The sequence below is a fragment of the Rattus norvegicus genome, chromosome 4 (genome assembly GCF_021556685.1).
Source record: "Rattus norvegicus strain SHRSP/BbbUtx chromosome 4, alternate assembly SHRSP_T2T, whole genome shotgun sequence".
Taxonomy (NCBI): Eukaryota; Metazoa; Chordata; class Mammalia; order Rodentia; family Muridae; genus Rattus; species Rattus norvegicus.
Window position 1 is genome coordinate 158,490,945 of NC_141537.1, and position 72,089 is coordinate 158,563,033.

A 72,089-nucleotide genomic window follows, 5' to 3' on the forward strand; every position below is an offset into this window, starting at 1 on the left:
TTAGTATGTTGTCATATTCTGTTCTGATATATGACTTGAAAAATATGTAGTGCGTTGTATTTTAAAACAAATCCCAAATATTCGATTTTACCAATGAAGACTCAGGAGCCAGATGCTCAGATGAAATCATGCTATCTCAGAGAGGAAGATAAAGCACCCAGTTGACCTTCCTACTCAGTCCATGTCTGAGAAGAATAAAGCCCCTTTTCCATCCTGTTGTAAATACCCTATAAACTCCATGTTTCTCCTTTACTTTTTGTACATGTCTTTACCCATTGTTCAGACTTCCTCTTACTCTCAATGGTATTTTCTTATGTTCACTCACTGTGAACTGGTTGCTTCCTCTACCTCTCTATGGTTGAATTTGTTTAATCCCAATTAGAGGAAGCTCTTAGATGAAAGATGTGTGCTAGGACTGAGCTACACCACAACTTGATTTCAATAAACAGAACAACCTTGGATTGAAGACTGAGACACACTGCAATGGAAATGGGTTTTTCTAGTTTATAATCTCGAGACCACAATGTGAGCAAATGTCCTGCAACAATAGTGAGATTATTGCTCTGAATTTTAAGAGAAGGCAACTAGGACTTTAGAATTTTAACTATTTGTTCTTGATGACAGAAATAAACAGATTATCTAGAGTTTTCAACTAGTTCTCCTGTCTCTAACATAGTCGTTTTGTATAATGGAAAAGCTTTGTTAAAACATGAGAGTAATGAGAGACTGTTTCAATGTCTAAATAAGTGCAGTGGGGTGACTGTCTCCTGGTACCAAGACATAGGGATGAAGAAATCGCCTCTGTGATGTGTGCTGAGAGAACAGTTAAGTAATATGCTAAAAGAACTTTGAGTGCTGTGGGCCCTGTTATCCAGGGAAATGTGAGATATGGGTGATGGACATGATGGAGATGGGGAATACTTGATGTGTACATTCTTGAATTTGACCTCAAAAAATTCCAACCTCATCCTCAGGCTTGCTTCCTTTTGCTTCCTCTTTTCAAGCATAATTGTAGGCAACACCCTGATGTTCTTTACTCTCTTTCAGATTCTGGCACAAAGGTGAGCCCAGCAGTGACGATGAAAAGTGTGTTATAATAAATCATCTTAATTCTGGATGGGGCTGGAATGATATCCCTTGCAGTGGTAAACAGCAGTCAGTTTGTCAGATGAAGAAAATACAGTTATGAATCATACATTCTCCATGGGTATGTGATTTCATTGTTGTTCACTATTACACAGACACCTGGGAAATTATACAAATGGAAGAGATGGCCACAGAATTGAAGTGGGAAGCAAATGGTTATGCATATGAGAATGCTGGCCCACATGTATCTTTGTGTATTCATCCACTTACTCTGTCATAAAATGAACTTTCATTGAGAATTTTCTACATGTCAGATTGTATACAGAGTCCCTTTTATGGCATACATGGAGCTTTTCTGCCAATTCCTCAACATTTCATTTACTCATGTGATTGTATGATATGTTCCCTAGATCTATCCATCTTTCTGTTTTTTTAAAACATACCTTTGGTTTTATTGACATGAAATTGAGAAGTAAAATTATATAAATATTTAAATTGAAGTGTCTGGATTGATATATACACACACATTTACTGTGAAATATACATATATATTCATCATGAAATAATTATCCAATACAGGATTAAAACATTACTTACTTCTATTACTTAACATCATTGCCATAGTGTGTGTGTGTGTGTGTGTGTGTGTGTGTGTGTGTGTGTGTGAGAGAGAGAGAGAGAGAGAGAGAGAGAGAGAGAGAGAGAGAGAGAGAGAGAAGAACATTTAAAGTCATTTAAATAAAATGCAGATACACAGGATGGTGATATTGACATTCTATTGTACTGTGGTTCTCAGTACTTACATCTATTTTATCTGGCAGTTTGTCCCCTTCATCAACGTGTCAGAGATCTCAGAACCCTTTACAACCATGTATTCTTCACTCTAATTACTGAGATCATTTGATAAATTATTAAGTAAGCAATTATTGTAATATTTTAGAGATTATCTCCCCATTTATTCTCTCTAACGTGTCATGAAAAGCAACAGCCCCAGCCACCAACATGCAGTGATTTTTGTTTTGTCTGTTGTTTAAGTGATGTTTAAGGACAATCCTGGATTACACTTTAGGCTTAGGTAAATAAAGAATGGAAAAAATAAGGCCTAACTTGCTAATGTAGCTATAGTGCTGACTTGAAAATGTGAACATGCATTCGCACTATAAAATATGAGAAATAATAAACATTCTTTATTAGATATATGAAAACAACACTGAAATGCCTTTCACTAAGTAAAATTTAGTATCTTTTGACACAAACATTTTGGCTAATTTGGTATAGAAGAGAAGAAGTTAGACAATTGCTTCCTTCTTTTCAAACATTTTGTGTAGCAAGCTAATGGTGACAATTGGAAACAGGCAAATCTTGCTCAGCTCTGAGGTAGTTCAGACATGTTCATGTAACCAGTTATATAAGTCAATATGTGAAATAAAGCTTCAGCAGCCTCTGAGGCAGCATTTCCATCTTTGTGGAAAATTGAACATTACTAATTAAGCCAAATCTTTTCTTTAGAAAAGGAAAGCAGAGATAGTATTCTCTAAGCTGGAGCTGCTATTTTTAAAAAGGATCATATTCACTTTACTGTGAGCCAATTTTACTCAAACCAAGTGAAATTTTTTGCTAGTCTTTCACAATTTGAATTCTAATGTATGAATGAAGTCTTGGTACAGGTTAAAATCATGAGACAATCAGTTTGTAGTAAGTAGGCAGTACACACTAGTCACTTGTAGCAAGGCACTATGTTTACCTCTTTTCTTGCTTTCTTAATTGCAGTAAAGACCATCCCTGTTCCCTCCATTATCACACCCTCCTTAGAAGATGTCTTTGTGCTTGGTGACCTTTATGTAAGTGATCCAGTCCAAAATTGTGCTGCCTCTCCTTCTCACAGGTGGCCCTAAGCATTATTCTAAAGTACAATCTTGTCTTTCTTAACAAAACATTTGTTATTGTTGTTTTTGTTATTGTTATTATTATTATTATTATTTTTGTTGTTGTTTTTATTAAACTTGTTCACTTTGTATTCAGCTCAGTGTAAACCTCCTGGTCACCTCTCCCACAATCTTTCCCCCATTCCTCTCTCCCCCACTTTCCTCTAAATGAATGGAGACACCCTCGGTATTCCCTGACCCTAGCACATTTAGTTTCTGTGGGGCTAGGCACATCTTCTTCTACTAAGGCCAGATAAGGTAGCCCAGCTAGAAGAACATATCCCAGGGACAGACAACAGCTTTTGGGAAAGCTGTCACTCTAGCTGTTTGGGTCCCACATGTAGACCAAGCTGCCAATCTGCTACATATGTGAGGGGAGGCCTAGGACCAGCCCATGTATGTTCTTTGGTTGGTGGCTCAATTTCTGAGAACTCCAAGGGTAAGGATTAGTTGACAATGCTGGTCTTCCTCTGGATGTCTTATTGCCTTCAGAGCCTACAGTTCTTCCCCCTAATTTTCCATGAAAGTCCCCAAGCTCTATCCACTGTTTGGTTATAGATGTCTGCATCAGTCCTAGTTAGCTGCTAGGTGGAACCTCTCAGAGAACAGCCACACTAGATTCCTGTCTGAAAGACTAATGGGGAATCATTAATAGTGCCAGGAATTGGTGCTTGCCATGGAATGGGTCTTAAGTTTGTTTAGTTACTGCTTGGCCATTCCTCTAGACTCTGCTTTATCCTCCATGCCTGCATTTCTTATAAACAGTGTACATTTTGGGTTGAAAGTTTTGTGGGTGGGTTAGTGTCCATATTCCCAATGTTGTAAGTCACAGCAAGGACCCCTCCCCCTTTGATTTTTGGGTACATCCCTTAGTCAAAGTTTCTCCCTCCTGCTGGAGTTGTAAACAATCGGGAACTTGAATGGAGAGATTGAGGGAGTGGCCAACCAAAAACTGGCCCACCTTCAAACCATCTTTCTAATTTTTATGTATAAGTTTTTAAAAAAAATTTAAGGCTCATTTCTACTTTCTGTTTGTCTCCTTTTCTTGTAAATTAAAGTCCCTTTCTTTGAGAAGGCACAAAACTTTTATGACAATGAAGATGAATGTAAGAAATACTAGCATAATAATAACCCTAATTGCTATTTTGCCAATCTTAGTTAAGCCATTTGTTTCTTCTTCTGTCTCTGTTTTTTAACCATGCAAGATAGAATTACCCGTGGTCCACATGCCATGTTTTATTGCTTTTCTCATCCTTAATTGTGGTATTCCTTTAATTTTATCAATTTAAAATTCCTTATACCTGCTTATGATTTTTCATTCTCTCTCTCTCTCTCTTAAACATTTTAAAACACGATCAGAAGTTTGGTTGTGCTCAGTGTTTTTTTGTGTTCTCTCTATTTTTTGTGAAAGATCAGACCTCATGCTGTGGCTGGTCCTGACCCTGTTCGTCATTTCCCAGGGAAAAGGTATTTCTGATGTCCCCATGTGTCTGTAGCTAATATCAATCAAGTTTCACATTTATGGATATCAGATGGGAGCTGTGTCTTACCAGATGCTTAGCCTCTCCCTCAAGGCCTGCCAAGGCCAATGGAGCCTCATGTAATGCTTCTGGCAGGCAGCATCTCCAGCCACCACTTTATATGGGCTCAAATCACCTGCCATGCACATCCCAACTGTAGGCAACAGCAAGTACTTCCTCACAGAGGAGTAGGCTCCTTCCTATAGCTGCTCCTTTGTGTAGGTGCAGCCTGGGAATGCACTTGTGCTAAGTATGTATATGTAGCTCAAGCAGACCATCACATGCATGTCCACCTGGGACACCTAGCTCTCTCTGTCCTCTCAAGCTTCTTTGGAACCTTGTAGTGTTTGGGGGAAGTTTCCACTTTATGATCTCTATTCTTGCCAAGCCTTATATTCTCAGCCTCTGACTATTTCTCTGGCTCATGTAGCCAGTCAGATTTCAGCTGCTCTGCTTATAGAGCAGTCTTCCAGTTGCCATAGAGCTTGCCTGCCTCTGGGGAGTGCTTGCTGGCTTCTTCCACCTGGGATTTTTCAGGCTCTAAGCCTGGTTCTTTCTAAGTTTTGGATTTGTGTGTATGTTGCAATTTTGTGCATAACATGATGGGTGCTAGATGTAAATGTAATTCTGGGGGCATATTTTATGGCCACTATTGTCCCAGAAAAATGATACAGAGTCCTTATATTTATTAACAAGCAGCAAACACTATAGAGGGGCAGACATTCCTACATTCTAGCCAGATCATGCTGACCCAGACTACTATCCAGCAATGTGCCTGATTACTTGTCATCTGAGTCTCACCTCATCTGCTCCCTTTATGACCTGCTCATGGCAAATGTCCTCTTCCTCTGTCTCCCTCTCTGCTTGAAAACCCCCTGGGATTGGAAGTTCTGTTCTCCTGCCTTAGTTAGGGTTTCCATTGCTGAGAAAAGACACCATTACTAAGGCAATTCTTTTAAGGGACAGCATTTTATTGGGGCTGGCTTACAGGTTCAGAGGTTTAGTCCATTATCTTTATGACAGGAAGCATGGTGGTGTCCATACCCATGTGTGCTGGAGAAGGAGCCAAGAGTTCTGCATCTTCATGTAAAGGAAGCTAGGAGCAGGCTGTCTCAGGCAGCTAGGAGAAGGGTTCCAAAGTCCATGGACACAGTAACGTACTTCCCCCAACAAGGCCATACCTAGTCAATCAAGGCCACTCCCTGGACCAAGCATATTAAAAGCAACATAACACACATATACTCCTGCTCAGCTATTTAGTGATCAAGTCTTAATTAATCAATCGATGGTGATTAAAACCAAATTTTGCACATCATTGAGTCAGAGGATTGTCCAATAATCATAACAATGCCAACATCTGGACTGTACCCAGATCACTGGTCACAGAAATCAGCATCTGAATACACAGTACACAAAATCATTCCCCAATACTAAGTGGGACATGTATATCACATCCCGTCTTCCCAAAGCTCATTGTGGAATAGTGGATGTGGAGAATGTAAGAGCCAGAGCAATGGATGACTCAAAGGAAACAGTGTCTTCTCTACATATCAGGACAGCTGGACATAGGAGCTCAGTGGTTATCATATCATGTATAGCTCTACAATACCAAGACAGACTTCACCCAACATGAATAGGGAAGATGCATAAAATATCACCCCTATTCATGGATCTATTGGCAATCAATACCTTACCTGCTGAGAGAGGTAACTCAGTTGTCTTCTGAAGGGGCTTGAAAACCCCATAAGAAAAACAATGCCAACCAACCAGAGCTCCCAGGGACTAAACCACTACCCAAAGACTATACATGGACTGACCCATGGCTCCAGCTGCATATGTAGCAGAGGATGGCCTTGTTGGACACCAATGGAAGGAAAAACCTTTGGTCCTGCCAAGATTGGACACCCCCCTCAGTGTAGGAAGGGGGGTGGATTGGGAGTGGAACACCCTTATAGAAGAATGGAAGGGAGATGAGGATAGGGGGCTAATGTCTGGGAAACCAGGAAAGGAAATAACATTTGAAATGTAAATAAAAAATCCAATAAAAGAAAAAAAAAGAGGGAATAACATTTGAAATGTAAATAAAAAATCCAATAAAAGAAAAAAAAAGAGGACAGCTCTTGGAAACTTGGTCATACATTGAAGAATATTTGAACAGTTCATATTGGGTTTGATGGGTTAAAAGAAATAAGAGGACCCAAGTTGGTATGTAAGGAAGTGAGGGGAGATGTGGGAGGCATGGATAGAGGAGAGGAATACAATCAAAATATGAAATTCTCCAAAGATCAATAAAATATTCCTTTAAAATACTTTTAAAATGAATTGAAAAATACATCAAAATGATCAGGCATCATGATCAAGTTAGGTTCCTTCAGAGATGCAATGATGGTTCAACATATGTAACTCAATAAATGTAATCCACCATATAAACAGGGAAAAGTATGAAAGAAACCACATGATCCTCTTAGTGAGACAATGTCTCAAGATAAAAAGTAAAAAGAGGGGTACTGGATAGAAACTCTAGAAGTTAAGAAAACTCGCTGTTCTCCAAGAGGATCTAAGTTTAGTTCCCAGCACCTACACAGTGTTTGACAACCATCTATACTCTACTTTCTAGTTTCTAGTTTCAGATATCCTTTTCTGGCATCAACAGCACCAGGAATGGATGATACACAGACATACAGGTAGGCAAAACCTCATATGTATAACATAATTTTTAAAATTATTTTGTTACATATATTTCTTTACTTACATTTCAAATGTTATTCCCCTTCCCGTTTCCTGTCCATTAGTCCCTATCCAATCTCCTCCCCATCCCCCATATGGACATTCCCCCCCATATGTCCCCCTCACTGCCCCCATATTCCCCTGCACTTGGGGTCCAACCTTGGAAGGACCAAGGGCTTCCCCTTACACTGGTGCCCCAACAAGCCTATTCTCTGCTACATATGCAGTTGGAGCCCTGGGTCAGTCCATGTATAGTCTTTCGGTAGTGGTTTAGTCACTGGAAGCTCTGGTTGGTTAGCATTGTTGTTCTTATGGGGTTGTAAGCTCCTTCAACTCTTTCAATACTTCCTCTAATTCCCCTCAAGGGGGGTACTGTTCTCAGTTCAGTGCTTTGCTGCTAGCAAACTTCCCTAACCTAAAGAAAGAGATGGGCATAAACATACAAGCAGCCTACAGAACTCCAAATAGTTTGGAGAAAAGAAATTCCTCCTGTCACATAATAGTCAAAGCACCAAATGTACAAAACAAAGAAAGAATATTAAAAGCAGTGAGGTAAAAAGGTCAAGTAACATATAAAGGCAGACCTATCAGAATTACACCAGACTTCTCACCAGAGACAATGAAAGCCAAAAGATCCTGGGCAGACGTCCTACAGACCCTGAGAAAATACAAACACCAGCCCAGGTACTGTATCCAGCAAAACTTTCAATTAGCAGAGATGGAGAAACCAAGATATTACATGACAAAACCAAATTTAATCATTAGCTTTCTACAAATCCAGGGCAACAAAGGATAATAGATGGAAAACTCCACATAAGGAGGTATACTACACCGTAGCAAAAACAAAGTAATCTAGTTGCAATGAAAACAAAAGCAGAGACATAAACATAATTCCACCTCTAACAATGAAAATAACAGGAAGCAACAATCACTATTCCTCAATATCTCTGAACATCAAAGGGCTCAATTCCCCAATAAAACGACATAGACTAACAGACTGGATACTTAAGGAGGACCCAACATTTTGATGCATACAGGAAACACACCTCAGAGACGAAGACAAACACTACCTCAGAGTAAAAGGCTGGAAAACAACTTTCCAAGCAAATGGCCCAAAGAAAGAAGCTGGAGTCACCATTTTAATATTGAATAAAATTGACTTTCAATGAAAAGTCATCAAAAAAGATAAAGAAGGACACTTCATATTCATCAAGGAAAAATCCGTCAAGGTGAACTCTTAATCCTAAATATCTATGCTCCAAATGCAAGGGCCCCTACATTCATAAGAGAAACCTTACTAAAGCTCAAAGGACACATTGTACCTCACACAATAATAGTAGAAGGTTTCAGCACCACACTCTCATCAATGAACAGATCATGGAAAGAGAAATTAGACAGAGACATAGTGAACCTAAAAGAAGTTTTGAAACAAATGATCTTAACAGATACTTGTAGAACATTTCATCCTAAAACAAAAGGATACAAACTCTTCTCTGCACCCTATGGTATCATCTCCAAAATTGACCATATAATTGGTCATAAAACAGTCCTCAACAGATACAGAAAGATAGAAATAATCCCATGCATCCTATCAGATCACCACAGACTAAGACTGGCCTTCAATAACAACAAAAATGACAGAAAGCCCGCATATACATGGAAGTTGAACAACACTCTACTGAATGAGATCTTGGACAAGGAAGAAACAAAGAAAGAAATTAAAGACTTCTTAGAATTTGATGAAAATGAAGGTACAACATACCCAAACTTATGGAACACAGTGAAAGCTGTGCTAAGAGGAAATCTCATAGCTCTGAGTGTCAGCAGAAAGAAACAGGAGAGAGCATACATCAGCAGCTTGATAGCACACCTAAAATCTCTAGAACAAGAAGAAGCAAATAAACCCAAGAGGCATAGAAGGCAGGAAATAATCAATCTCAGGCTGAAAATGACCAAGTAGAAATAAAAAGGGCTATACAAAGAATCAAGAACACCAGGAGCTGGTTCTTTGAGAAAATTACCAAGATAGATAAAACCCTTGCCTAGCCTAACCAGAGGACACAGAGAGTATATCCAAATTAACAGAATCCAGAAATGAAAAGGGAGACATAACAACAGAATCTTAGGTAATTTAAAAAATCATGAGATCCTACTGAAAAGCCTCTTTTCAACAAAACTGGAAAATCTGGAGCAAATGGACAATTTTCTAGATAAATACCAGATACCAAGGTTTAATCAGGAACAGGCAAACCATGCAAACACCACTATAACTCCTAAAGAAATAGAAGGAATCATTAAAAGTCCCCCAACCAAAAATCCTAGGAACTGGTGGGTTTAGTGTAGAATTCTATCAAACCTTCATAGAAGACCTCATACTAATACTGTCCAAACAATTTGACAAAATAGAAATAGATGGAACACTACTAAATTGCTTCTATGAAGCCACAATTATGCTTATATCTAAACCACACAAAGACCCAACAAAGAAAGAGAACTTCAGACCAATTTCCATTAAAAATATTGATGCAAAAATACTCAATAAAATTCTCACTAACCAAATCTAAGAACACAGAAAGAACAAGATCATGTAGGCTCCATCCAAGGGATGCAGAGATGGTTCAATACATGGAAAGTCATAGATATAATCCATGATATCAGAATCTTAAAAAAAATCACATGGTCATTTCATTAGATGCTGAGAAAGTATGTGATAAAATTCAGCACCTTTTCATGATAAAAGTCCTGGAAAGTACAGGATTTCAATGCTGATACCTCAACATAGTAAAAGCAATGTACAACAAACAAGTTGCTAAAATTAAACTAACTGGAGAGAAACTTGAAGAAATTTCACTAAAATCAGGGACTAGACAAGGCTGGCCTCTCTCTCTCTACTTATGCAATATAGTGCTTGACATCCTAGCCTGAGGAATCAGACAATGAATGGAAGCCAAAGGATGATACAAATTGGAAAGGAAGAAATCAAAATATTGCTATTTGCAGATGATATGATCATATACTTAAGTGACCCCAAAAGTTCCACCAGAAAACTCCTTAGTCTTATAAACAACTTCAGCAATATGGCTGGGAATAAAATTAACTCAAAGAAATCAGTAGCCTCCCTCTACTCAAAGGATAAATAGGCTGAGAAAGAAATTAGGGAAATGACATCCTTCACAATAGTCCCAAATAAAATAAAATACCTCTGTGTGACTCTAACCAACAAGTGAAAGATCTGTATGACAAGAACATGAAGTCTCTGAAGAAAGAAACTGAAGAAGATCTCAGAACATGGAAAGACCTCCCATGCTCATGGATTGGCAGGATTAATATAGTAAAAATGGCCATTTTGCTAAAAGAAATCTAGAGATTCAATCCCCATCAACATTCCAACTTAATTCTTCATAGAGTTAGAAAGAGCAACTTGCAAATTCATTTGGAGTAACAAAAACACAGGATATCGAAAACTATACTCAACAATACAAGAACTTCTCAGGGAATGACCATCCCTGACCTCAAGCTGTATTACAGAACAATAATGGTAAAAACTGCATGGTTTTGGTACAGAGACAGACAGTTTAATCAATGGAATAGAATTGAAGACCCAGATATGAACCCACATAGCTATGGTCACATGGTATTTGAAAAAGGAGGTAAAACCATCCAATAGAAAAAACATAGCATTTTCAACAAATGATGCTGGGTCAACTGGAGGTCAGCGTGTAGAAGAATGCAAATCAATTAATTCTTATCACCCTGTACAAAGCTTAAGTCCAAGTGAATCAGGGACCTCCACATCAAACCAGATACACTCAAACCAATAGAAGAAAAAATTGGGGAAGAATCTCGATACCCTGAGCACTGGGGATAATTTCCTGAACAAAACACCGATGGCTTATGCTCTAAGATCAAGAATGGACAAATGAGACCTCATAAAACTGCTAAGCTTCTGTAAGGCAAAGGACACTATCATTAGGACAAATTGGTAACCAATATATTGGGAAAAGAATTTTACCAATCCTACATCTGATAGAAGGCTAATATCCAAAATATAGAAAGAACTCAAGAAGTTAGACTTCATACAGCCAAATAACTCTATTAAAATGGTAGAGAGCTAAGGAAAGAATTCTCATCTGAGGAATATCGAATGATTGAGAAGTACCTAAAGAAGTGCTCAAAATCCTTAGTTACCAGGGAAATGCAAAGCAAACAACCCTGTGATTCCACCTCACACCAGTCAGAATGGCTAAGATCAAAAACTCAGGTGAGAAGAGATGCTGGAGAGGACATAGAGAAAGAGGAACACTCCTCCATTGTTGGTGGGATTGCAAACTGGTAAAACCACTCTGGAAATCAGTCTGGAGGTTCCTCAGAAAATTGGACACTGCAGTACCTGCGGACCCAGCTATACCCCTCTTGGGCATATACCCAAAAGATGCACCAACATAAAACAAAGGTACATGCTCCACTATGTTCATAGCAGCCTTATTTATAATAGCCAGAGGCAGGAAAGAACCCAGATGCCCTTCAACAGAGGAATGGATACAGAAAATGTGGTACATCTACACCATGGAATACTACTCAGCTATCAAAAACAATGACTTTATAAAATTCATAGGCAAATGGATGGAACTTGAAAAAAACCATCTGAGTGAGGTAATCCAATCACAGAAAAACACATATGGTATGCACTCACTGGTAAGTGGATATTAGCCCAAATGCTCGAATTACTCTAGATGCACAGGACACATGGAACTCAAGAAGGATGACCAAATTATGGATGCTTCACTCCTTCTTTAATAGTGGAACAAGAATACCCTTAGGAGGGGATAGGGAGGCAAAGTTTAGAATAGAGGGTGAAGGAATGCACATTCAGAGCCTGCCCTACATGTGGCCTATACATATACAGCCACCAAACTAGATAAGATGGTTGAAGCAAAGAAGTGCAGGCTGACAGGAACCGGATGTAGATCTCTCCTGATAGACACAGTCAGAATACAACAAATACATAGGCAAATGCCCCAGCAAACCACTGAACTGAGAACGGGACTCCCATCGAAGGAATCAGAGAAAAGACTGAAAGAGCTGAAGGGCCTTGAGACCTCATATGAACAACAATGCCAACCAACCAGAACTTCTAGAGACTAAGCTACTACTCAAAGAGTATACATGGACTGACCCTGGGCTTCAACTGCATAGGTAGAAATAAATAGCCTAGTAAGGACACCAGGGGAAGGGGAAGCCCTTGGTCCTGCCAAGGCTGGACCCACAGTGAATGGAATTCTTGTCCGGAGGGCAGTAACTGGGGGAGGATGGAGAGGGGAACACCCATATAGAAGGGAAGTGGCAGGGGTTAGGGGGATGTTGGCCTGGAAACCTGGAAAGGGAATAACATTTGAAATGTAAATAAGAAGTACCCAATTTAATAAAGATGAAAGAAAAAAAAGAAAATGTTTAGGTGTGTGCCCTGTATCCCTGATTTCTTTAACATGAAGGGATGTTGGATTTTATCAATTGCTTTTTCAGTATCTAATGAGATAATCATGTGATTTTCTTTCAGTTTGTTATTAAGGTTGATTATTTTGGTGGATTTTCATTTTTTTAACCATTCCTGTATTTCTGGGATGAAGCCTACTTGATCATGATGGATGATGTCTTTGATGTGTTCCCGGATTCAGTCTGCAAGTCTTTATTGAGTATTTTTGCAACAATGTTCATAAGAGAAATCTGTCTGCAGTTCTCTATCTTTCACAGAATCCAACACCCCTTCATATTAAATGTACTAGAGAGATCAGGGATACAAGTCACATACCTAAACATGATATTAGCAGTATACAGCAAGCCTATAGTCAACAAAAAGCTAAATGGAGAGAAACTTATAGCATTTCCACTAAAATAAGGGACAAGACAAGGCTCATCACTCTCTCCCCTTAGTAAGGGTTCTTAAATGCTTTAACCTTCCTTCTAGTCCAGCATCCACTAGAGGTATTTAAAAGGTAAGGTTAATAGGGCAAAGAAGGATGTGAAAGTATTTAGAAATATTTCTTTAGAACAAATCCAATCTGTGTTGTCAGGATATCAGCAGTAGAGTTCACATGAATTAGCAGTCACAGCTCAATCTACTTGCAAACACCTTTCATGGATCAGCAAGGCAGGTCGATCCAGAAGAAACCACAAGGCTCAGTCAATTGATTTGAGTCCACACAATTGGCAAGAAGTCTCTGGAACACCACATGTATTTTTTGGTGCATTTCTTCATTTGAAGTCATGGAAACCAATGACCAGTAAACAATGTTAAAGTGTCCCAATACCATCAAGAGCCATCAACAAAGACCAATGTCAGCAAAGCCCAATGATGATCAGAAAAGAAGGGCAAGCCATACCAGTGTCATCTAGCATTGTTCATCGTCTGTTGGGTATATTTATATTCTTTCCCAATGTCGTGTATTCTGTCAAGTGTCTGCTGTAGGAAAACAATACATTCCCTTTTTCCAGAGTGCCTCCAGAAAAACATTACATGTCTGTTCTTAGCAAGACATCCTCCCACGTGTATGCTTCAGCAAATATAGTCTCTCATAACATTTTCCAGAAAAATATTGCATGTCACAACTGAATTTCCAATGAAGCTAGAAATTTCCATTTCAGTTCTTGAAGTTCTATCCAGAGCAATACATCAAATAAAGGGGACCAAGGGTATACAAATTGGAAAGGAAGAAGTCAACATATTGTTATTTGCAGACCATATAATAGTATATATATAAGTGACCCTCAACACCATCTGATAAACACCTTCAGCAAAGTGGCTAGATACAAAATTAACTCAAAGAAATCAGTAGCCCTCCTGTGATACATCTACACAATGGAATACTATTCAGTTATTAAAAACCAAAACATCACGAATTTTGCAGGCAAATGAATGGATCTTGAGAGCATCATCTTGAGTGAGGTATCCCAGTCTCAAGTGAACACACATGCTATGTACTCAATTAAAAGTGGATATTAGCCATAAATACAGGATGCCCATGGTATACTCCACAACCCCCAAAATAGCTAAACAAGAAGGAAGACACAAGAAAGGATGCTTGAATCTCACTTAGAAGGGTGAACAAAAAGTCATAAGAGTCAGACAGAAGGAGAGAACTTGGTGGAAGAGGGGATAGGGAAGGAAATGTGGGGAAGTTCAAGATCAGGTATGGGGAGGGACAGGATGGATGGCTATATGTCCATGAAAATGAATGGAAATCAGCAACTGATGTGGGCAGGGAGGTAGGGGGCATCTTTATGAAGAGACAGAGTTGTGGGAAAGTGATACTCCTAAGAATCAATGGGGGTGTCCTAACTCAGCATTGGGGATATGGAACCTGAAGAGGCCACCTCTTTTAGCCAGGCAGGAACCTCAGTGGAGGGATAAGGGACCAACACACCTACAAATGTTTCAATCCAAAATGTATCCATCCTACAAGAAAAGCAGGCACCTGGGATGGAAAAGAGACTGAGAGAATGACCAACCAATAACCCGCCCTAACTTGAGACCCATGCCATGGGCAAACAACAATCCCTGACACTATCAATGATATTGTGTTGTGCTTGCAGATAGGAGTCTAGCATGGTTGTCCTCTGAGAGGCTCCATCCAGCAGCTGACTCAGACAGATACAAATACCCACAGCCAAACAGTGGATGGAGCTTGGGGACTCTTAATAGAAGGAGGAAGGATTATAGACCCAAAGGGATTAGGAAGTCATAAGATCAGCAGAGTCAACTCACCTGGACCTTGGGGGACTCTCAGATTCTGAACCACTAACTAAAGAACTTACACTGGCTGAACCTAGGCTTCCCCATACGTATGTTCCAGATATGCAGTTTGGTCTTCATGCGGAACCCAAACAACTGGAATGGGGGCTATCCCATATATTCTTCTAGCTAGGCTACCTTGTATGGTCTTAGTGGGAGAGGTAGCTCCTATCCTCGCAGAGACTTGAAGTGTCCAAAGTAGGGAATCCCTAGGGGGGCTCCCACTCACTCAGAGGCAAAGGGGCGCAGGGTCTGGGGGAAGAATTAAGGGAGGGTGAATGGAAGGGGGCAGTAAATGCTATCTAAAGTAAGTAAACGCTGCTGATGCTGATAATAATAATACTGATAATAATAATAACAATAATAAATATTTAAAAAATATAATTCCAGGGGTTGGGGATTTAGCTCAGTGGTAGAGCGCTTGCCTAGGAAGCGCAAGGCCCTGGGTTCGGTCCCAAGCTCCGAAAAAGAGAACAAATATATATATATATATATATATATATATATATATATATATATATATGTATGTATAATTCCAAATTCTTTCGGCCTGTGTAGTTCTTCTAAGACATCTCCTTTTTTTTATTTATTTATTTATTTATTTATTTATTTATTTATTTATTTATTTATTTATTTTTATTAACTTGAGTATTTCTTACATACATTTCGAGTATTATTCCCTTTCCCGGTTTCCGGGCAAACATCACCCTAATCCCTCCCCTTCCCTTCTTTATGGGTGTTCCCTACCCATCCTTCACCCATTGCCTCCCTCCCCCCAACAATCTAGTTCACTGGGGGTTCAGTCTTAGCAGGACCCTGGGCTTCCCCTTCCACTGGTGCTCTTACTAGTATATTCATTGCTACCTATGAGGTCAGAGTCCAGGGTCAGTCCATGTATAGTCTTTAGGTAGTGGCTTAGTCCCTGGAAGCTCTGGTTGCTTGGCATTGTTGTTCATAAGGGGTCTCGAGCCCCTTCAAGCTCTTCCAGTTCTTTCTCTGATTCCTTCAACGGGGGTCCTATTCTCAGTTCAGTGGTTTGCTGCTGGCATTAGCCTCTGTGTTTGCTGTATTCTGGCTGTGTCTCTCAGGAGCGATGTACATCCAGCTCCTGTCGGCCTGCACTTCTTTGCTTCATCTATCTTGTCTAATTGGATGGCTGTATATGTGTGGGCCACATGTGGGGCAGACTCTGAATGGGTGTTCCTTCAGTCTCTGTTTTAATCTTTGCCTCTCCCTTCCCTGCCAAGGGTATTCTTGTTCCCCTTTTAAAGAAGGAGTGAAGCATTCACATTTTGATCATCCGTCTTGAGTTTCATTTGTTCTAGGCATCTAGGTTAATTCAAGCATTTGGGCTAATAGCCACTTATCAATGAGTGCATACCATGTGTGTTTTTCTGTGATTGGGTCACCTCACTCAGGATGATATTTTCCAGTTCCAACCATTTGCCTACGAATTTCATAAAGTCATTGTTTTTGATAGCTGAGTAATATTCCATTGTGTAGATGTACCACATTTTCTGTATCCATTCCTCTGTTGAAGGGCATCTGGGTTCTTTCCAGCTTCTGGCTATTATAAATAAGGCTGTGATGAACATAGTGGAGCACGTGTCTTTTTTATAGGTTGGGGCATCTTGTGGGTATATGCCCAAGAGAGGTATAGATGGATCCCCAGGCAGTTCAATGTCCAATTTTCTGAGGAACCTCCAGACTGATTTCCAGAATGGTTGTACCAGTCTGCAATCCCACCAACAATGGAGGAGTTTTCCTCTTTCTCCGCATCCTCGCCAGCATCTGCTGTCATCTTAGTTCTTGATCTTAGCCATTTTCACTGGTGTGAGGTGAAATCTCAGGGTTGTTTTGATTTGCATTTCCCCTATGACTAAAGATGTTGAATATTTCTTTAGGTGTTTCTCAGCCATTTGGCATTCCTCAGCTGTCAATTCTTTGTTTACCTCTGAACCCCATTTTTTATTAGGGTTATTTGTCTCCCTGCGGTCTAACTTCTTGAGTTCTTTGTATATTTTGGATATAAGGCCTCTATCTGTTGTAGGATTGGTAAAGATCTTTTCCCAATCTGTTGGTTGCCATTTTGTCCTATCCACATTGTCCTTTGCCTTACAGATGCTTTGCAGTTTTATGAGATCCCATTTGTCGATTCTTGATCTCAGAGCATAAGCCATTGTTGTTTTCTTCAGGAAATTTTTTCCAGTGCCCATGTGTTCCAGATGCTTCCCTAGTTTTTCTTCTATTGGTTTGAGTGTATCTGGTTTGATGTGGAGGTCCTTGATCCACTTGGACCTAAGCTTTGTACAGGGTGATAAGCATGGATAGATCTGCATTCTTCTACATGTTGATCTCCAGTTGAACCAGCACCATTTGCTGAAAATGCTATCTTTTTTCCATTGAATGGTTTTGGCTCCTTTGTCAAAAATCAAGTGCCCATAGGTGTGTGGGTTCATTTCTGGGTCTTCAATTCTGTTCCATTGGTCTATCTGTCTGTCTCTGTACCAATACAACACAGTGTTTATCACTATTGCTCTGTAATACTGCTTGAGTTCAGGGATAGTGATTCCCCCTGAAGTCCTTTTATTGTTGAGGATAGCTTTAGCTATCCTGGGTTTTTTGTTATTCCAGATGAATTTGCAAGTTGTTCTGTCTAGCTCTTTGAAGAATTGGATTGGTATTTTAATGGGGATTGCATTGAATCTGTAGATCGCTTTTGGTAAAATGGCCATTTTTACTATATTAATCCTGCCAATCCATGAGCATGGGAGATCTTTCCATCTTCTGAGGTCTTCTTCAATTTCTTTCTTCAGAGTCTTGAAGTTCCTATTGTACAAATCTTTTACTTGCTTGGTTAAAGTCACACCGAGGTACTTTATATTATTTGGATCTATTATGAAGGGTGTCGTTTCCCTAATTTCATTCTCGGCTTGTTTCTCTTTTGTGTAGAGGAAGGCTACTGATTTATTTGAGTTAATTTTATACCCAGCCACTTTCCTGAAGGTGTTTATCAGGTTTAGTAGTTCTCTGGTGGAACTTTTGGGATCACTTAAATATACTATCATATCATCTGCAAATAGTGATATTTTGACTTCTTCTTTAGCAATCTGATTCCCCTTGATTTCCTTTCGTTGTCTGATTGCTCTGGCTAGAACATCAAGAACTATATTGAATAAGTAGGGAGAGAGTGGGCAGCCTTGTCTAGTCCCCGATTTTAGTGGGATTGCTTCAAGTTTCTCTCTTCTTAGTTTAATGTTAGCAACTGGTTTGCTGTATATGGCTTTTACTATGTTTAGGTATGGGCCTTGAATTCCTATTCTTTCCAGGACTTTTATCATGAAAGGGTGTTGAATTTTGTCAAATGCTTTCTCAGCATCTAATGAAATGATCGTGTGGTTTTGTTCTTTCAGTTTGTTTATATAATGGATCACGTTGATGGCTTTCTGTATATTAAACCATCCCTGCATGCCTGGGATGAAGCCTACTTGATCGTGGTGGATGATTGTTTTGATGTGCTCTTGGATTCGGTTTGCCAGAATTTTATTGAGTATTTTTGCGTCAATATTCATAAGGGAAATTGGTCTGAAGTACTCGTTCTTTGTTGGGTCTTTGTGTGGTTTAGGTATAAGAGTAATTGTGGCTTCATAGAAGGAATTCGGTAGTGCTCCATCTGTTTCAATTTTGTGGAATAGTTTGGATAGTATTGGTATGAGGTCTTCTATGAAGGTCTGATAGAATTCTGCACTGAACCGTCTGGACTTGGGCTCTTTTTGGTTGGGAGACCTTTAATGATTGCTTCTATTTCCGTAGGAGTTATGGGGTTGTTTAACTGGTTTATCTGTTCGTGGTTTAACTTTGGTACCTGGTATCTGTCTAGGAAATTGTCCATTTCCTGCAGATTTTCAAGTTTTGTTGAATATAGGCTTTTATAGTAAGATCTCATGATGTTTTGCATTTCCTCTGAATCCATAGTTATGTCTCCCTTTTCATTTCTGATTTTGTTAATTTGGACACATTCTCTGTGTCCTCTCGTTAGTCTGGCTAAGCGTTTATCTATATTGTTGATTTTCTCAAAGAACCAACTTTTGTTCTGTTGATTCTTTCTATGGTCCTTTTTGTTTCTACTTGGTTGATTTCAGCTCTGAGTTTGATTATTTCCTGCCTTCTACTCCTCCTGTGTGTATTTGCTTCTTTTTGTTCTAGAGCTTGTAGGTGTGCTGTCAAGCTGCTGACATATGCTCTTTCCTGTTTCTTTCTGCAGGCACTCAGAGCTATGAGTTTTCCTCTTAGCACAGCTTTCATTGTGTCCCATAAGTTTGGGTATGTTGTACCTTCATTTTCATTAAATTCTAAGAAGTCTTTAATTTCTTTCTTTATTTCTTCCTTGACCAGGTTATTGTTGAGTAGAGCATTGTTCAACTTCCACGTATATGTGGGCGTTCTTCCCTTATTGTTATTGAGACCAGCTTTAGGCCGTGGTGGTCCGATAGCACGCATGGGATTATTTCTATCTTTCTGTACCTGTTGAGGCCCTTTTTTTGACCAACTATATGGTCAATTTTGGAGAAAGTACCATGAGGAGCTGAGAAGAATGTACATCCTTTTGCTTTAGGATAGAATGTTCTATAAATATCTGTTAAGTCCATTTGGTTCATGACTTCTCTTAGTCTGTCTACGTCTCTGCTTAATTTCTCTTTCCATGATCTGTCCATTGATGAGAGTGGGGTGTTGTAATCTCCTATTATTGTGTGAGGTGCAATGTGTGTTTTGAGCTTTAGTAAGGTTTCTTTTACGTATGTAGGTGCCCTTGTATTTGGGGCATAGATATTTAGGATTGAGAGTTCATCTTGGTGGAGTTTTCCTTTGATGAATATGAAGTGTCCTTCCTTATCTTTTTTGATGAATTTTAGTTGGAAATTGATTTTATTTGATATTAGAATGGCTACTTCAGCTTGCTTCTTCTGAACATTTACTTGGAAAGTTGATTTCCAGCCGTTCATTCTGAGGTAGTGTCTGTCTTTGTCTCTGAGGTGTGTTTCCTGTAGGCAACAGAATGCAGGGTCCTTGTTGCCTATCCAGTTTGTTAATCTATGTCTTTTTATTGGGGAGTTGAGGCCATTGATATTGAGAGATATTAAGGAATAGTGATTATTGTTTCCCTTAATATTCATATTTGGATATGAGGTTATGTTTGTGTGCTTTTCTTCTCTTTGTTTTATTGCCAAGACGATTAGTTTCTTACTTTTTCTAGGGTGTAGCTTGTCTCCTTATGTTGGGCTTTACCATTTATTATCCTTTGTAGTGCTGGATTTGTAGAAAGATATTGTGGAAATTTGGTTTTGTCATGGAATATCTTGGTTTCTCCTTCTATGTTAATTGAGAGTTTTGCAGGATACAGTAACCTGGGCTGGCATTTGTGTTCTCTTAGGGTCTGTATGACATCTGTCCAGGATCTTCTGACTTTCCTAGTCTCTGGCGAAAAGTCTGGTGTGATTCTGATAGGTCTGCCTTCATATGTTACTTGACCTTTTTCCCTTACTGTTTTTAACATTCTTTCTTTATTTTGTGCATTTGGTGTTTTGTCTATCATGTGTCGGGAGGTGTTTCTTTTCTGGTCCAATCTATTTGGAGTTCTGTAGGCTTCTTGTATGCCTATGGGTATCTCTTTTTTTAGGTTAGGGAAATTTTCTTCTATGATTTTGTTGAAGATATTTACTTGTCCTTTGAGCTGGGAGTCTTACTCTCTTCTATACCTATTATCCTTAGGTTTGATGTTCTCATTGAGTCCTGGATTTCCTGTATGTTTTGGACCAGTAGCTTTTTCTGCTTTACATTATCTTTGACAGTTCAGTCAATGATTTCTATGGAATCTTCTGCTCCTGAGATTCTCTCTTCCATCTCTTGTATTCTCTTGGTGAAGCTCATATCTACAGCTCCTTGTCTCTTCTTTTGGTTTTCTATATCCAGTGTTGTTTCCATGTGTTCTTTCTTGATTGGTTCTATTTCCATTTTCAATTCCTTCAATTGTTTGATTGTGTTCTCCTGGAATTCTTTCAGGGATTTTTGTGATTCCTCTCTATAGACTTCTACTTGTTTATTTATGTTTTCCTGGAATTCTTTCAGGGATTTTTGTGACTCCTCTCTGTAGGCTTCTACTTGTTTATTTATGTTTTCCTGTGTTTCTCTAAGGGAGTTCTTCATGTCTTTCTTGAGTCCTCCAGCATCATGATCAAATGTGATTTTAAATCTAGATCTTGCTTTTCTGGTGTGTTTGGCTATTCTGTGTTTGCTTTGGTGGGAGAATTGGGCTCCGATGATGCCATGTAGTCTTGGTTTCTGTTGCTTGGGTTCCTGCACTTGCCTCTCGGCATCAGATTATCTCTAGTGTTACTTTGTTCTGCTATTTCTGACAGTGGCTAGACTGTCCTATAAGCCTGTGTGTCAGGAGTGCTGTAGATCTATTTCCTGTTCTCTTTCAGCCAGTTATGGGGACAGAGTGTTCTGCTTTCGGGCGTGTAGTTTTTCTATCTACAGGTCTTCAGCTGTTCCTGTGGGCCTGTGTCTTGAGTTCACCAGGCAGGTTGCTTTCAGCAGAAAAGTTGGTCTTACCTGCAGTCCGGAGGCTCAAGTTTGCTCGTGGGGTGTTGCTTATCAGCTCTCCATGGCGGCCACAACTAGGAAGATCTGCGCCGCCCTTTCCGGGAGCTTTGGTGCACCAGGGTTCCAGATGGCATTTGGTGTTTTCCTCTGGAATCAGAGATGTGGGCCAAGTGTAGACTCTTCTGGTTTCCCAGGCGTGTCTGCCTCTCTGAAGGTTTAGGTCTCCCTCCCACGGGATTTGGGTGCAGAGAACTGTGTATGTTCTGTATCTTAATACCATTTTGTGCTTCATAGGAGACTGCTTCCTCATGATATTGCATGTGTCACTGAGGATAGTAGAGGGAAGGTTCCAGAGAGTGTGTGTAAAGGAAGAGATAACAGATTCTATGGAGCTTGCCTCTGATATCACACCCCTCTTCACTTCTACAAACCTAATGAGAAACTTCATAAACTGTTACCAGTGGACTTCTGCCCCATGTAAGCTAGATTTTGTTATATTGGACAAGATCTGCCTGGTTCCTTCTTTCCAGGAAACAATTTCAAGCCTAAGGATTTTAAATCCTATCAGAGGAGCAGGCTACAGCATTACTCTCCAATCACATTACTAGTAATGCCCCACATGAAAACAGACCACAAATCAATTGCTTGTTTTCAAAGAATGCAAAGGTGGATTGTAAAGATAACAGAGAGGAATGTGTGTGTGTGTGTGTGTGTGTGTGTGTGTGTGTGTGTGTGTGTGTGTGTATTAAATGTATGTGTATTCATGTGCATGCAGGTCCACAAATGTGTGAAGGAGTGAGGACTGCTAGGTCTCCAGTCAGAACAAACAGCTAACTGAGGTGCCTATTAACATATTAATGCAAGCTGTTCAGCAGCCTGCCTCAGCAATGGCAGTTCCTGTCCCACAGACATTTTGACTGGCATAGCCTGCCTCTACCCTGTACTCTCCAGTCCAAGTACTAGGCTAGACCTCAGCTTCTCTTCCCCACATTACACAGCCATTTTCTACTTAGTTCTTTTGATCTCCTGGTCTCTTTGCTCTCTCCTGGTCCTTTCACCCTTGGTTCCTGTGCCCTCCTTCGACCACCCAGCAATGGCCTGGTACATTCTGGAACAATACAGATGCCTCTGGTGAATATATATATATATATATATATATATATATATATATATATATATATCCCTTAGTCATGTCTTCCTTTTATTTCCATTTAAGGACAACCTCAGATGTAGTTCCCAGGAACACTATCAACTTCCTTTGAGGCAGGGTCTCTTGTGGTTTTGGAGCAATTAGGCTGGACAAGAAGCTTCCAGTGATCCACCTGTCTCTAATCTCCAATGTTGGCATTTCAAACATGTATCTCCCAACCACTTTACCCTCTCCCAGCATCCATGGGCTTATTATTGTTTACTGCATTAACTCATAACATCTAAGTTCTACTCATTCAAACTTTTTACTGTTTCCTAGAACCCTGTTTACTATATGAGTTAAGCCTTATACAAATAAATAAACTACGTAAAGTTTTGTAAAGAACAATGACTGTAAATAAGGTTTACAGAAAAATTTATTGTGAGGTGGAACATATTTCCACACTAGTAACTGAACAAGTTATGAGAACCTTCTGAGAGTTTTCAGGAACAATTTCAGAAATGTTTCTCAATTTCCTCTTTCTGATTTCCTTAAACCATTAGTGACTTCTATCTATGCAACATTGGCCATCTAGAGCATGAGAAGCTTGACTCTGAGCTCCAGCCTTTTTGAAAAGAGACAGGTCCCTGGGTCATACCTCAAAGAGACATATACAAGAAGTCCTTGACCTTCTGAATATACGCCTCAATAATGATGCAGGAAAAACTGCCCCAAGGTGAGATGGGCATTCTTTGGCCCAGGAAGAGAGTGTGAATGTGTGATACAGTGAGAAGGTGACTGGGCTAACGACCCAGACAAGTTGGCAGTCTGAAGTGATGGAGTGGATCAAGACAGCAGAGTCACTAGGGTTTGAAGGAAGTATAATAACTCAGAGACAGGAACCATAAATAAATAAGAAACCAAATATTGAAGAGGTATATAAAAAGATAGGATATCAATGAAAAAATGTGAAACTTAAGATGAAAGTAAAATGTTATAAAAATTTCAGAAGCCTGAGGGAGAAATGTTTCTGAAGTTTGTGTGTGTGTGTGTGTGTGTGTGTGTGTGTGTGTGTGTGTGTGTATGAGTGTATTTTATAACTGTCTTTAACGTATACTCTAGAGCTTTGGCAACTCTTTACTCCTTCTTTGGAAATATTCTGAGCAGTCTTTCTGGTTGTCAATAGCTCTAAGCTTTTGGTCCTGTGGTGAGTATATATGCTTGCTATCTGACAGGTAAGGGAGGATGCTGGACTCTGAGACTCTGGTCAGCTGCTGTGATTTCCATGTTACTCCTCAGCACCTGCTTTATCATGAGCTGTGTGGGTAAGTTCTTCACTGACTGGTGTCTCTTTTGGACACTCTCTTCCACAGAGACTCACAGGGCTCTTTTTTTGTTTTTTTTTGTTTTTTTGTTTTTTTGAGTTTCTAAGATAGTTTCTCTGTGTAGTCTGTTGCTGTCCTGATATTCTCTCCATGGCCCTGACAATGAACTCACAGAGATCCACTTTCCTCTGTCTTTCAAGCGCTGGAATTAAAAGGATGCCATACCATCACCAGACCAAGGGTTTTCTTTTAACCACATTATCTGTTCCATCCTTACATGCAGTGTCATGCTTTTCTCAACTTCTTTTCCTTGTTGTTCTTTTCCCTACCTTTTGACCACAGAGTTGTCTAAGGTTCCTTTTCCTTGACCAGCTGTGTTAGCACATGTTATTTATAACCATCATCTTAGATAGTGCCTTTCAGTAATCACAGTTTCTTCTCACAACACCTCCATATTGGGAATGCAAATCCAATTGATGTTTCATTGTTGACAGCTCAGAATCTGATTCATATGGAATTTTTCCTCAATACAGGAGGAAAAAGTAACCAAATAAAATAGTGATAATTGAAGAAATAAAGTATTTCTGCCTATTTTATCCTCCTGTAAAGCAACATCTGAAGTCTATTGTGTGAGAAGTTTTAGTGATGTTTTTTGCAGTCTACATCTGCTTCTAATTTTGGTGTGAGAATTATCACAGTAGTTACTACATGGTCTAAAGAGAGGAAGTGACTTACCCCAAGTCCTTCATGTCTGCAGTCTCCTCAGTGATCCAAAGACATCTTCTCACTGAAGTGCAATCTGGCTTAATTAGCACAGTCAAGCTAAAGGTGTGGATTGTGGTCATTAAGGATAGTTATTTCGCTGTTTGTGGAACCAAAGTTCAGGACCCAAACCATGACCTAGAAACATTTGCTTAAATTAGCAAAGAAAACTCATGTTTGTCGATAGTTTGGTGTGCATACTCATGAACAAAATGTTAACTTAGAAGTGTTTTTATTGGATCTTTGAAACTTATGTATTTTTATACAATGTATTTTGATCAAATCCACCCCAGGTAGAAGTCTTCATGTTTAATTTATTCTGAACTGTGGTGGTGGCCATGCAGAATCTTCAGGGAACAGCATCTGAATGCTTCAGTGATGGAACTCTATTGTGGCCAGGCCCATGGAAAGTTTTTCCCACTTGGGGATGACCTGTTGTAGAAAGTATTTAATCTCAATCGGGGGTTTTTACTCTGCCTTTGATCATCAAGTTCAAAGATAAAGGACATATAACCTTTATATTTATAATAAGCCTTAATCAGTACTAGGGCTGGGCAGATATCCATCCTCTATGCTATTATGTCTACTTCCTTGTCAATAGCCCTGACTTACAACTTGCTATGTTCCATCTGGGCCTCCCATATCTCTGATTGGCCAGCCATCATGGCTATCGTTTCATGCTTCACCTTTCTCTTCTCCCCACCTTCTCCCTCTTCGTGGTTCTCCTCAAACCCCAAACCCTGCCTGTCTCAATTCTGCTTAGATATAGGTTGTAAGCATCTTTATTCATGAATGAGGGATAACTTGAGAGATAATTCACATAGTCTCATTTGGGTCTACATGAGGATCCTGTTGTCTCCTGGTGACAACCAGGCCTTTTGTGGCCAGAGTTTAGCATTACAATACCTAGCAAAAGAATAAAACTCAAGAATAACCTATGGTTAACTTGGTAGATTATAAGGTTGTTACCTCGGTTGCATGTGCTACAAGCTCTCCTTGCTTTTACTATGCTGTCTATACTCGTAGCAATATTTTCTTTTACTTTGTTGGTCTTAGGCAAGGCTGGGATCACTCATGCTGAAAGCTCTGTGGATGAATCTACGTTTTTCTCAATAACCTTTTGAGGGGTAAAACTCTCCTGTCCTACTTTTGCATGTGTTTATTTTCCAGATGTGATCTTTAAACATGGGTATTTTGGGGCATGTTATCATGTCCCGAGAGAAACTGCTACAGCCACAGTGAGTAAGCCTGTGACTGCTATAGAAAACAGTGTGTCCTGCTTGCATAGCTGTTCTGAGGAAGCTGTGTCTGATCAACAGAGATATCAAATGAGGAAGCTGTGTCTGAGAAACAAAGATTTAAAATGGGGAAGCTATGTCTGATCAACAGAGTCTTAGAAAATAGGGAACTTATGTCTGATCAATAGGGACTTGGAAACAGTTCTTAGAAAGATAATATGAGGACTTGATAGGTACATGTCAGAAAACTTTGCTTGGTACAAGGAACACTTTTCTGTCCACAATTAAAAATGGTATTGTGAAAGAGGGTTAACTATCTGATAGCTAGATTTATACTCATGAATGTTTAATCTATCTCTCACCTTGTGTAACTGTGTAACTACATTTGCTACCAGCTTTTTATAGGACATACCAGGCTAAACATTTAATTTTGGCTTGTTGAAATTGTACTTTGTAGCTCAAAATAAGGTTAGGGGGTGGTTTACCCAGTGGGAAGTGGAAGGAGGAAAAATGTTGAGGGCTTTGTGTGTGTGTATATATATATATATATATATATATATATATATATATATATATATATATATATATATTTGGATGTAATAAGCAAAGGCAAGGTTTATTACGGAGATCTATTATGGGGATCTCCGGGTCGACACGTATCCTGCGCAGGAGACAGAGGTGTCGACCCCGAAGCTCAAAAGAAGTCAGGGGTTTATATAGGGAAGGCTAGGGGGTTTGGCGCGGTTACACACAATTGGCTAATTTCTGGCATGGCTATAAGTGATTGGCTCATTTAAACATACAGTGAGATTACAGCACAGCTGGAGAGTACGTATTGACTGGAGCATACAGGATTTTAGAAGCTAGGGGCGTATCAGGGTTTGAAGGACATCTGGTTAAGGTGTGACTCTGAGTAAGCTGGGGGAGGTGCCCTTCTGCCAGATGGTTTGGGTCAGTCCTGATAACTCGGGCTGGTTCCCACATTCCTTTTCTTTATCTTTATGGTCTGTTAGTCCTAGCGGCAGGGCGGGGCTGCCTGGACTTGCTTTTCACAGTGTTTAGCCCTGAGTCTGAATTTTGAAACTTATTCTTTTAACTTCATATTTTTAAACCTTAAATCTGTATATTCCTTTCATTCCCCTCTTCTTCTACTAAGTAATTCTAATCTTAGAATTTTGATATCAAATCTCCTATTTGGTCTCACCAGTTGTCCTGACTGGTACTGTTGTCTCAGAACCATCAACCACACTGCACTCACTCGATTTTTAACAAAAGCAATTAACCTGTTTGTCACGCAGGGTCCAAAAACTAAAACCAAGAAAATTATTAGTAATGGCCCAACCATATAGCAGAGAGTAGGGTAGTCATCCAGGGAGACCAAGTGAACCAAGACTCAAACCAACCTTGTTGAGCGTCTATCTTTTTGTAGGAGTCAAACCTATTAACTAGTTTCTTTAACACACATGGACCTAAAATCAGAAGCAGAAGCAAAACTAAGAAGGGTCCCATAAGGGAAGATATCAGAGTAGTCATCCAAGGAGATCTACTAAACCAGCTCTCGAACCATCCCTGATGCGCTTCTCTGTCTTTTGTCTAACCTTTCTCTAAGTTTATTCATGGAGTCTTTAATTACTCCTGAATGGTCTGCATAGAAGCAACATTCTTTCAGTGTAGCACACAGGCTCCTTCTTTAAGGAATATCAGGTCTAATCTTCTCCTATTCTGAAGGACTACCTCTGAGAGGGAGGTTAGGTATTCTTGGAGGTCAGCTAAAAAGTCTTTCACTCTTTTTATATCTGAGTCAATGGCAGTTCTGAATTCTCTATAAGCCTTGCATTGCAGGGCAATGGCAGATGTCCTTGTGCTGCCCTTGCAGCACCTAGATAGCCTTAAGTAATTCTCAACTCTTTTTTTTTGTCTTACTAAGTCTTTAGCATCAGGATTCCAATCTGGACACTATTTAAACCTACACACCAAGGTCATGACTAGCTTTTAGAACTTCTAAACTTATACAGATTGTGATCCCTGAGGCACAGTCCCAAGAAGTGTTAGGAGTACTAACATATGCAATGTTACATCATTTGTAATAGAAATCAAGCCTATCCCCACACCTATCTTGATAGAACCCAGGGCAAACATGAAATTAAGTCTAGGGAGCTTTTTGAAGATCTGAGTTTCCCTCTAGGTCCCAGCTCTCAGCCCCAACAGCTAGTACACGGCTGGTGAGGGCTGAGAACCGACGGTTGTCAGGGTGGTCAGCAGCACCAGGTACGGTCCTTTCCAGTGAGTATCTGGGTTCAGTGCCATCGTATGTAGCCGAGTCTCCGACCTGGAACTGATGAGATGTCTCGGGGGTCCCCGGGGCATAGGCTGCTGCCAGCTCTGAGCAGATTTCTTTCTGTATCACCTGTAGGTCTTTTAGCCTGGCATACAAATCATTATTACTATGACATGTTGGTTCAGTAACATCATCTAATACAGTCAGGGGAGCTGAGGCCCCATATAAGATCTCAAAGGGGGTAAGGCTGAATCTGGAAGGGGTATTTCTTGCTCTGAAGAGAGCAAGAGGGAAGGAGTGCCACCCAGTCTGTGCCAGTCTCCATGGTCAATTTGGTCAGGATCTCTTTTAGAGTTTTATTTATTTACTCTACCTGTCCTGAACTTTGAGGTCTGTAAATACAATGTAATTTCCAATCGACCTCTAAATACTTGGCCACACCCTGGCTTACCTTGGCAACGAAAGTAGGGCCATTGTCTGACCAGGTTACCTTGGCCACTCCAGACCTGGGGAAGATTTCGTCCAGTATCTTCTTGATGACTACCGAGGCCATCTCTTGCTTGGTGAGGAAAGCTTCTATCTATTCCTGAAAAAGTATCTACAAGCACTAGGAGATACTTGTGATCATATTTTCCTGGTTTTATCTCAGTGAAGTTCACTTCGACTTTTCACTAAACTCTCTAGGTCTCTTTGCCCTGTTTGCTTGCTAAGCGTTCACTTATTGACATACCTTATACTTTTTACTGCCTCTCTGGCTAAAATCTTAAAGTCTATTACATACACTTAACTACTTGGACAAACTTTTTATCTCCTAAATGAGTCCATTTCTGTATTTGGCAAAGTGAGTCTTTTCTTTGTTCTCTGAGGAATATTTTTTTTTTCATTTAAGCAATTTGGGCCTTTTCTTCTGTTGTACATTCTAAGTGAGGCCATCCCTTAGTCCAATCCCAGTTCCCAGTGGCTGTCTGTTACAGGCCTGTAACCAGGATAGGCTCCTGCATAGCCATTTCCCGAGCCACTTTATCTGCTTTGTTACTGCCCCATGCCACTGAATCTCTTCCCTCCTGATATCCTGAGCAATGAATAATACTCACAGTTGTTGGCTTCACCAGGGCATCCAAAAGATGGCAAAGGCATCTGCGGCACTGATGTGCTGGGGGGTTGAGGTTCAGCCATCCCAGATGACATTGTGTTGTCCACCATGGCAGCACCCACTTATCTCTGATCTTCATGAAGAGAACTGTTCCCGTCTGTAGACAAGGTAGCCTCGGCTTTCAGCAGGGGTCAATCAACCAGTCGCAGAGGTCTTTCCTCCACCCATGGGCTTCTGCCAGTGCTTGACACTCATGTTGCAGTGGCTCCAGGTCAGGATTGGGCAGCAAGTCCCCAACCGGTGGAGAATCTAGTCCATCACAGCTGACCAGTGGTCCCATCTTTTGGGACATTCTATTCAAAGGCAAAATATCAGCCACTCTATCACAGTTTAAGTCCTGGATTGGGTGATAATTGCCAGTGCCTGGCTGGCAGGAACGGTGTGTTCCAGGCAGAACGGCACTAAGCCACACATCTCCCAGCATCAGGTACTGGTGTACTGAGACAGGTCTTAAGCCCCACGTACACAGTCTGCAGATATGCATATACATGGCCTCACCCTTCAGCCCACGCAAGCCATTTTGGAAAGCAAATTTCTCATGAGCAAGGGATGGGGGCAGTCAGGGATGACCATGAATTAGTGGGTTACCCGGCCCACACCAAGGTCCACTGTTCTTCGGGCAGTCCATAAGTATTGTTTGTTGGCACTAGTCCCCTGTACTCAAGGTCTTTGGATATTGGCCCACTGGGGGGGGGCATAGGAGCACAGAGCATTGGGTCCCTGTATCCACACTTCTCTTCTATCTCTGTATATAGCCAGCACTCTAGGACCAAGAAGCTCTCCAGTGGCCCCTCTTGTTCTTTCTGGGGCAGTCCCTGACTCAGTGTCCTTTTTCTTTGTATTAGGCACACTGATCTTTAGCCAGGAATTCTCTTCTGTTGCCAGGTACTGTCTTCCTAGGTTCCCTAACTACTATGGCCAGTATATGTTCCTCTCTTGTCTTTTATCTCTCTTTAACTCTCCAGCTTCCTCTTCTTTTTGTCTCTTTTAGCTTCCTGCTTTTTTTACCTTCTTTTCTCTTTCTCTTTCTCTTTCTCTTTGTTTAACCTTACTTTCTCTGTAACTTATACTAACTCTCAGCAACTTAGCTTAACCCTTCAAATTTCTGTAACTTTCTCTTCATATCCTTTCCTTATCTTAGCCAGATTGGTGGGGCATTTTCCAGCCCCTAGGAGACCCACCCTTGGAGCCTGGGGGCAGACCCGGAGCACTCCCTACCTTCAGGGGTATTGAAGTCAACAGTCAGGAGTGAGGGCCTTCCATCCATGTCTGGAACATTCTTTCTGGCCTCTAGTAGGATTCTGTCTTTCCTCAGTGGTAAAGAAGACCTCCAAGGGGTCTTCGGAGTCTGGGGTGGTCGCGAAGATCCCGGACGAGCCCCCAAAATGAAAGATCCCCGAAGAGAGACCCTTTCTAAAGTCGCGGGAAATAACGGACCCCAGACACAGAGAGACCATTTTGGATGTAATAAGCAAAGGCGAGGTTTATTACGGAGATCTATTATGGGGATCTCCGGGTCGACACGTATCCTGCGCAGGAGACAGAGGTGTCGACCGGCTTTGTATATTGATGGGGCTTTTTTAACGCTGATGTTATGATTTATTTTAATAAAATAACCACAGACATCACAGGATTATGATTGTATAACCACATAAACTACATAAAATTGGAGCTATTTTGGGCCCCATGCTAGAAAGTTGAGAAGAGCTCAGTGTCTTCACTTTTGCTAACACCCCTTCCTGGTCTCAGAACTGAACCTTTCAGCTGACGATGGTCTCTGAATACTTGAAACCAGGAATATTCATACCCTGTGGTCTTGGCTCAAAGACAAATACCTTAATGAAGAGTTGGAACATATATACAGTATATTGTAGAAAAATATAACTTTGTATTTCTATTTATAAAAAATTCCACACCAATGTACAATATTTGGCTTGTTGATACAGTTAAGTATGAAGTAGAGTCAATGATATACATTTTATCTCATCTTTCTACATTCTACCTTCTTTTATTCTCCTTTCCCTTCCCTTTCCTTAACATTAGATAGAAGTAAAAGAAGAAAATGGCAAAAATGAAAGAAAGAAACCCCTGAATATAACCTTCTTTTCTGTGTTTACTCCCTGACCAAGAATATTAACAGCTAGCCACTTGCTCCTCTTAAGAAACTTGAAATACGTCCTGGGCAACCTGTTATGTAATTTACTATCCAGTTTCTGTGTGATGGGATATTGCAGACCTTAACTGAAGTCCTGTCTGGAACAATTTGAGCCTCGACCATCTTAGCTAGGTGTTTTGAAATTGTCCTGGATGCCATTTTTGAGGACATAACTACTGAGGCAGTCCATGAGGCTAGATCACTGGGCTACTTGTCTTGTCTTCATTGTTGTCTGTTCATTTTGTGCCTAAAAATACCTAAGGTTATATATTTTCTTCTTCTTTACCCGGGAGATCCTGGACTCCATACTGCTTACCTGAGTAATGTCATAATATCAGCGATCCAATGAGGAATTTCAGGTCCATTCCCCTTTTCTGTTCCTCACCCCAAGCTCATTCAGCAAACCTGAGATTCCTGGATTGCTAAGTCAGCATCTCAGTACCTTAGCTTTCAGCTCGTGACCTTTGCCCACCCTGGATACTCCTAACTCCTTCTCCAAAACTATATATCCCTTGCTTCAGTCCAAAAATGTGTATGCACAAACTCTGTTTTGTTGAATACCATCTGAGAGATGTGATTTATTGAGCCACCCAAGAATGTAATGTCTGTTTCACACATGGTGAAAGCATATCATATCCTTAAATGTTTTAAATCTAACATGTTCATGGGGTGCCATCCAAATTCTTCATAATCTTGGGGATGTATATCGTCTGCTGTTATTTTCAAAAAGTAACTGGACAAGACCTTCTTTAATTTCATTATATGGTAGCACTGTAGGCTCTTGTTTTAGTTCCACTCTATCAGTTATTCTTCATTTGTATTTATATCTCTAAAGCTTTTCTGAGAGTGTACAGATAGCCAATATGGCTATTAAAAATAAAAGGTGAATGACGAGAATTGTAATGATCCACAGCTGCCATTAAGCTGGTCAAAATTAAATTATTTAAGGTTTCATTGTCTATTTATATTTTTAACCAATCTAAGGTAGCACTATATGGGATATGACACACTATATGTATCTTTTCCTGAGGTTTATGTGGCTTATTCCTTATTTTTATTTAACTTTCTTATTAATTATTCCATCATTTTATTATATTGTTACTAATCTTTTTGCCTTTTTACATTTGTTTTTTTTATTTCTTCTATAATTCGGTGTCTATGCACATATAGAAAACATTTTTACCTACTTTTTCTCTCCATCTTGGGAGAATTCAGTTTATTATTTTCAAAGTTAATATTTCTATCTATTACTGTATATTTTTTCTTTTTCTTTTTTAACTTTCTTTAGCATCTATGCATCTTTCAAAACACTTCTTTTTCTCTTCTTCAGAGACTATACCTTTTATGTGTGTGTTTACTTATTTTTCATTTACCAATTTCTAATGTAATGTCTTATTTTACATTTCATTTTTCTTAAACTCTTTCCTCTGGGGATTGCCTATTAGCATTTACAATACTGATTCCAAATCGGCTTTTCAGTCTTTAGCTGCTGTGGTGATCTGATATCCCTAGGAGCCTTAGTGCTCTACTGCATCTTAAAAGAGCCAAGCCTCTATGCTGGGAGTACCTAGCTTGCATGAGAGAAAGCAGATGGTAGGAATCCTAGTTAAGGTCTATGTCTAGAACTTTTCTAGGCTTTCTCAAGTTCTATTCTGGAACTGCATGCAACCATGTTGGACTAAAGCAGGCTATGTATAATGGAGGGAGAGGACTGGTTCAGGTAGAGGACATGAGGCTTCAGTGATGGTTATATGATGCTCATTGCCTTCTTTGTTTACAGTGACTTACCAATTCATGATGGAGAAGCCCAATAGAAGACTGTCTGAACTTCACACATATAATTCTAATTTCACCTGCTGCAGTGACGGGACTATGGTTTCAGGTGAAGAGTTACAATATTTCTTTAGACAGACGAGAGAAAGAGAGAGAGAGAGAGAGAGAGAGAGAGAGAGAGAGAGAGAGAGAGAGAGAGAGAAGGGAGCAATAGTGGAGGGAGAGGGAAGTGAGAAAGAAGGGGAGGGAGGGAGATGGGGAAGAAGAGAGGGGAGAATAAGCAGGAAGTAGAGGTTATGATGTGGGTTCACTAAGATTTATTAGTGTGTGTGTTTATGTGTGTGTGTTATGCTTGTATGTACTCTGTATTTTTGTGTTGTGTATATATGTGTAAGTGCTCTTTATATATGTTGTTTGTATTTTTCTTTATTTCTTTAAGGGATTCTTATTTAATTTCTCTTTAAGGAAACCTATCATCTTCATAAAGTTGGTTCTAAGTTCTTTTTCTTGTGCTTTTGCTGTGCTGCTGTAGTTTCTCAGTTCTTGCTGTATTAAATTATCTGGGTTCCAGTGATGACCTACTTACTGCCTTGGATGCTGATTATGTTCTTACCCTGGTGTCCATGCATTTAGTTTAAGGGATTACAGGTCTAGATGCTCATTTTCAAGTTTGTCTATGTTGGATGGATGTTTTATATTTTTGGTTTCTGTTTCCTCTCTGGCCTTCTGGTCTGTGTGTCTGGTGGTTGAGGAGAGGTTCTCTGCCAATGACTGGTTCTACTTGATACACAAGCCACTAGGGGAGCCCTTGTACACTACCTGAACTAAAGACTGACTAGCCCAGAAACCTAGGAATGAAGCAAATACCACTGGAAAAAAAATCAGTAAAATGATTCCTGATGATTTTCTGCTATACTCATAGTTCCTTGCCTAGCCCAACTCTCATCAGTAAGCCTTCACCCAGCAACTGATGGAAACTGATGCAAAGGCCCACAGCCAAACAGTAGACAGAACTTGGGGAATGTAGAAAAAGAAGGGAGGAAAGATTATAGAATCCAGATGGGTCAAAGATTCCAGGAAAACATGGCCCATAGAATAAATTAAGTACAGGGTTTACAGAGGCTGAATCAGCAGTCACAGAACTTACACAGACTTGCACTAGTTTCTCTACAGGCATATTATGTTTATCTATCTTGGTGTTCTTGTGGGACTCGTAATAGTAGAGTGGAGTTGTCTCTGACACTTGGCCTGTTCTTGTTACCATTTTCCTCCTCCTGGATTACTTTGTTCAGCCTTGATATGAGGTATGGTAACTACTCTTACTGTAACTTGTTATGCCAGGTTCTATGGATATCCCTGGGAGGCATCATTTTTTGGGGGAAAATAGAGGATGTGTGGATCTGGGAGGAAGGGGAGGTGGGAGGCAGTGACTGGGAGGAGATGGAGGGGAAATGGTGATTGGGATGTAATTTATTAGAGAACAAGTGAAAGAGAGAAACAGTGACAGAGAGAAAAAGATCTAGGTGAAATTATTACACTCTACAACAGCAACCAAACACTTAGGTACTTTCTTACCTTTCACGAGCGAAACATTTTTTGTGCAGTTCAAATCATTGTGAGTTTTATCTTTTTAGCTTTTTTCTTCAAGAAGTTGAGAGTACTTTTGAAAATAAACTTGAAGAAAACAGAACCAAACCCACTCATTTTTGTGATAGAAATATGCCGTTCATTTTTTTTTTTAAATTTACTGTTACAAACATCTATGACATCCAGATTACCCAAGTAGACAGGGCATGACTACAGTTCCCATCACCCTATAATCAATGGAATCCTCAGCCTCTAAATTTGAAACCATAGACACTTTTAGAACTCACAGAAAAATGAGTAGCTTAAAAGGCAGGATGGGTCCTTTATAATGGTTCTATGAAAGTGAACCACACCCTTCAGTATTGAATGTAAAATGAAAATGCTAATTCTTCAAGGAGATGAAGCAAAGATAGATAGTCATATTTAAGGATGTAAATTACTTTCTTGTTGGGAGGAAAAGGGATTTTCTATTTCTGAGTAGTTATTGGTTATTTTAGAATGTGAAATAAGAAAAAAAACTAAGTATCTACAAGGCATTGCTTTCTTCTCTAAATTCCCATATTTTCAATTGAGTTGCTCCTCTATGTACCACTTTCATTCACTAATTATCAAACTGACTGGCCTCTTCCTCTACATCTGAATATCATCAGTTTCCTGCCTGGGTCTTAGTCCTCCTTATGCCATCACTTTTTGCTTCCCTCATTTCTCCAACATCAGTTCTGAAATGGATCATCAGTAATATCCCAGGGCACTCATTGTCCTTCTTGTTATTGGACTTGAGGCCAATTCTCTTTCCCTTCATGCCCTTGAACCATTGCTCTGTCTGGTTTTGCCTCACCTTTTGGCCTTCACTTCTTGTCTTTTATAATTTCTTCTCTCTCTACTCTCCCCTTCACAATTTAACAGTTCTTACAATCCTGTCATTATGCTTTCTCTTCATACAAATTCTTCCTGAGTGAAGTCAAGGATTGTTATGGTCTTGTCTGCTGCCTATTTGTATGGGATTTTGTTTCTGACCACTTAACACAAACATATTAGGTTCCACTCAATATGCCTAACACTATAGTCAACATCTACCAACTTACATCTAAAATTTATCATATATTCTCTACCTCTTTGATCAATTTCATGGTGGCTGATTTTTTGTCATAAATATATTAAAGTCACATGCTACTTCTTGGATCCTTTAATCACTAGGTCTCAATACTCATCAATCATCTGTTTCATTGATCCTATACTTTTTACATTTCAAAGCTGCCTCCTCTCATGTTCTCCAGGCACTTATCTCATTATCAGATTACAAATTAGCCCTATTGTTTATTTCTTGGTCCTAATAATTTTATTTTCAGATTCCTATAAAGGACTATCTATAACCTAAATATGTCTACAGAAATTCTTTATTTGAAATGGTATAATATTTCTCTGTGGCATTGGTGGTTTGCAAAAATTACCACAATTCTTAACTTTTGTATTCACAAATCATTGTAATGTGATTTTGCAACTATCCCAGTTCATTTTTTTTAAAAAAGTGAAGTCTGTTTGAGCTGGCCAAGAAAATGTGCAAAATCATCTCTAATTATCTCTCCAGTTAGATTTTTTGAGAGCCTGGCTCATGGTCACCCTTAATTTGTAAATCTCCAAGCTGCCAAGTAAACAACCTCAGGCCATCCTAAGGACTCATAAAAGGTGACCCATACTGATAGTCATTCCAACTGGTCTCCTCTTCCTCAGAGGCTGAGTATGAGCCATACTGTTAGTCATTCCAGCTGGCTTCTTCCTCAAAGTCTGGATTGCATGTACTAGTAACTGACCACATACACATGCCTGAGTTTAGCTAGAGCCAGAGGGGCCAGTCAGTGGCGATCAGTCAAAATGGAAACATAGGATAAGTAATGAATAAATAAGAGTATTATCTCACTACATTTATACTGATATATTAAGTAGAAAACAATACTTGATTAAAGAAAACTCTTTAGAAGAATCTTTTTTGGTAGGGGGCACAACATGTGCTCTGTATCCTGCTTGTGTCTACTTGAGGAACTTCTTCACGTAGCACTCACGATGTGCTTGAGCCACTCACACCTTGGTGACAACTTGGTACCCACATTTCTAGTTGTCACCTTTTCTAGGACACGTATCTTAGCACAACACTTCCCAGACAAAGTTGCAGACACTAGTTCATCTTTTTTTTTAATCTTTATTAAATTGAGTATTTCTTATTTACATTTAGATTGTTAATCCCCTTCCCCGTTTCCAGGTCAAAATCCCCGAAATCCCTCCCCCTCCCCTTCTATATGAGCTTTCCCTCCCCATCCTTCTCCCATTATAACCCTCCCCCCAACAATCACGTTCACTGGGGGTTCAGTCTTGGCAGGACCAAGGGCTTCCCTTTACACTGGTGCTCTTACTAGGCTATTCATTGCTACCTATGAGGTTGGAGCCCAGAGTCAGTCCATGTATAGTCTTTGGGTAGTGGCTTAGTCCCTGGAAGCTCTGGTTGCTTGGTATTGTTGTTCATTCTGATTCCTTCAATGGGGGTCCCGTTCTCAGTTCAGTGGTTTGCTGATGGCATTCGCTTGTGTATTTGCTGTATTCTGGCTGTGTCTCTCAGGAGAGATCTACATCCGGTTCCTGTCAGCCTGCAATTCTTTGCTTCATCCATCTTGTCTAATTGGGTGGCTGTATATGTATGGGCCAAATGTGGGGCAAGCTCTGAATGGGTGTTCCTTCTGCCTCTGTTTTAATCTTTGCCTCCCTATTCCCTGACAAGGGTATTCTTGTTCCCCTTTTTAAAGAAGGAGTGAAGCATTCACATTTTGCTCATCCCTCCTGAGTTTCATGTGTTCTGTGCATCTAAGAAAATTCAAGCATTTGGGCTAATAGCCACTTATCAATGAGTGCATACCGTGTGTGTTTTTTTGTGACTGGGTTACCTCACTCAGGACGATATTTTCCAGTTCCATCCATTTGCCTATGAATTTCATCATTTTTTTTGATAGCTGAGTAATGTTCCATTGTGTAGATGTACCACAATTTCTATATCCATTCCTCTGTTGAAGGGCATCTGGGTTCTTTCCAGCTTCTGGCTATTATAAATAAGGCTGATAAGATCATAGTGGAGCACGTGTCTTTGTTATATGTTGGGGCGTCTTTTGGGTATATGCCTAAGAGAGGTATAGCTGGGTCCTCAGGGAATTCAATGTCCAATTTTCTGAGGAATCTCCAGACTGATTTGCAGAATGGTTGTACCAGTCTGCAATCCCACCAACAATGGAGGAAGAGTTCCCCTTTCTCCACATCCTCGCCAGCGTTTGCTATCACCTGAGTTTTTGATCTTAGCCATTCTCACTGGTGTGAGGTAAAATCTCAGGGTCGTTTTGATTTGCATTTCCCTTATGACTAAAGGTGTTGAACATTTCTTTAGGTGTTTCTCAGCCATTTGGCATTCCTCAGCTGTCAATTCTTTGTTTAGCTCTGAACCCCATTTTTTAATAGGGTTATTTGTCTCCCTGCGGTCTAACTTCTTGAGTTATTTGTATATTTTGGATATAAGCCCTCTATCTATTGTAGGATTGGTAAAGATCTTTCCAAATCTGTTGGTTCTCATGTTGTCTTAAGTGCCTTACAGAAGCTTTGCAGTTTTATGAGATCCCACTTGTCGATTCTTGATCTTAGAGCATAAGCCATTGGTGTTTTGTTCAGGAAACTTTCTTCCGTGCCCATATGTTCGAGATCCTTCCCCACTTTTTATTCTATTAGTTTAAGTGTATCTGGTTTGATGTGGAGGTCCTTGATTCACTTGGACTTAAGCTTTGTACACGGTGATAAGCCTGGATCAATCTGGATTCTTCTACATGCTGACCTCCAGTTGAACCAGCACCATTTGCTGAAAATGCTGTCTTTTTTCCATTAGATGGTTTTGGCTCCTTTGTCAAAAATCAAGTGACCATAGATGTGTGGGTTCATTTCTGGGTCTTCAATTCTATTCCATTGGTCTATCTGTCTGTCTCTGTACCAATACCATGCAGTTTTTATCACTATTGCTCTGTAATACTGCTTGAGTTCAGGGAGAGTGATGCCCCCAGAAGTCCTTTTATTGTTGAGGATAGTTTTAGCTATCCTGGGTTTTTTGTTATTCCAGATGAATTTGAAAATTTTTCTGTCTAACCCTCTGAAGAATTGGATTGGTATTTTGATGGGGATTGCATTGAATCTGTAGATCTCTTTTGGTAAAATCACCATTTTTACTGTATTAATCCTGCCAATCCATGAGCATGGGAGATCTTTCCATCTTCTGAGGTCTTCTTTAATTTCTTTCTTCAGAGGTTTGAAGTTCTTGTCATACAGACCTTTTACTTGCTTGGTTAAAATCACACCGAGGTATTTTATATTATTTGGGACTATTATGAAGGGTGTCATTTCCCCAATTTTTTTCTCGGCTTGTTTCTCTTTTGTGTAGAGGAAGGCTACTGACTTCTTTGAGTTAATTTTATACACAGCCACTTTGCTGAAGGTGTTTATCAGGTTTAGTAGTTCTCTGGTGGAACTTTTGGGATCACTTAAATATACTATCATATCATCTGCAAGTAGTGATAATTTGACTTCTCCTTTTCCAATCTGATTCCGCTTGATCTCCTTTTGTTGTCTGACTGCTCTGGCTAGAACTTCAAGAACTATATTGAATAAGTAGGGAGAGAGTGGGCAGCCTTGTCTAGTCCCTGATTTTAGTGGGATTGCTTCAAGTTTCTCTCCACTTAGTTTAATGTTAGCTACTGGTTTGCTGTATATGGCTTTTACTATGTTTAGGTATGGGCCTTGAATTCTTACTCTTTCGAGGACTTTTATCATGAATGGGTGTTGAATTTTGTCAAATGCTTTCTCAGCATCTAATGAAATGATCATGTGGTTTTGTTTTTTCAGTTTGTTTATATAATGGATTACGTTGATGGTTTCCATATATTACACCATCCCTGCATGCCTGGGATGAAGCCTACTTGATAATGATGGATGATTGTTTTGATGTGCTCTTGGATTCGATTTGCCAGAATTTTATTGAGTATTTTTGTGTCAATATTCAAAGAAAAATGGGTCGGAAGTTCTCTTTTTTTGTTGGATCTTTGTGTGGTTTAGGTATAAGAGGAATTGTGGCTTCATAGAAGGAATTCGGTAGCGCTCCATCTGTTCCAATTTTTTTTTTTTATTAACTTGAGTATTTCTTATATACATTTCGAGTGTTATTCCCTTTCCCGGTTTCCGGGCAAACATCCCCCTCCCACCTCCCCTTCCTTATGGGTGTTCCCCTCCCAACCCTCCCCCCATTACCGCCCTCCCCCCATAGACTAGTTTACTGGGGGTTCAGTCTTAGCAGGACCCAGGGCTTCCCCTTCCACTGGTACTCTTACTAGGATATTCATTGCTACCTATGGGGTCAGAGTCCAGGGTCAGTCCATGTATAGTCTTTAGGTAGTGGCTTAGTCTCTGGAAGCTCTGGTTGCTTGGCATTGTTGTACTTTTGGGGTCTCGAGCCCCTTCAAGCTCTTCCAGTTCTTTCTCTGATTCCTTCAATAGGGGACCTATTCTCAGTTCAGTGGTTTGCTGCTGGCATTCGCCTCTGTATTTGCTGTATTCTGGCTGTGTCTCTCAGGAGCGATCTACATCCGGCTCCTGTCGGTCTGCACTTCTTTGCTTCATCCATCTTGTCTAATTGGGTGGCTGTATATGTATGGGCCACATGTGGGGCAGGCTCTGAATGGGTGTTCCTTCAGTCTCTGTTTTAATCTTTGCCTCTCCCTTCCCTGCCAAGGGTATTCTTTTTCCTCATTTAAAGAAGGAGTGAAGCATTCACATTTTGATCATCCGTCTTGAGTTTCGTTTGTTCTAGGGATCTAGGGTATTTCAAGCATTTGGGCTAATAGCCACTTATCAATGAGTGCATACCATGTATGTTTTTCTGTGATTGGGTTAGCTCACTCAGGATGATATTTTCCAGTTCCAACCATTTGCCTACGAATTTCATAAAGCCGTTGTTTTTGATAGCTGAGTAATATTCCATTGTGTAGATGTACCACATTTTCTGTATCCATTCCTCTGTTGAAGGGCATCTGGGTTCTTTCCATTTTCTGGCTATTATAAATAAGGCTGCGATGAACATAGTGGAGCACGTGTCTCTTTTATATGTTGAGGCATCTTTTGGGTATATGCCCAAGAGAGGTATAGCTGGATCCTCAGGCAGTTCAATGTCCAATTTTCTGAGGAACCTCCAGACTGATTTCCAGAATGGTTTTACCAGTCTGCAACCCCACCAACAATGGAGGAGTGTTCCTCTTTCTCCACATCCTCGCCAGCATCTGCTGTCACCTGAGTTTTTGATCTTAGCCAATCGCACTGGTGTAAGGTGAAATCTCAGGGTTGTTTTGATTTGCATTTCCCTTATGACTAAAGATGTTGAACATTTCTTTAGGTGTTTCTCAGCCATTCGGCATTCCTCAGCTGTGAATTCTTTGTTTAGCTCTGAACCCCATTTTTTAATAGGGTTATTTGTTTCCCTGCGGTCTAACTTCTTGAGTTCTTTGTATATTTTGGATATAAGGCTTCTATCTGTTGTAGGATTGGTAAAGATCTTTTCCCAATCTGTTGGTTGCCGTTTTGTCCTAACCACAGTGTCCTTTGCCTTACAGAAGCTTTGCAGTTTTATGAGATCCAATTTGTCGATTCTTGATCTTAGAGCATAAGCCATTGGTGTTTTGTTCAGGAAATTTTTTCCAGTGCCCATGTGTTCCAGATGCTTCCCTAGTTTTTCTTCTATTAGTTTGAGTGTGTCTGGTTTGATGTGGAGGTCCTTGATCCACTTGGACTTATGCTTTGTACAGGGTGATAAGCATGGATCGATCTGCATTCTTCTACATGTTGCCCTCCAGTTGAACCAGCACCATTTGCTGAAAATGCTATCTTTTTTCCATTGGATGGTTTTGGCTCATTTGTCAAAAATCAAGTGACCATAGGTGTGTGGGTTCATTTCTGGGTCTTCAATTCTATTCCATTGGTCTATCTGTCTGTCTCTGTACCAATACCATGCAGTTTTTATCACTATTGCTCTGTAATACTGCTTGAGTTCAGGGATAGTGATTCCCCCTGAAGTCCTTTTATTGTTGAGGATAGCTTTAGCTATCCTGGGTTTTTTGTTATTCCAGATGAATTTGCAAATTGTTCTGTCTAACTCTTTGAAGAATTGGATTGGTATTTTGATGGGGATTGCATTGAATCTGTAGATTGCTTCTGGTAAAATGGCCATTTTTACTATATTAATCCTGCCAATCCATGAGCATGGGAGATCTTTCCATCTTCTGAGGTCTTCTTCAATTTCTTTCCTCAGTGTCTTGAAGTTCATATTTTACAGATCTTTTACTTGCTTGGTTAAAGTCACACCGAAGTACTTTATATTATTTGGGTCTATTATGAAGGGTGTCGTTTCCCTAATTTCTTTCTCGGCTTGTTTCTCTTTTGTATAGAGGAAGGCAACTGATTTATTTGAGTTAATTTTATACCCAGCCACTTTGCTGAAGTTGTTTATCAGCTTTAGTAGTTCTCTGGTGGAACTTTTGGGATCACTTAAATGTACTATCATGTCATCTGCAAATAGTGATATTTTGACCTCTTCTTTTCCGATCTGTATCCCTTTGATCTCCTTTTGTTGTCTGATTGCTCTGGCTAGAACTTCAAGAACTATATTGAATAAGTAGGGAGAGAGTGGGCAGCCTTGTCTAGTCCCTGATTTTAGTGGGATTGCTTCAAGTTTCTCTCCATTTAGTTTAATGTTAGCAACTGGTTTGCTGTATATGGCTTTTACTATGTTTAGGTATGGGCCTTGAATTCCTATTCTTTCCAGGACGTTTATCATGAAGGGGTGTTGAATTTTGTCAAATGCTTTCTCAGCATCTAATGAAATGATCATGTGGTTCTGTTCTTTCAGTTTGTTTATGTAATGGATCACGTTGATGGTTTTCCGTATATTAAACCATCCCTGCATGCCTGGGATGAAGCCTACTTGATCATGGTGGATGATTGCTTTGATGTGCTCTTGAATTCGGTTTGCCAGAATTTTATTGAGTATTTTTGCGTCGACATTCATAAGGGAAATTGGTCTGAATTTCTCTTTCTTTGTTGTGTCTTTGTGTGGTTTAGGTATAAGAGTAATTGTGGCTTCGTAGAAGTAATTCGGTAGGGCTCCATCTGTTTCAATTTTGTGGAATAGTTTGGATAATATTGGTATGAGGTCTTCTATGAAGGTTTGATAGAATTCTGCACTAAACCCGTCTGGACCTGGGCTCTTTTTGGTTGGGAGACCTTTAATGACTGCTTCTATTTCCTTAGGAGTTATGGGGTTGTTTAACTGGTTTATCTGTTCCTGATTTAACTTCGATACCTGGTATCTGTCTAGGAAATTGTCCATTTCCTGAAGATTTTCAAATTTTGTTGAATATAGGTTTTTATAGTAAGATCTGATGATTTTTTGAATTTCCTCCGAATCTGTAGTTATGTCTCCCTTTTCATTTCTGATTTTGTTAATTTGGACACACTCTCTGTGTCCTCTCGTTAGTCTGGCTAAGGGTTTATCTATCTTGTTGATTTTCTCAAAGAACCAACTTTTGGTTCTGTTGATTCTTTCTATGGTCCTTTTTGTTTCTACTTGGTTGATTTCAGCTCTGAGTTTGATTACTTCCTGCCTTCTACTTTTCCTGGGTGTATTTGCTTCTTTTTGTTCTAGAGCTTTTAGGTGTGCTGTCAAGCTGCTGACATATGCTCTTTCCTGTTTCTTTCTGCAGGCACTCAGCGCTATGAGTTTTCCTCTTAGCACAGCTTTCATTGTGTCCCATAAGTTTGGGTATGTTGTACCTTCATTTTCATTAAATTCTAAAAAGTTTTTAATTTCTTTCTTTATTTCTTCCTTGACCAGGTTATCATTGAGTAGAGCATTGTTCAATTTCCACGTATATGTGGGCATTCTTCCCTTATTGTTATTGAAGACCAGTTTTAGGCCGTGGTGGTCCGATAGCACGCATGGGATTATTTCTATCTTTCTGTACCTGTTGAGGCCCGTTTTTTGACCAATTATATGGTCAATTTTGGAGAAAGTACCATGAGGAGCTGAGAAGAAGGTATATCCTTTTGCTTTAGGATAGAATGTTCTATAAATATCCGTTAAGTCCATTTGGCTCATGACTTCTCTTAGTCTGTCGACATCACTGTTTAATTTCTGTTTCCATGATCTGTCCATTGATGAGAGTGGGATGTTGAAATCTCCCACTATTATTGTGTGAGGTGCAATGTGTGTTTTGAGCTTTAGTAAGGTTTCTTTTACGTATGTAGGTGCCCTTGTATTTGGGGCATAGATATTTAGGATTGAGAGTTCATCTTGGTTGATTTTTCCTTTGATGAATATGAAGTGTCCTTCCTTATCTTTTTTGATGACTTTTAATTGAAAATTGATTTTATTTGATATTAGAATGGCTACTCCAGCTTGCTTCTTCTGACCATTTGCTTGGAAAGTTGTTTTCCAGCCTTTCACTCTGAGGTAGTGTCTGTCTTTGTCTCTGAGGTGTGTTTCCTGTAGGCAGCAGAATGCAGGGTCCTCGTTGCATATCCAGTTTGTTAATCTATGTCTTTTTATTGGGGAGTTGAGGCCATTGATATTGAGAGATATTAAGGAATAGTGATTATTGCTTCCCGTTATATTCATATTTGGATGTGAGGTTATGTTTGTGTGCTTTCATTCTCTTTGTTTTGTTGCCAAGACGATTAGTTTCTTGCTTCTTCTAGGGTATAGCTTGCCTCCTTATGTTGGGCTTTACCATTTATTATCCTTTGTAGTGCTGGATTTGTAGAAACATATTGTGTAAATTTGGTTTTGTCATGGAATATCTTGGTCTCTCCATCAATGTTAATTGAGAGTTTTGCAGGATACAGTAACCTGGGCTGGCATTTGTGTTCTCTTAGGGTCTGTATGACATCAGTCCAGGATCTTCTGGCCTTCATAGTTTCTGGCGAGAAGTCTGGTGTGATTCTGATAGGTCTCCCTTTATATGTTACTTGACCTTTTTCCCTTACTGCTTTTAATGTTCTTTCTTTATTTTGTGCGTTTGGTGTTTTGACAATTATGTGACGGGAGGTGTTTCTTTTCTGGTCCAATCTATTTGGAGTTCTGTAGGCTTCTTGTGTGTCTATGGGTATCTCTTTTTTTAGGTTAGGGAAGTTTTCTTCTATGATTTTGTTGAAGATATTTACTGGTCCTTTGAGCTGGGAGTCTTCACTCTCTTCTATACCTATTATCCTTAGGTTTGATCTTCTCATTGAGTCCTGGATTTCCTGTATGTTTTGGACCAGTAGCTTTTTGCGCTTTACATTATCTTTGACAGTTGAGTCAATGATTTCTATGGAATCTTCTGCTCCTGAGATTCTCTCTTCAATCTCTTGTATTCTGTTGGTGAAGCTTGTATCTACAGCTCCTTGTCTCTCCTTTTGGTTTTCTATATCCAGGGTTGTTTCCATGTGTTCTTTCTTGATTGCTTCCTTTTCCATTTTTAATTCCTTCAACTCTTTGATTGTGTTTTCCTGGAATTCTTTCAGGGATTTTTGCGATTCCTCTCTGTAGGCTTCTACTTGTTTATTAATGTTTTCCTGTGTTTCCCTAAGTGTGTTCATGTCTTTCTTGAAGTCCTCCAGCATCATGATCAAATATGATTTTGAAACTAGATCTTGCTTATCTGGTGTGTTTGGATATTCCATGTTTGTTTTGGTGGGAGAATTGGGCTCCGATGATGGCATGTAGTCTTGGTTTCTGTTGCTTGGGTTCCTGCGCTTGCCTCTCGCCATCAGATTATCTCTAGTGTTACTTTGTTCTGCTATTTCTGACAGTGGCTAGACTGTCCTATAAGCCTGTGTGTCAGGAGTGCTGTAGACCTGTTTTCCTCTCTTTCAGTCAGTTCTGGGGACAGAGTGTTCTTCTTTCGGGCGTGTAGTTTTTCCTCTCTACAGGTCTTCAGCTGTTCCTGTGGGCCTGTGTCTTGAGTTCACCAGGCAGCTTTCTTGCAGCAGAAAATTTGCTCTTACCTGTGGTCCCGAGGCTCAGGTTCGCTCGTGGGGTGCTGCCCAGGGGCTCTCTGCAGTGGCAGCAACCAGGAAGACCTGTGCCGCCCCTTCCGGGAGCTTCAGTGCACCAGGGTTCCAGATGGTCTTTGGCTTTTTCCTCTGGCGTCCGAGATGTGTGTGCAGGGAGCAGTCTCTTCTGGTTTCCCAGGCTTGTCTGCCTCTCTGAAGGTTTAGCTCTCCCTCCCACGGGATTTGGGTGCAGAGAACTGTTTATCTGGTCTGTTTCCTTCAGGGTCCGGCGCTGTCTCTGGCAGGGGTCCTGCCGCTCCTGGGCCTTCTCCCACGGGAGCCCAGAGGCCTTATACAGTTTCCTCTTGGGCCAGGGATGTGGGCAGGGGTGAGCAGTGTTGGTGGTCTCTTCTGCTCTGCAGCCTCAGGAGTGCCCACCTGACCAGGCGGTTGGGTCTCTCTCTCACTGGGTCTGGGAGCAGAGAGCTGCTGCCCATCTGTTCCAATTTTGTGGAATAGTTTGGATAGTATTGGTATGAGGTCTTCTATGAAGGTCTGACATAATTCTGCACTGAACCTGTCTGGATCTGGGCTCTTTTTGGTTGGGAGACCTTTAATGACCAGTTCTATTTTCTTAGGAGTTATGGGGTGGTTTAAATGGTTTATCTGTTCCTGATTTAACTTCGGTACCTAGTATTTGTCTAGGAAATTGTCCATTTCCTGCAGATTTTCAAGTTTTGTTGAGTATAGCCTTTTGTAGTAGGATCTTATGATTTTTTTAAATTTCCTCTGATTCTGTAGTTATGTCTCCCTTTTCATTTCTGATTTTGTTAATGTAGATGCAGTCTCTGTGTCCTCTCGTTAGTCTGGCTAAGGGTTTATCTATCTTGTTGATTTTCTCAAAGAACCACCTTTTGGTTTTTTGATTCTTCGTATGGTTCTTTTTGTTTCTACTTGGTTGATTTCAGCTCTGAGTTTGATTATTTCCTGCCTTCTACTACTCCTGGGTGTATTTGCTTCCTTTTGTTCTAGAGCTTGTAGGTGTGCTGTCAAGCTGCTGATATATGCTCTCTCCTGTTTCTTTCTGCAGGCACTCAGATCTATGAGATTTCCTATTACCACAGCTTACATTGTGTCCCATATGTTTGGGTATGTTGTACCTTCATTTACATTAAATTCTAAGAAGTCTTTAATTTCTTTATTTCTTCCTTGACCAGGTTATCATTGAGTTGAGTATTGTTCAACTTTCACGTATATGTGGGCTTTCTTCCTTTATTGTTATTGAAGACCAGCTTTAACCGGTTGTGGTCTGATAGGACACATGGTATTATTTCTATCTTTCTGTATCTGATGAGGCCTGTTTTATGACCAATTACATGGTCAATTTTGAAGAAAGTACCATGACGTGGTGAGAAGAAGGTATATCCTTTTGTTTTAGGATACAATGTTCTATAAATAACTCTTAAGTCCATTTGGTTCATGACTTCTCTTAGTCTGTCTACGTCTCTGTTTAATTTCTGTTTCCATGGTCAGTCCATTGATGAGAGTGGGGTGTTGAAATCACCTACTATTATTGTTTGAGGTGCAATGTGTGCTTTGAGCTTCAGTAAGGTTTATTTTTTGCATGTAGGTGCTCTTGTATTTGGAGCATAGATATTTAGGATTGAGAGTTCATCTTAGTGGATTGAATATGAAGTGTCCTTCCTTATCTTTTTTGGTTACTTTTGTTTGAAAATCGATTTTATTCAATATTAGAATGGCTACTCCAGCTTGCTTCTTCAGACCATTTTCTTGGAAAATTGTTTTTCAGCCTTTCACTCTGAGGTAGTGTCTGTCTTTATCTCTGAGGTAAAATATTGGGTCCTCATTGTGTATCCAGTTTGTTCATCTATTTTTGTTTAATTGGGGCATTGAGACCATTGATGTTGAAAGATATTAAGGAATAGTGATTGTTGCTTCCTGTATATTCATATTTGGATGTGAGATCATGTTTTTGTGCTTTTCTTCTCTTTGTTTTGTTGCCAAGATGATTAGTTTGTTGCTTTTTCTATGGTGTAGCTTGCCTCCTTATGTTGGGCTTTACCATTTATTATCCTTTGTCACACTGGATTTGTAGAAAGATATTGTGTAAATTTGGTTTTGTCATGGAACATCTTGCTTTTTCCATCTATGTTAATTGAGAGTTTTGCAGGATACAGTAACCTTGCCTGGCATTTGTGTTCTCTTAGGGTCTGTATGATATCTGTCCAGGATCTTCTCACTTTCATTGTCCACGGTAAGAAGTCTGGTGTGATTCTGATACGTCTGCCTTTATATGTTACTTGACCTTTTTCCTTTACTGCTTTTAATATTCTTTCTTTGTTTTGTGCCTTTGGTATTTTGACTATTATGTGACAGGAGGATTTTCTTTTCTGGTCCAATCTATTTGGAGTTCTGTAGGCTTCTTGTATGTTTATGGGGATCCCTTTCTTTAGGTTAGGGAAGTTTTCTTCTATGATTTTGTTGAAGATATTTACTGGTCCTTTGAGCTGGGAGTCTTCATTCTCTTCTATACCTATTATTCTTAGGTTTGATCTTCTCATTGAGTCCTGGATTTCCTGTATGCTTTGGATCAGTAGCTTTTTCCGTTTTACATTATCTTTGACTGCTGTGTCTATGACTTCTATGGAATCTTCTGCTCCTGAGATTCTCTCTTCTATCTCTTGTATTCTGTTGGTGATGCTTTTATCTGCGGCTCCTTGTCTCTTACTTTGGTTTTCTATATCCAGGGTTGTTTCCCTGTGTCCTTTCTTTATTGCTTCTATTTCCCTTTTTAATTCCTTCACCTGTTTGAGTGTGTTTTCCTGGAATTCTTTCAGGGATTTTTCTGATTCCTCTCTGTAGGCTTCTACCTGTTTATTTATGTTTTCCAGTGTTTCTCTAAGGGAGTTCTTCATGCCTTTCTTGAAGTCCTCCAGCATCATGATCAAATGTGATTTTAAATCTAGATCTTGCTTTTCTGGTGTATTTGGATATTCAGTGTTTGCTTTGGTGGGAGAATTGAACTCCGATGATGCCATGTAGTCTTGGTTTCTGTTGCTTGGGTTTCTGTGCTTGCTTCTCTCCATCAAGGTGTTTCTGGTGTTACTTTGTTCTGCTATTTCTGACAGTGGCTAGACCGTCCTATATGCCTGTGTGTCAGGAGTGCTGTAGATCTGTTTTCCTGTTTTCTTTCAGCCAGTTATGTGAACAGAGTGTTCTGCTTTCGAGCATGTATTCTTTCCTTTCTACTGGTCTTCAGCTCTTCCTGTGGGCCTGTGTCTGAGTCTACCAGGCAGGTAGCTTGGAACAGAAAAGTTGGCTTTACCTGTGGTCCCACTGCTCAAATTGATCATGGTGGGCTGCTTTTGAGTTCTCGGTGAGGGCAGCAACCAGGAGGTCCTTTCCTGGAGCCCACATGCACTGGGGTCCAAGGTGGCTTTAGGTGTTTTCCTGTGGATTCAGAAATGTGGGCAGAGTGTAGTCTCTTCTGGCTCCCCAGGCATGTCTGCCCCTCTGAAGGTTTAGCTCTCCTTCCCACGGGATTTGTGTGCAGAGAACTGTTGACCCATTCCCTTCAGGTTGGTGCGGTGTCTGGACTGCTGTGTCTCTCTTCTTTTGCGTTTATTGCGAGATTACTCTCTTTATTTTTCTGTGGTGTAGTTTCCCTCCTTGTGTTGGAGTTTTCCATATATTATCCTTTGTAGGGCTGGATTTGTGGAAAGGTACTGTGTAAATTAGCTTTCATCTTGCAATATCTTGGTTTTTCCATCTATGTCAATGGCAAGCTTTGCTGGATATAGTAGCCTGGGCTGACATTTTTGTTCTTAGGGTCTGTATGACATCTATCCAGGATTTTCTAGCTTTCATAGTCTCTGTTGAGAAGTCTGTGTAATTCTGTTACATGTTACTTGACCTTTTTCTTTTATTCCTTTTAGTATTCTGTCTTTTTATTGTAAATTTCATGTTTTGATTATTATGTGACAGAAGGAATTTCGTTTCTCCTCTAATCTGTTTGGAGTTCTGTAGACCTCTTGTATGTCAATGCGTATCTCTTTCTTTAGGTTAAAGAAGTTTTCTTCTATAATTTTGTTTAAGATAATTACTGGTCCTTTAAGTTGGGAATCTTCATTTTCTTCTATACCTAATTCCATAGATTTGGTCTTCTCGTTGTGTCCTGTAATTCTTGGATGTTTTGGGTTAGGAGATTTTTACTTTTTACATTTTCTTTGACTATTTTATCAATGCTTTCTATGGTATCTTATGCCCCTGAGATTCTCTCTCCTATCTTTTGTATTCTGTTGGGTAATCTATGTCTCCTGATGTCTTTCCTAGGTTTTCCATCTCCAAGGTTGTCTCCTTTGTGATTTCTTTATTTTTTCTATTTCACTTTTTAGATCCTCAGTGATTTTGTTCACTTCCTTCACTTGTTTGGTTTGGTTTTCCTGTGATTCTTTAAGGGATTTTTTTTTTGGTGTGTGTGTGTGTTTCCTCTTTAAGGATGTCTCCTCGCTTACCTGTGTTCTTCTGTATTTCTTTAAGGGATTTATTTACCTCCTTCTTAAAGTCCTCTAACAACATCATGAGATACGATTTTAAATACAAATTTTGTTTTGCTGATGTGTTGGATTTTCGGAATTTGTTGTGGTGGGAGAACTGTATTCTGATGATGCCATATAGCCTTGGTTTCTTTTGGTTAGGTTCTTGTCCTCGCTTCTTGCCATATGGTCATCTCTGTTAGTTGTCCTTGCTGTCTCTTACTGCAGCTTGTCCTTCCTGTGAGCACATGAGCTTATGAGCCTGAGAGCCTTTGAGCCTGTGAGCCTGTTAGCCTGTGAGCCTGTGATCCTATGATCCTTCGAGCCTGTGAACTTGTTATTTTAGGATTGAGGGGGCTCCTGGGAGACCAACTTTCTCAGGGCACATTTTGGGTCTTATAGCTGTTGGACAACCCCAGCTCTGGGAGCAGATGGAGACTGGGTCCTGTCCTAGCCCAACCTGAGGCTCTGGAGTCTTGTATACTTCTGGCCAATCTCTCTTTGGATTGTTAATGAAAAGAATGCGGGAATCCCACTTGTGAGTTAGGGGCTTAGGATTAAGAGCACTGTTGGCAGACCAGCTCTCTGCTTGCAGGTTCCTAGAGCTGTGGGGAAGCCCAGCTCTGGGTGCAGATGGAGACCTGAAGGGCCTTTTCCAAAGCCTCACTGCAGCTCTTGTGCCCCATGCATTCTCAGCTTTTCTCTCCTTGGACAGTCAATGGATAGAAAATAGGGTCCCACATGTAGACTGTGGGCTTTGGAGGGAGAGCACTCATTGCACACCAGGTTTTGTGTGCAAGGCTCCTTACTGCTTTTAATATCTTTCTTTGTTTAGTGCATGTCTTAGTCAGGGTTTTCTAGAGTCACAGAACTTATGGGTAGTCTATATACAGTAAGAGAATATGTTGATGAGTTACAGACTATAGTCCAACTCAGCAGTTGCTGTGAATGAAACTCCAAGCATCTCATAGTGGCTCAGTGCCACAAGACAGGCAGGCAAAAAAAAAAAAAACAAAAAAGATAGCCTTTTACTTCTTCCAAAGTCCTTATGTAAATCTCCAGCAGAAGGTATGTCCCAGATTAAAGGTATGTACCACCATTCCTGGATCTGGGACTTTCTTTGTCCCAGATGACCTTGAAGTCAGAGATCTTCTTGCCTTAAGCTCCTGGGATTCATAGCCTCAAGATCTCTGTACCAAGATCCAGGTTAGAAACTTGTATCTCCCAGCCTCAAGATTAGGATCAAAGGTGAGTCTTCCAAGTCTGGATTGAAGTTCATTTCAGATATAGTCAAGTTGACAACCAGGAATAGCCACTACAGTACATTTGGTCTTTTGACTATTATGTGATGGGACGAATTTCTTTTCTGGTCGAATCTATTTGGAGTTCTGTAAACTTCTTGTCTGTTTATGGGCATTTCTTTCTTTAGGTTAGGGAAGTTTTCTACTATAATTTTGCTGAAGATATTTACTGACGCTTTAAGTTGGGAATCTTTACTCTCTTCTATATCTACTATCCTTAGGCTCAATCTCATTGGCTTCTGGATTTTCTGGAAGATTTGTGTTAGGAGCTTTTTGTGTTTTTTATTTTGTTGTGTCAATGTTTTTTATGGTATCTTGTGCCCCTGAGGTTCTTTCTTCCACCTCTTGTATTCTGTTGGTGATGCTTTGTTCTATGACTCCTGTTCTCTTTCATAAGCTTTTCATCTCCATAGTTGCCTTATTTTTTGATTTCTTTATTGTTTCTATTTCCATTTTTAGATCCTGGATGGCTTTGTTCAATTTCTTCACCTGTTTGGTTGTGTTATCCTGTATTTCTTTAAGGGATTTATTTATGTTCTTCTTAAAGTCCTCTAACATCATCAAGAGGTGATTTTAAACCAGAATCTTGCTTTTCCGGTGTGTTGGGTATCCAGGACTTGCTAGGGTGAGAGAACTGGGTTCTGATAATGCCAAGTAGCGTTGGTTTCTGTTCATTACGTTCTTGTACTTCCTTCTCACTATCTGGTTATCTCTGCAGTTAGCTTGTCTTGCAGTTTGTGATAATGGCTTGACCCTCCTATAAGCATGTGTGTCATATCTCCTGGGAGACCAGCTCTCTCCTGTCAGAATTTGGGTACCAAGAGCTCTGGTACAGGGTCAGCTCCAGGAGTAGACCTATTTGCAACATTTTTTCTATCTTTATTAATTTGATTATTTCTTATTTACATTTCGATTGTTATTCTCCTTCCAGATTTCCGGGCCAACATCCCCCAATCCTCCCTCTCACCTTCTCTATGGATGTTCCCTTCCCCATCCTCCCCCCATTACTGCCCTCCCCCCAACAATCAGGGTCACTGGGGGTTCAGTCTTGGCAGGACCAAGGGCTTCCCCTTTGACTGGTGCTCTTACTAGGCTATTCATTGCTACCTATGAGGTTGGAGCCCAGGGTCAGTCCATGTATAATCTTTGGGTAGTGGCTTAGTCCCTGGCAGCTCTGGTTGGTTGGCATTGTTATTGGGGTCTCAAGCCTCTTCAAGCTCTTTCAGTCCTTTCTAAGATTCCTTCAACGGGGGTCCCGTTCTCAGTTCAGTGGTTTAATGATGGCATTCACTTATGTATTTGCTGTATTCTGGCTGTGTCTCTCAGGAGAGATCTATATCCATTTAATGAATTATTTTCTTTATCATTAATTATATGTCTCCTGTCAGAATATTGCTGTCATGATCTGTGTTACACACACACACACACACACACACACACACACACATATATATATATATATACATATATATATATATCTTTTACTTTTATTCATTGGAAACCCCAATTATTGTGTGTTATGTCCTGAGAGTTTGGATGTCTTTTATACACTGTTCACTGGTTTTCCTGATAGTACTCCAGAAGTACAAATGTGCCTTGACATTAAGGCCACAGGACTTGGGTTTCTTGGTACCTGAAGGGTAATGTGCTCCTGCTCTATCTGGGAGAACCTTGGAGTCCCAGCTTCCATGTGGTTTCTGCACACAAACAGCTTTTAAATGACTTTATTACATTGCACATACATTTCCTTCTTCCTACAAAGGTAAAGTCTGGAGCTGTTGTCCAAAGGATTGGAAGCCATTTGGCTCCCACTGCTACTTTACAACTGACTTCGTGGCAAATTGGAATGAGAGTAAGGAGAAATGCTCCCACATGGGTGCTCATCTGTTGGTGATCCACAGCCAGGAAGAGCAGGTACACTCTGGAAGAGACTGGGACCTGGGCCTGGCATGTTGTCTGTCTGTTTCTACTATGATAGGGTTTTGTTGATGCCATGTTGGTGCTGTGAGAGAAGGCTTTACAGCAGATAGGCAGGAATGATTGCTTCAGCCTTTGCCTTCTACACCTTTGTCTCTCTTAAGTGGAACTAAACCACTTCCAAAAATCCATGGAATCCAAAATGCAATACACAAAGCTGGAGGTAAGGGCAAAATGCTTCTGCTTGAAGGACCATTTTGTGGTTTCTGCATTTTAATTCTTCCTGTAGAATTAACTGCCTAACAGAGAAGGGAACAGGGAAACAGGATCACACCTTGAGGGTCACAATTAGCCATGAGAAACAAAATAGCTGAGGTTTGAATGAAGAATGTTTAGATGTGCAGAATTCTCTCTCGCACAACTGTCAAAAGTGGTGCTGGTTGCTTCATGAAATTCTTAGACAAATGGATGGAACTAGAAAATATAATCCTGAGTGAGTAACCCAATCACAAAAGTATACACATGGTATGCACTCACTGATAAGTGGATATTAGCCCTAAAGCTTGGAATACCCAAGGTACAATTCACAGACCACATAAAGCTCAAGAAGGAGGAAGACCAAAGTATGGATACTCCAGACCTTCTTAGAAGGGAGAAGAAAAATACTCAAAGGAGGAATTATAGAGACAAAGTATGGAGTAGAGACTGACGTAAAGGCCATCCAGAAACTGCCCAACCTTGAGAGTCATCTCAAATACAGACACCAAATCCAGACAATATTGCAGATGCTAAGAAGTGCATGCTGACAGGAGCCTGATATACCTGTCTTCTGACAAGGTCTGACAGCAAATACAAACGTGGATGCTCAAAGCCAACTATTGAACTTAGAACAGGGTCCCTAATGGAGGAGTTAGATAAAGGACTGAAGGAGATGAAGGGGTTTGCAACCTCATAAAAAGAACAATGATATCAACCAACCAGACCCTCTTGGACTCTCAGGGACTAAACCAGCATCCCAAGAGTACACAGGGATGGACATATGGCTTCTGCCACGTATATAGCAGAGAATATGGCTTGTTGGGCATCAATGGGAATAGAAGCCCTTGGTACTGTGAAGGCTTGATGCCCCAGTGTAGGGGAATATCGGGCCAGGAGGTGGAGGGAGTGGGTGAGTGGGTGAGGGAACACCATCACTGAAGCAGGGGGAAGGCGGTATGGGACATTGAATTTCTGGAGGTGAAAACTGGAAAGGGGAGATTATTTATAATGTAAATAAAAATGTCCAATAAAAGAAAAACAATGAAAAAAAACGGTGTTGGTGAAAAAAGGAGGGGAGTGAGTCTCAGATGAGTAATGAGGGTGATCATATACAGAGATTGTTTCCAGTGTTGTTAAACATTAATGATGATTTCAACTGTGTCCTGGTCATCCAGAGAAGACATTTACTGGTGAGATGTGAGGGAGATATGTACTCCTGGGGGGTGGTGGTGGTATCTCCTATTCCTTGATCCTTTGTTTCCCATCTCTGTTTAACCAGAAATAATTAGTCAAAATACCACAGTATACCTCTAAAATGTAAAATTTTTATATATTAATCTAAAATTAAAAAATATTTAAGGGCCTAGATAGAGTTGAAGTAGAATTTGATTATTGTGTATTTCCATATGTGTATAATACTGAACCCTATAGTTTTGTATCATTAAAATACTTTTAAAAGATCTTAGAAAAAATTCTATGACAGAAAAAGTAGTGCTTAGTCTATTCTGAAAGCTATATCTTTCTTTCCTCTTAGGATTTCATCAACGGGATCCTAGACACTCGTTGGGGTTATTTTACAGGACTTTCAGATCAAGGCCAGAATCAATGGCAATGGATTGATCAGACACCATACAATGAGAGTGTCACGTGAGTCTAGACTTACATAGGGGAATCTTGAGTCCTGTATGCATGAGGAAACCTTTAGGTGTTCCAGCTGTCAGTTATGAAGCAAAAATATCCCCCTCCTGTTGTAACTGCTGGGATGGAGTAACTTTTACTCTCCCATGCACTCATCACAGTAGTCCTTTGAGATAGTACAGGTAGAGATGAGGGAATTGAATTTGAAGGTTGTAGATGAGAATTATCCAACAAAGTCTCTAGATTCATTTTATTTTGCATTCAGTCTCTCATCTACACCTTTAAAATTAGGATTAAATTTATTCTTATTCATATGTATATACACATATTTTTTGAGTGTCTGCTCTGTTTGTATTTTGGGTATTGTTTGAGGCCATAATAAGGTATTGGGTCCTCTAGAGGTGAGATTACTAGTTGTAAGACTTGTAAAAAAAGTTTGCAGGTGAGTGCTGGGAAGAGAACTCTCAGATTTTCCAAAAAAAAAGAAACCAGCAAGCATAATTAATATCTGAGCTACATCTCCAGCTGTCACTTACATCTTTATAAGACAAATTGATGCCAAGTTCATAACTGATTATTTCTTATAAATCAAAGCTCCTCAATCTGATATAGTGTTTCATATTTATGTAATGATTTAAATATCCTTAATATCTTAGTATGTTGCTACATTCTGTTATGAAATCTCATGTGAGAAATATGTAATGTGTTATGTTTTAAAACAAAATCCCAAATGTTTGCTTTTACCAATGAAGATTCAGGAGCCAGATGCTGGGATTAAAGCCTGCTAGCTCACAGTGGTAGAGGAGGCAATTACCTTACTGCTCGGCTGATGCCACAGAAGGAAAATAACTTTTCTTCTCCACATTGTCTTAAATACCCTACAAACTTAACATCCCTCCTTTCTATTTTCTGGCCTTCTCTCAATTCACCCTCCAGACTTCCTCTCACTCTCTATGGTACTTTCTTATGTTCACTTCCTGTCACTGGTTGCTTCCTTTGCCTCTTGACCTATGGTTGACCTTATTTAATATTGGTAACAGAAAGATCTTGGATTAAAGATGTGTGCTAGCACTGAGCCACACTGCAACAACCTGTTTATATAAACTGAAAGCTCTGGATTAAAGGCTGAGCCATACCACAGATAGAAACAGGTTTTTCCAGTTTATAAATCTGGGGTTCACAATGTGATCAAATTACCTGCAACAATAATGAGGCTTTTGTTTTCAATTTTCAGAGAAGAAAACTAGGACTCCAGAGTTTTAGATTATTTGTTCTTGATGACAGAAATAAGTAGATTATCTAAAGATTTGAAGTACTTCTTTAGTCTTTAAAGTAGTTCCATTGTATAATGGGAAAACTCCATTAAAACATGAGAGTAAGGAGAGTCCTTTTCAACATCTAAATAAGTATAGTGGGTTGACTCTCCCCTTGTACTAAGATTTGAACTAGTTCCGCAGTGTCTAAAATAATTCCACCATAAAATGAAAAGAAAGTTAATTGAAATATGAAAATAAGAGGAGACATTTTTACCACATGAGTAATCACTATGTGTTGATTGTCCTCTACTACCAAGATCTAGGGATGAAGAAATTGTATCCTCTGGGATGTGTGCTGGAAGAACAGTTGAGTAACAAGCTAAGAGAACTCTGAGTGCTGTGAGCCTGTTAACCAGGAAAATATGAGATATAGGTGATGGAGAACACTTGATTTGTACATTCTTGAATCTGATTTCCATAAATTTCAACCTTATCCTCAAGCTTGCTTCCTCCTTTTAAGCATTATTGTAGGAAACACCCTGATGCTCTTTCTTCCCTTTCAGATTCTGGCATGAAGATGAGCCCAACAATGACTATGAAAAATGTGTTGAAATAAATCATCATAAGGATATTGGATGGGGCTGGAATGATGTCGTCTGCAGTAGTGAACATAAGTCAATTTGTCAGGTGAAGAAAATATACTTATGACTTACATGTCCTCCATGGCTGTGGGATTGCATTGTGATCTACCAGTACACAGATATCTGGGAAGTTGTAAATGTAGAAGAGATGTCTGGAGAATATAAATAAGCAGGAAATAGTTACACATATGAAAACTCTGGCCCACATATATACTTGTATATTTATTTACTTTTTAATAAAATCAGTTTGTATGAGAATTTTCTGTTTCTCAGAGACTATCCTGATACCCATTTGGGCACATATGTAGTTTTTCTGCGAACTTTCCAAGATTTCATTTACTCACGCCATTGTATGATACATTTTCTCATTTATTTGTTTTTCTGTATTAACCCACCTTTGGAATTCTTGCCATGAAATTGAGAAGTAAAACTACATATATTTAATTTGTAGTGTCTTCATTGATAAATATTTACTGTGAAATATCTAAAGCAGATTAACAGCACCTTCCATTACTTAACATGATTGCCAGTGTGTGTGTGTGTGTGTGTGTGTGTGTGTGTGTGTGTGTGTGTGTGATAAGAATACTTATGAGGACAGCTATCCATAGCCCAATTACTCCTGGAAAGAGGGTGTCTTCCAGGAGTACTGAATCACATGAGATCTCATGATCACAGTTGAGACCATCACTACTGCCCCAATACCAGGCCAAAGTAGGACCTGCCTGGATCCCAGAGGAACCATGAACCACAGAGTAGTCAGGGACGTGAGCAGAGACATGATCCTTCACGTTTAAATCTGCCATCCCAACCACCTGGAGCTGACCCTGTGCCACAAACTTCTACACTACAATTCTATTCATTGAGAGTTTTTATCCTAGGTGTCCTGACACACATAAGACTACAGGCTTATAGGTTCACAGGAGGAACAAAATCCTGTCATCGAAAGCAAGACCAGTTAACATTAGAGATAACAAGATGGTGAGACACAAGCATAAGAACATAAGCAACAGAAACCAACGCCACTTGGCATCATCAGAACCCAGTTCTCCCACCATAGCAAGCCCTAGATACTCCAACACACCTCAAAAGCAATATTCTAAATTAAAATCGCATTTCATGATGATGATAAAGGACATTAAAAAGGTTATATATAACCCCTTAAAGAAATACAGAAGAGGAGGGAGAGAGTTGAACTCTCAGAAATGCAAACAATCCTGAGAGCTCAGGGGAGACCACCACTTCTGCCCACTTCTGCTCACATTCCTGGCCCAAGACGAACCTGCCTAGTGGCCTCTGGATACAGGAATATAGGAGCAGTTAGTGGCAGGAACCTACTGGTTTCTGCCTGCTCATGGAATTGAACTGAACTGGTCTTACAGCTCCTTGCTCCCAAATTCTGTGGGGGAGAGAACAGGACCCTCAGAAGTGCAAACAATCCTAAGAACTCAAAGGAGACAACTATCTGCTCACATTCCTGACCCAAGAGAAAACCATCTAGTGCCATCTCTGGGCACAGGGACCTAGAAGCAGTCAGGATCAGGACCCTTCAGGTTTCTGCCTTCCTCTAGAATTGAAAGCCAGTCACCAGGAGCATCTACACACCTGAGAGCAGAAGTAAGATCAACTTATCTGCTCCAAGCAGACCACATGGTGGCTTCAGGTCACACAAACCCAGGAATGATTCTCTGCTCCCAGATCTGGCTGAAAGAAAATAGGTCTACAGGAGTGCTAACACACAGAACTACAGGAGGGTCAAGCCACTGTCAGAGACAGCAAGACCAGTTAACACCAGAGACAACCTGATGGCTAGAGGCAAGCACAGGAACCTAAGCAGCAGAAACCAAGTCTACTTAGCATCATCAGAGCCCAGTTTTCCCACCAAAGCCAATACTGGATATCCAAACACACTGGAAAAGAAAGATGTGGATTTAAAATCACATCTTATGATGATGATAGAGGACTTTTAGAAGAACATAAGTAACTTCCTTAAAGAAATACAGGATAACTCAGGTAAACAAGTAGGTGTTAAAGAGGAAACACAGAAATCCCTTAAAGAATTATAGGAAAACATAGTCAATAGGTGAAGGAATTGAACAAAACCATCCAGCATCTAAAAATGAAATTAGAAACAATAACCAAATCACAAAGAGAGACAACCATTGAGATAGAAAACCTAGGAAAGAGATCAGGAGTCATAGATGCAAGCATCACAACATAATACAAGAGATAGAAGAGAGAATTTTAGGGGGAGAGGATACCAGAGAAAACATCTACACAACTGTCAAAGATAATGTAAAATGCAAAAAGCTTCTAGTTCAAAATATCTATGGAATCAAGGACACAATGAGAAGATCAAACCTAAGGATAATACGTATAGAAGACTCGCTGATCCTGGTCCACAGCTCCCTGCTCACAAACCCCGTGGGAGAAAGAGCTCACTGCACGAACAGGTTGGCACTCCTGAGACTGCAGAGTGGGAGAGACCACCAATACTGCCCACCCCTGCCCACATCCCTGGCTTAAGAGGAAACTGTCTAGGGCCTCCAGGAACAGGAAGACAGGGGCACTCATGTGGCAGGTCCCCTGGGGTCCAGAGACTGCCCTGATCCGAAGGGACCCAGTCAAACAGCTCCCTGCACCCAAATCCCATGGGAGAGAGAGCTAAATCTTCAGAGGGGAAGACACACCTGGCAGGCAAGAAGAGACTACACTCTGACCACATTTTTGACTCCAGAGGAAAACACCTAATGCCATTTAGGACCCCGGTGCACGGGGCCCCAGGAAAAGGCAGCACAGGCCCTACTGGTTGCTGCCCTCATGGAGAGCTCAAGAGCAGCCCCCTAGGAGCAACTTCAGCCATGGGACCACAGGTAAGACCAACTTTTCTGATCCACGTGACCTGCATGGTAGACTCAGGACACATGCCAACAGGAACAGCTGAAGACCAGTAGACAGGAAAGACTACACGCCCGAAAGCAGAACACTCTGTTCCCATAACTGGCTGAAAGAAAACAGGAAAACAGATCTACACACTCCTGACACACAGGCCTATAGGACGGTCTAGCCACTGTCAGAAGTAGCAGAACATATAACACCAGATGTAACCTGATGGTGAGAGGCAAGCGCAGGAACCCAAGCAACAGAAACCATGAACACATGGCATTATCAGAGCCCAATTCTCCCATCAAAGCAAACACTGAATATCCAAACGCACCAGAAAAACAAGATGTTTATTTAAAATCACATTTGATCATGATGCTGGAGGACTTCAAGAAAGACATGAAGAACTCCCTTAGAGAAACACGGAAAGAAAAAAAAAGTAGAAGCCTATAGAGAGGAATCACAAAAACCCCTGAAAGAATTCCAGGAAAATACAATCAAAGAGGTGAAGGAATTAAAAATGGAAATAGAAGCAATAAAGAAAGCACAAAGGGAAACAACCCTGGATATAGAAATCCAAAGGAAGAGACAAGGAGCCGAAGATACAAGAATCACCAACAGAATACAAGAGATAGAAGAGAGAGTCTCAGGAGCAGAAGATTCCATAGAAATCATCGACACAACAGTCAAAGATAATGGAAAATGGAAAAAAGCTACCGGTCCAAAACATACAGGAAATCCAGGACTCAATGAGAAGATCAAACCTAAGGATAATAGGTATAGAAGAGAGTGAAGACTCCCAGCTCAAAGGACCAGTAAATATCTTCAAAAAATCATAGAAGAAAACTTCCATAACCTAAAGAAAGAGATGCCCAAAAACATACAAGAAGCCTACAGAACTCCAAATAGATTGGACCAGAAAAGAAACTCCTCCCGTCACATAATAGTCTAAACACCAAATGCACAAAACAAAGAAAGAATATGAAAAGCAGTAAGGGAAAAAGGTCAAGTAACATATAAAGGCAGACCTATCAGAATCACACCAGACTTCTCACAAGAGACTATGAAAGCCAGAAGATCCTGGACAGATATCAAACAGACCCTAAGAGAACACAAATGCCAGCAGAGGTTACTGTATCCAGCCAATCTCTCAGTTAACATAGATGGAGAAACCAAGATATTCCATGACAAAACAAAATTTACACAATATCTTTCTACAAATCCAGACCTACAAAGGATAATAAATGGTAAAGCCAAACATAAAGAAAATAGCTACACCCTAGAAAAATCAAGAAACTAATCATCTTGGCAACAAAACAAAGAGAAGAAAGGCACACAAACATAGTCTCGCATCCAAATATGAATATAATAGGAAGCAATAATCACTATTCCTTAATATCTCTCAGCATCAAAGAACTCAATTTCCTAATAAAAAGACATAGGTTAACAAACTGGATATGCAATGAGTACCTTGCATTCTGCTGCCTACAGGAAACACACCTCAGAGACAAAGACAGACACTACCTCAGATTGAAAGGCTGGAAAATAACTTTCCAAGAAAATGGTCTGAAGAAGCAAGCTGGAGTAGACATTCGAATATCGATTAAAATTGATTTTCAACCAAAAGTCATCAAAAAAGATAAGGAAGGACACTTCATATTCATCAAAGGAAATATCCACAAAGACGAACTGTCAATCCTAAATATCTATGCTCCAAATACAAGGGCACCTACATACATAAAAGAAACAAACCTTACTAAAGGTCAAAGCACCGATTAAACCTCACACAATAATAGTAGGAGATTTCAATGCCCCACTCTCATCAATGGACAGATTATGGAAACAGAAATTAGACAGAGACATATACAGACTAAGAGAAGTCATGAACCAAACGGACTTAACAGGTATTTATAGAATATTCTATCCTAAAACAAAAGGCTATACCTTCTTCTCACCACCTCATGATACTTTCTACAAAATTGACCATATAATTGGTCATAAAACAGGCCTCAATAGATACAGAAAGATAGAAATAATCCCATGCGTCCTATCAGACCACCATCGGCTAAACCTGGTCTTCAATAACAATAAGGGAAGAATGCCCACATATGCATGAAAGTTGAACAATGCTCTACTCAATGATAACCTTGTGAAGGAAGAAATAAATGAAGAAATTAAAGACCTCTTAGAATTTAATGAAAATGAAGGTACAACATACCCAAACTTATGGGACACAATGAAAGCTGTGCTAAGAGGAAAACTCATAGCTCTGAGTGCCTGCAGAACCTTGACAGCAACCTAATAGTTGTAGAACAAAAAGAAACAAATGCACCCAGGAGGAGTAGAAGACAGGAAATAATCAAACTCAGAGCTGAAATCAACCAAGTAGAAACAAAAAGGACCATAGAAAGAATCATCCGAACCGAAAGTTGGTTCTTTGAGAAAATCAACAAGATAGATAAGCCATTAGCCAGAATAACGTTAGGACACAGAGAGTGTGTCCAAATTAACAAAATCAGAAATGAAAATGGAGACATAACTACAGAATCAGAGGAAACTCCAAAAATCATCAGATCCTACTACAAAAGCCTATATTCAACAAAACTTGAAAATCTGCAGGAAATGGACAATTTCCTAGACAGATACCGGGTACCGAAGTTAAATCAGGTACAGATAAACCATTTAAACAACCCCATAATTCCTAACGAAATAGAAGCATTCATTAAAGGTCTTCCAACCAAAAAGAGCCCAGGACCAGATGGGTTCAGTGCAGAATTCTATCAGAACTTCATAGAAGACCTCATTCCAATACTATCCAACTATTCCACAAAATTGAAACAGATGGAGTGCTACCAAATTCCCTCTATGAAGCCACAATTACTCTTATACCTAAACCACACAAAGATTCAACCAAGAAAGAGAACTTCAGACCAATTTCCCTTATGAATATCGATGCGAAAATACTCAATAAAATTCTGGCAAGAGTACATCGAAACAATCATCCACCATGATCAAGTAGGCTTCATCCCAGGCATGCAGGGATGGTTTAATATACGGAAAACCATCAACGTGATCCATTATATAAACAAACTGAAAAAACAAAACCACATGATCATTTTATTAGATGCTGAGAAACCATTTGACAACATTCAACACTCCTTCATGATAAAAGTCCTGGAAAGAATAGGAATTCAAGGCCCATACGTAAACATAGTAAGAGCCATATACAGCAAACCAGTCACTAATATTAAACTAAATGGAGATGTGGTACATCTACACAATGGAGTATGACTCAGCTATCGAAAACAATGACTTTAGGAAATTCATATGCAAGTGGATGGAACTGAAAAATATCATCCTGAGTGAAGGAACCCAATCACAATAAAACACACATTCTATGCACTCACTGATAAGTGGATATAAGCCCAAATGCTCGAATTACCCTTGATGCATAGAACACATGAAACTCAAGAAGGATGACCAAACTGCGAATGATTCACTCCTTCTTTAAAAGGGGAACAAGAATACCCTTGGGAGGGAATAGGGAGGCAAACTTTAGAACAGAGGCAGAGGGAAAACCCATTCAGAGCCTGCCCCACATGTGGCCCACAGATATAGGGCCACCAAACTAGATAAGATGGATGAAGGAAATAAGTGCAGGCAGACAGGAACTGGACATAAATATGTCCTGAGAGACACATCCAGAATACAACAAATACATAGGTGAATGCCATCATTAAACCACTGAACTGAGAGCGGGAGCCCCTTTGAAGGAATCAGAGAAAGGACTGAAAGAGCTTGAAGGGGCTTGAAACCCCATATGAACAATAATGCCCACCAACCAGAGCTTCCAGGGACTAAGCCACTACCCAAAGACTATACATGGACTGACCCTGGGCTCCAACCTCATAGGTAGCAATGAATATCGTAGTAAGAGCAGCAGTGGAAGGGGAAGCCCTGGGTCCTGCTAAGACTGAACCCCCAGTGAATGTGATTGTTGGGCGGAGGGCGGTAATGAGGGGAGGATGGAGAGGGGAACACCCATAGAATAGGTGAGGGGGAGGGGTTAAGGGGATGTTGGCATGGAAACCGGGAAAGGGAGTAACAATCCAAATGTAAATAAGAAATATCCAAGTTAATAAAGATGAAAAGAAAAATAGGTATAGAAGATAGTGAAGCCTCCCAACTTAAAGAGCCAGTAAATATCTTCAACAAAATTATAGAAGAAAACTTCCCTAACCTAAAGAAAGAGTTAACCATAGACATACAAGAAGATTACAGAACTCCAAATAGATTGGACAAGAAGACAGATTCCTCAGATCACGTAATAGTCAAAACACCAAAATACACAAAACAAAAAAATTAAAAATAAAAAAGGAAAACAGTCAAGTAACAGATAAAGGCAGACATATTAGAATTACTCCAGAATTCTCACCAGAGATTATAAAAGCCAGAACATCCTAGGCAGATGTCATACGGACCCTCAGAGAACACAAGTGCCAGTCCTGGCTCCTATAGCCAGCAAAACTTCTCAATTAACATAGATAGAGAAAGTGTGATATTCTGTGACAAAACCAAATTTACACATCTTTTTACAAATCCAGCCCTAAAAAGGATAAGAGATGGAAAACTCCAACCCAAGTAGAGAAATTATACCCTAGAAAAAGCAAGAAAATAATCTCTTTGCAAGAAAACCAAAAGAAAAGACACTACAAACATAATTCCACGTCTAACAACAAAAATAACAAGAAACAACAATCACTATTCTTTAATATCTCTTAACATCAATGGACTCAACTCTCCAATAAAATGATCTAGCCTAACAGATTGGATACATGAAGAGGATTTAGCATTTTGCTGCATACAGGAATCACATCTCAGGACAAAGACAGACACTACCTCAGAATAAAATGCTGGAAAACTACTTTCCAAGCAAATGGTCCAATGAAGCAAGCTGGAGTAGCCATTCAAATACTCAATAAAATTGAATTTCAACCAAAATTTATTTAAAAAGTTAAGGAAGGACATTTAATATTTATCAAAGGAAAAACCCATCAAGATGAATTTTCAATCCTGAATATCTACGCTCCAAATGCAAGGGCACCTACTTTCATAAAAGAAACCTTACTAAAGCTCAAAGCACACATTGTACCTCACACAATAATAGTAGGAGATTTGAACACCCCACTCTCATCAATGGACAGATCATGGAAACAAATTAAACAGAGACATAGAGAAACTAATAGAAGTTATGAAGCAAATCGATTTAACATATATTTATAGAACATTTCATCTTTCATCCTAAAGCAAAAGAATATACCTTTGTTTCAATGCCTCATGCTACCTTCTCCAAAATTGACCGTATAATCACTCACAAAACAGGCCTCAAGAGATACATGAAAATGGAAATAATCCCATGCATCCTATCAGATCACCATGGACCAAGGCTGGTCTTCAGTAATAACAATAATGACAGAAAGCCCACATATACATGGAAGTGGAACAACACTCTACTCAATGACAAATTGTTCAGGGAGAAATAAACAAAATAATTAAAGACTTTAGAATTCAATGAAAATGACCCTGTACAAAGCTTAAGTCCAAGTGGATCAAGGACCTCCACATCAAACCAGACACACTCAAACTAATAGAAGAAAAACTAGGGAAGCATCTGGAACACATGGGCACTGGAAAAAATTTCCTGAACAAAACACCAATGGCTTATGCTCTAAGATCAAGAATCGACAAATGGGATCTCATAAAACTGCAAAGCTTTTGTAAGGCAAAGGACACTGTGGTTAGGACAAAACGGCAACCAACAGATTGGGAAAAGATCTTTACCAATCCTACAACAGATAGAGGCCTTATATCCAAAATATACAAAGAACTCAAGAAGTTAGACCGCAGGGAAACAAATAACCCTATTAAAAAATGGGGTTCAGAGCTAAACAAAGAATTCACAGCTGAGGAATGCCGAATGGCTGAGAAACACCTAAAGAAATGTTCAACATCTTTAGTCATAAGGGAAATGCAAATCAAAACAACCCTGAGATTTCACCTCACACCAGTGAGAATGGCTAAGATCAAAAACTCAGGTGACAGCAGATGCTGGCGAGGATGTGGAGAAAGAGGAACACTCCTCCATTGTTGGTGGGGTTGCAAACTGGTACAACCATTCTGGAAATCAGTCTGGAGGATCCTCAGAAAATTGGACATTGAACTGCCTGAGGATCCAGCTATACCTCTCTTGGGCATATACCCAAAAGATGTCTCAACATATAAAAGAGACACGTGCTCCACTATGTTCATCGCAGATGCCCTTCAACAGAGGAATGGATACAGAAAATGTGGTACATCTACACAATGGAATATTACTCAGCTATCAAAAACAACGGCTTTATGAAATTCGTAGGCAAATGGTTGGAACTGGAAAACATCATCCTGAGTGAGCTAACCCAATCACAGAAAGACATACATGGTATGCACTCATTGATAAGTGGCTATTAGCCCAAATGCTTGAATTACCCTAGATCCCTAGAACAAACGAAACTCAAGACGGATGATCAAAATGTGTGTGCTTCACTCCTTCTTTAAATGAGGAAAAAGAATACCCTTGGCTGGGAAGGGAGAGGCAAAGATTAAAACAGAGACTGAAGGAACACCCATTCAGAGCCTGCCCCACAGGTGGCCCACACATATACAGCCACCCAATTGGACAAGATGGATGAAGCAAAGAAGTGCAGACCGACAGGAGCCGGATGTAGATCGCTCCTGAGAGACACAGCCAGAATACAGCAAATACAGAGGCGAATGCCAGCAGCAAACCACTGAACTGAGAACAGGTCCCCCGTTGAAGGAATCAGAGAAAGAACTGGAAGACCTTGAAGGGGCTCGAGACCCCAAAAGTACAACAATGTCAAGCAACCAGAGCTTCCAGGGACTAAGCCACTACCTAAATACTATACATGGACTGACCCTGGACTCTGACCCCATAGGTAGCAATGAATATCCTAGTAAGAGCACCAGTGGAAGGGGAAGCCCTGGGTCCTGCTAAGACTGAACCCCCAGTGAACTAGACTATGGGGGGAAGGCGGCAATGGGGGGAGGGTTGGGAGGGGAACACCCATAAGGAAGGGGAGGGGGGAGGGGGATGTTTGCCCGGAAACCAGGAAAGGGAATAACACTTGAAATGTATATAAGAAATACTCAAGTTAATAAAAAAATAATAAAAAAAAGAATTACTCATAAAATAAAGACAAGATGATGGATAAAATTTAAAAAAAAAAGAATTCAATGAAAATGAAGGCACAACATACCCAACCTTATGGGACACAATGATAGCAGTGGTGAGAGGAAAACTCATAGCTCTGAGTGCCTCCAAATAGAAACAGGTGACGGCATACATTAGCAGCTTGACAGCACATGTACAAGATCTAGAACAAAAAGAAGCAAATATACCCAAGATGAGTAGAATCCAGGATATAATTAAATTCAGGGCTGAAATCAACCAATTAGAACAAAAAGAACTATACAACGAATCAACAAACCCAGGAGCTGGTTCTTTAAGAAAACTAACATGATAGATAAGCCCTTAAACAGCCTAACCAGAGGGCACAGAGAGAATATCCAAATTAACAAAATGAGAAATGAAAAGAGAGACATAACAACAGGATCTGAGTAAATTTAAAAAAATCACCAGATCCTACTACAAAAGCCTATGTTCAACAAAATTGGAAAATCTTGAGGAAATGGACACCTTTCTAGACAAAGACCAGGTAGCAAAGTTAAATCAGGATCAGATAAATCATCTAAACATTCCCGTAACTCCTAAAGAAATAGAAGCAGTTATTAAAATCTCTGAACCAAAAGGAGCCCAGGACCAGATGGGTTTAGTGCAGAATTCTATCAGACCTTCATAGAAGACCACATACCAATACTGTACAAACTATTCCACAAAATAAAAACAGATGCAGCACTACCCAATTCCTTTTATGAAGCCAGGATTATGCTTATACCTAAACCACACAAAGACCCCACAAACAAAGAGAACTTCAGACCAATTTCACTTATGAATATTCATGCAAAAATACTCCATAAAATTCTTGCAAACTGAATCCAAGAACATCTCAAAACAATCACCCATCATGATCAAGTAGGTTTCATCACAAGGATGCAAGATTGGTTCAATATACAGAAATCCATCAATGTAATCCACTATACAAACAAACTCAAAGAAAAAAAAACACATGATCATTTTATTAGATGCTGAGAAAGCATTTGACAAAATACAATACCCTTTCATGATAAAAGTCCTGGAATGATCAGGAATTCAACCCCCATACCTAAACATAAGAACAATATACAGCAAACCAGTAGCCAACATTAAACTGAATGGAGAGAAACTTGAAGCAATTCCACTAAAATCAGGAACTAGGCAAGGCTCCCCACTCTGTCCATGCTCATTCAATATAGTACTCAAAGTCCTAGCCAATGCAATCAGACAACAAATGGAGGTCAACGGGATACAAATTGCGAGGAAGAATTCAAGATATCACTCTTTGCTGATGATAAGATTGTATACTTTAGTGACCCCAAAAATTCAACCAGAGAACTATTAAGCATGGTAAACAACTTCAGCAAAGTGGCTGGATATAAAATTTACTCAAACAAAACAGTAGACTTTCTTTACTCAAAGGATAAACAGGCTGAGAAAGACATTAGGGAAATGACACCCTTCACGATAGTCCCAAATTACATAAAATAACCTTCATGTGACTAACCAAACAAGTGAGAGATCTCTGTGACAAGAACTTCAAGTTTATGAAGAATGAAATTGAAGAAGATCTCAGAAGACGGAAACACCTCTCATACTCATGGATTCTCAATAGTGGATTAATATAATAAAAATGGCCATTTTGCCGAAAGCAATCTACAGATTCAATGAAATTCCTATATAAATCCTAAATCATTTCTTCATAGAGTTAGAAAGCAATTTGCACATTCATTTGGAATAACAAAAATCACAGTATATTGAAAACTATACTCAACAATAAAAACACTTCTGGGGTAATCACCATACCTGACCTCAAGCAGCATTACAAAAGAATAGTTTGATGAAAACTGTATGATAATGGTATAGAGAGAGGCAAGTAGATCAGTGGAATAGAATTGAAGACCCAGAAATGAACCCACATTCTCGATCTTTGACAAAGGAGATAAAAACATCCAGTGGAAAAAAGATAGCATTTTCAACAGATGCTGTTGGATCAACTAGAGGTCAGTATGTAGAAGAATGCATATGATCCACTCTTATCTCGCTGTGCAATGCTTATATTGAAGTGGACCAAGGACCTTCACATCAAGCTAGATATAGCCAAACTAATAGGAGAAAAAGTGGGGAGGAGTCTCAAACACATGGGCACTGGTGAAAATTTCCTGAACAGAATACAAATGGCTTAAGCTCTAAGATCACAAATGGACAAATGGGACCTCATAAAACTGCAATGCTTCTGTAAGGCAAAGGACACTGTCATTAAGACAAAATAGCAACCAAAATATTGGGAAAACATCTTTACCAATCCTACATTGGATAGAGGGCTAATATCCAAAATATACAAAGAACTAAAGAAGTTAGACTCCAGAGAGCCAAATAGCCCTATTAAAAATGGGATACAGAGTTAAACAAAGAATTCTCAGCTAAGGAATATCGAATGGCTGAGAAGTACCTAAAGAAATGTTCAACATCCTTAGTCATCAGTGAAATGCAGTTCAAAACAACCCTGAGATTCTACCTCACACCAGTCAGAATGGCTAAGATAAAAAACTCAGGAGACAACACATGCTGGCAAGGATGTGGAGAAAGAGGAACACTTGTTAATTTTTGGTGGGACTGCAAACTGGTACAACCACTCTGGAAATCAGTCTGGAATTTCCTCAGAAAATTGGACATTCCTCTACCTGAGGACCCAGCTATACCTCTCCTGGGCATATACCCAAAAGATGTTCCAACATACAACAAAGACACATGCTCAACTATGTTCATAGCAGCCTCATTGATAACAGTCAGAAGCTGGAAAGAACCCAGATTCCTTCAACAGAGGAATTGATACAGAAAATTTGGTATATCTACACAATGGAGTACTACTCAGCTATTAAAAATAATGACTTCAGGACTGACACTGGGCTCCAATTGTATAGCTAGCAATGAACAGCCCAGTAAGGGCACCGATGGAAGGAGAAGCCTTTGGTCCTGCCAGGGCTGGATGCCCAGTGAATGGGATTCTTAGGGGGCAGCTGCAATGGGGGGAGGATTGGAAGGGGAACACCCATATAGAAGGGGAGAGGAAGGGGTTCAGGGGATGTTGGCATGGAAACCGGGAAAGTGAATAACATTTGAAATGTAAATAAGAAATACCCAATTTGGGTGCACTGAAGCTCCCGGAAACGGCGGCACAGGTCTTCCTGGTTGCTGCCGCTGCAGAGAGCCCGTGGGCAGCACCCCACGAGCAAACTTGAGCCTCGGGACCACAGGTAAGACCAACTTTTCTGCTGTAAGAAAGCTGCCTGGTGAGCTTGGGACACAGGGAAGCAGAATTCCTCTAGGACCGGGCATGTTCTGTGTTTACCGGAAGTCCCACACCCCCGGATCCCGGCCCGCAGCAGCTCTCTGCCCCCAGACCCTGTGAGAGAGAGACCCAACCGCCTGGTCAGGTGGGCACTCCTGAGGCTGCAGAGCGGAAGAGACCACCAACACTGCTCACCCCTGCCCACATCCCTGGCCCAAGAGGAAACTGTATAAGGCCTCTGGGCTCCCGTGGGGGAGGGCCCAGGAGCGGCAGGACCCCTGTGCCTGAGACACCACCAGAACCAGAAGGAAACAGACTGGATAAACAGTTCTCTGCACCCAAATCCCGTGGGAGGGAGAGCTGAACCTTCAGAGAGGCAGACAAACCTGGGAAACCAGAAGAGACTGCTCTCTGCACACACATCTCGGATGCCAGAGGAAAAAGCCAAAGATCATCTGGAACCCTGGTGCACTGAAGCTCCCGGAAGGGGCGGCCCAGGTCTTCCTGGTTGCTGCCACTGCAGAGAGCCCGTGGGCAGCACCCCACGAGCGAACTTGAGCCTCGGGACCACAGGTAAGACCAACTTTTCTGCTGCAAGAAAGCTGCCTGGTGAACTCAAGACACAGGCCCACAGGAACAGCTGAAGACCTGTAGAGAGGAAAAACCACACGCCCGACAGCAGAACACTCTGTCCCCATAACTGACTGAAAGAGAGGAAAACAGGTCTACAGCACTCCTGACACACAGGCTTATAGGACAGTCTAGCCACTGTCAGAAATAGCAGAACAAAGTAACACTAGAGATAATCTGATGGCGAGAGGCAAGCGCAGGAACACAAGCAACAGAAACCAAGACTACATGGCACCATCGGAGCCCAATTCTCCCATCAAAACAAACATGGAATATCCAAACACACCAGAAAAGCAAGATCTA

At 40.1% G+C, this 72,089-nt stretch overlaps 2 protein-coding genes across 7 annotated transcripts in view; both read left to right on the plus strand.

Annotated features, from left to right (window-relative positions):
- Positions 1 to 3,107, plus strand: part of Clec4a (C-type lectin domain family 4, member A) — an 18,476-nt gene extending 15,369 nt beyond the window's left edge. For 3 of the 6 annotated variants that reach the window (XR_015685718.1, XM_087658476.1, XM_087658478.1), the window contains 2 exons: positions 1,048 to 1,207; positions 2,857 to 3,107. Coding sequence is in view for 4 of the 6 variants with exons in the window: in XM_087658476.1 (XP_087514602.1) it covers positions 1,048 to 1,189 (142 nt within the window). In the remaining 2 variants the exon portion in view is untranslated. Of the gene's footprint in view, positions 1 to 1,047; positions 1,582 to 2,856 lie in introns of those variants that run through there. The other 3 variants (XR_015685717.1, XM_087658477.1, NM_001005899.2) reach the window with 2 other exon arrangements.
- A 20,354-nt stretch (positions 3,108 to 23,461) lies between these two features.
- Clec4b2 (C-type lectin domain family 4, member B2) lies at positions 23,462 to 57,836 on the plus strand. The gene is given in 6 exon segments (NM_001005896.2): positions 23,462 to 23,515; positions 24,015 to 24,104; positions 33,471 to 33,572; positions 53,764 to 53,915; positions 55,711 to 55,823; positions 57,634 to 57,836. Coding segments are annotated over 6 exon segments (627 nt in total). The 5' UTR covers positions 23,462 to 23,490; the 3' UTR covers positions 57,779 to 57,836.
- The last annotated feature ends 14,253 nt before the right edge of the window (positions 57,837 to 72,089 follow it).